This window comes from Trachemys scripta, chromosome 12 (genome assembly GCF_013100865.1).
Source record: "Trachemys scripta elegans isolate TJP31775 chromosome 12, CAS_Tse_1.0, whole genome shotgun sequence".
In the NCBI taxonomy this organism is placed as follows: Eukaryota; Metazoa; Chordata; order Testudines; family Emydidae; genus Trachemys; species Trachemys scripta.
In genome coordinates, this window is record NC_048309.1 from 33750970 (window position 1) to 33814751 (window position 63782).

Sequence of the window (63782 nt, forward strand, 5' to 3'; positions counted from 1 at the left end):
TAGCGATGGGAAAACGCTCAAATCACCCCCTGCCAAGACAGATATGGAATTATATAATGAAATTAATAAAATAATCCTAGACAAGATGTTACAGTTATAGTGATTGGCTATAGGTGGGAACACTACTGTACAAATACATACAGAGAAAAGAACAGAGCGGGAACAGTTTCCTGCATGCACTCACTCATACTTAAGAAAACCATACAGTTAACTAATTTTGTATCTATCTTTATGGCTGAGCTAATAGGAATTACACTATCACTAAATCGTGTTTAGATGTGTAGCCAGCTGCTGTGGCCCGCCTGTCTGACTCCTTATCAGGGCTTCAGGCAACTTACAGTAGTGAGTCTGACAGCAGAAATTATTTTCTAAATGAAATATTACTGCTAACAACAACCAGACTGGAACTGGATATAACCATTGTAATAGCCTGGATCCTGGTGCAGGCAGGCAAAAAATGCTATTAATCATGAATGAGTTGACCTAGGGATCCCTTTAAGCAAACTGGAATTTAAACACCTAATCAAAAGGTGAGCAAAGGAAAGAATGGTAAGAACTGTGGGTAAATGCAATGAAAGGGAAAAATGCCAAGAAGTGAGTCCAACAGTTGAAAAGCTTGATATAATCCAAGGCCCTGAGAGGAAGAGCGAAGTGGCTCTAAGCGGGGCATTGTGGATTATATAGTCATTTATTTCTAATTAACAAGCATAAAGATGGCTTATGCGTAACATGCCAAGCCCGGGAAATGATAGAGCCAATCCTTCGGGAGTGTAAAGACTATACCAATGAAATGAGGTTTTCTATAGTAACTCAGTGGCCTTAAAGTAACATTTTTTTCTTTGCAACATCTATCAAGAATACAAGGGAAATGGGGCCCAATAAAATCAGCTCTTTTGCAATTCTTTAAGAATACCAGGAAGGGTAGGAGATTAAGTCACGAGCAAGATACAAAGTACAGTGCGTGGCAGTCACAGACTTAGAGTCTGCTACGTCGCAAAACCCAAGCGTCCATGCAACAATGCGGATCCCTAGCTAGCTGCCACACCTGCCGTGCTTCTCTGTTCCTGAGCTCCCAGTACTTGGAATCCCAGCCACAACCCTGATACCAGGTTGATCCTTGGCCTGATTCCTGATTCTGTCTCCGGCTCTGACCCTTGGCTTGACTCTTGACCCTGATACTGACTCTGACCCGGGATTTCAATCTTCTGCCTCTAGTCCTGCCTACCTTCCAATGGAAATGCAGAGACTGAACCTACCATGACAGAAGCCCAGTGGCTCTCCAGGCTGAGATTCTCAGAGGGCATTTATGGGAGTTCAGTGCCCTACTCCCATTCCTAAGGGATTTGGGTACCTAACTACCATTAGGTCCCTTGGAAAATCTTTCCTGAAGTGCTGAAGCCTTCCCATTCTCACCGGTACCCAGCTCCCCTCCTCCTGGAGCTGATGTGCTCCCAGTCACTGAGCCAGCACTGCCATGTCTGGCATCACAGGGTTCTGCCTGTTGGTAGGTGGTAGCCACTTCCTCTGGCCATAAGTCGCCTCTCTCTGAGGAGAGAGCCCTGCATGGAGCAGAGCTGTCTAAGGCACCTGGGGCAGACAAGACACTGTTCCCTGAAAACGACCCCCTCAGGACATGCCCTTGTCGTAGTCAGTTTTGGGGATGCTCATTGTAACAGGTTCCCTCTCTTTAAACGGCTCTGTGCCGTTGGCAGCAGTAGAGCAGCTGGTGCCCTGCAGGACCACAGGCTGGGTCTTTCATCGACCACTGTTTGACAGACCCGACCCCAGGAACAGACTCAGTTCTGTGTGTCCTGGCAAACTCCCAGCTGGGTCTGGACAGTCCTAGTGCCCCTGGCTTGTGAATCCACCTATTCGTTTGCCCAACCTTCCCGCCTCCCTCAGCTCGGTGAGCCTGGGGCTGCTGCTTTGCTGGAGTTGGTCCCAGCCAGGCATAGCCCAGATAAGAGCTGTGAAGATGTTCCTGGGGAAGTGTCCAGAGGTCACCACTGGGGCCTGGCCATTTGTGCCCAGCCTGTGTGCGAGCAAAGAAGGTGGTTGGTTTGCAGAGGGCTATGATGGCAATAAGCACAATTTCCGGGGTGGCAGATTTCCCAGGTTTACGTCCCCATCTATGCTGCACCAAGAGTTAGTATTTTTATTGTCCAAAGATTTATTTTGGTCAATATGGCTTTTTAAATATAAAAATAATATATTATATTTAACCAATTATATAAAAAATTGGTTAAAATTGTATCTCCACTCCACCTGATGCCCAGTTAAAAACTCCATGATGGGAACATGGTTACGGCCTCCTACTCCCAGGTCTTTCCACTTAAATGGACAGCACCAAGTGAGATTTTTCAATGGAGGTTTTCAACTTAGTTTTATTGGAGGCTGATTGTTTAAATCACCCAGGCAGCTTGGAAAACCTCAGGCTAAGTTATTATCTAGGAGTAAATAACATATTTACTGACTGCTTTGCTCAAGGCTTCCTTGACCTCTCTGTTTCTCAGGCTGTAGATGAGGGGATTTACCAGGGGAGTCAGGACTGTGTAACAAAGAGAGAACACTTTGTTCAGGTCTCTCAGTGTATCGTGTTTCAGTAGCATGTACACAATGATTATGGTTCCATAGAAAATGGTCACCACAGTGAGGTGGGAAGAGCAGGTGGAAAAGGCCTTCTGCCTCCCTGTGGTGGAAGGGATTCTCAGGATGGTGGCGATAATGCAGATGTAGGACATCAGGGTTAGTAGGAATGGAGGCAGGGTGAATACACAGGCTAGTATGAAATCCAGCAATATGATCAAGTATGTGTCTCCGCAGGAGAGTTTTATCAATGGGGTGGATTCACAATAAAAATGGTCAATTTTATTTGGGCCACAGAATATTAACTGTGATATAAATAAGACAAAGATGGTAATAGCCAAAAAACCATTGAACCATGAACCAGCAACCAATTGGAGGCAAACCCTAGTATTCATCAGAGCTGAATAGTGCAGGGGTTTACATATCGCTAAATACCGATCATAAGACATCGCCGCTAGGAGATAACATTCCGTACATGCCAGAGAACCAGAGAAATACAGTTGTGTAAGGCAGCCACTGACTGAGATGGTTCTGTCTCCAGTCAGGAAACTGGCTAGCACCCTGGGCAGGATGGTGGAGGTGTAGCAGGTCTCCAAGCAGGAGAAGCTCCCCAGGAAGATGTACATGGGGATGTGAAGGTGCTGATCAGCCACAACAAGCACCACAATGAGGATGTTTCCAGCCATGGTCGCAATGTAGATTACTAGGAAGAGCAGGAAGAGAAGAATGTGCAGGTCAGGGAGATCCCCAAATCCCAGGAGGGTGAATTCCATGATGACTGTTTGATTTCTCCAGTCTGTGTCAGCCATTGATTGAGTCTCTGGGAAGAACTAAAAAAAACTGCCATTGAATTGGAAGAACACAGAGTTAAGTTAACCATGTCTCGTGAATTAATTTCATAAATATTCAGAAAATCCCCTTCTGCTGGTTAGAGGCTGAAATGTTAAGGCTAAATGTAGACTTCAGAGCAAAGTGCCAGGAGTCTCAGTCTGAGAACAGAACACTGGTATCCATGCCAGAGTTTATGCTAGAGTTAGAGATGGGGGATTAGCGATGACAAAATGTAGTGTACAAATCCCAATATGTTAATTCAAAAGTGGAGGTGGCATAATGTATCAAGGGATGAATGGTTAGTTATTCTTGATATATGCCAGAGAGAATCTGGTGAATAAGATTTTAGTGTACAGTGCTGCTACACCTAATCCCAAATCATAGATGGATGAAACATTTACTAGGTGGAGGAATTTGAAGTGTCAGGGGGCGGGTGTTTAGTTATTTTAAGAATATTAGTCATTCATTTTTAAAGCACCCTTCTTTGGCCAAGTCGTCCTTTATCACAACACTGCAGATGAGTGACTCTACACCCCACCGGGAGACATTCACTAAAGGAAGAGTGAAGGTTAATGCATTGTGTGAATGGTGCGGTAAGGTTAGGGAAACAGTCCCAAATATATTTGGTCAATGCTTTAAGACTACAGAGGACCATATTGGAAGACACAATAGAATATTGAAAGCTTTGATTGACAAAGCCAGTAAATTAGGATGGAGGCATTAGTAGAGAGACACCCTTGAAATAAAGAAAAAATGTACAGAAGCCAGATGTAATTGCTGTAGAAGACCAGTATAGTTGCTGTAGTGGATGCCACAGTCCATCGGGAAGACAAGGCTGGTACTTTGGAGGTAGCCCACAGGGATAAGTTGGAATACTACTCTGAGCTGGAAGAGGAAATTAAGAAGATCTCTGGAGGCATAATTGGGTCATGTGGTAAACAAAGCGAGGGTAATGATGGGTTACCGAAGCCTGTGGGAATGGGAAAAAGCAAGCATTTTAAGGAAAATCATTGTAGGCTTGCATTGTATGCCACCGCTGATATGCCGGCCCTATTTAGTGATAAGTAGTGATCCCAGAAACCCATTCTGTGCATCCTACTATTCCTCATTATGTCTCTTTAGTTTCTCCATATCTTAAATTTTATGAGACGTTAGTTATTTGTGCTATTGTTTCTAATGGCTACTATTTTACCTGTCCTTTGAAATATATAGATTGGTTTTAACATTTTAATAAATACATATTACCTAGGTTTAATAATCCATAAGCGCTGACTCCGTGGGTGTTCCAGGGCTGGAGCACTCACGGGGAAAAATTGGTGGGTGCTGAGAACCACATCTATATCCACACGGGGCTCTGGATCAATAAAAGATTGATTTTTTTTCAGAAATCATAGGCACCCATTTATAGTCCATTCTGTCGCATCATTGGTTCTTTGCCTTTGTTTACTAGGCACACAATTTCAAAGCGACAATCCTGGGTGTGCTGCCATGATCCAAGGCGTGCCATTTCCTCCAATTCTTATAAAAATTTATATCAGTTCAGCTGGTGTTATTTCCTTTTCTGATGATTTTCTGTATTTTTCTTGGAGCATAAGATTGTGTGTTTTTTGTTTTTGTTTTTGTTTTTGTTTTTTTTTTGTTTTTTTTTTTTGCACATAGAGTTCTAATAGTCCTTGATCTTAAGTCCTTGCTTTGGTTGCTAACTTGCAACACACACATTCATGTCAGGCACGCATCTATCATACCAGGCCTCGATGACCTATAATATATTAAATGGATATATGAATCATAATTGTGTGTGTGTGTGTGTATGTATATTGTGTATGTGTGTATATCCCAACACCTGCACAAATGTAGCCAAATGCCTCATTATCTAATTAGTGATGCGCATGAATGGGTGAATGAGATTCCCACTGTTCCACGTACAATCTAGTGAAACCACAGCCAAGGGAATGGGCTTGGCAGAATCAGCAGGGAAAGTGCCTCACCAGGTAAGTGAAAAAACTTATAACGGTAGTGGTATTTTATCGGCAGCCTGGCTGCCTCCCACTTATTCTATATCTATCATGTCTCTTCAGTGTCACACTAGAATCAAGCTCAACAGGGTCTTCTTTCCCCACTGATTCTGCCAAGCCCACCGCATTGAATCAAATGCGTTTGCCAAATCAATGGGCACAACAGCAATTTCATCTCCATTCTGCTTAACTCCCTTAATCAAGTTGTCCAGAATGGATACGTTCTCTTCACATCCAGGACCGGAGAGAAAACCTTTGTCTATGACACATTTTAACTGCACTAGTGAATCATTTAGCTAAAATAGTATTATCTAATCCATACAAATCCTATAGTTAAAGATCTCCAAGAAGAGAGTTTAGCTAACTTTTCAGGATCCTGAACCTTTGGAATTAAAATAGTCCTGTTTTCCTTTAAAAATATCCTGGGATTTGCATATTTGAAAACCAAAGGTTTTTTTTTTGTTTTTTGGGGTTTTTTTTGTAATATGAGAATCCAAATGTAAAAGGCCCCATAAATCATTAACCATAATCCTATCAGTAGCCGAGGCACTAATTTTACAAATGGTTGCAAAGCCTCTCTAGCTTCAACAGTAAAGATCGGACTTATCAATAAATTATTGTCCCGTTTCTCTGCTGGACTGTCGGTGACTCTGTCAAGACTGCTTAAGTGCCTAACACGTTTACACTCTGGGCAGTGGCTTGGTGCAATCTAAGCTGAGAACTCACAACCAATAAGAGGTTGTGCCCTGGGTTTTAATTGTCTGTCCTGAGGTTGGCAACCCCATTCCTGCACCAAGACTGGAAGCATCATATTCATTGCTCAGGGAAGTCATTGAGATGAAGGGCTTAACTAGATTCCAGAATAGATTAGATATTCCTGCTGGCCATATAAATACCCAGAGTTACCATGATTAATGGCAACAATAGTTTTGGAATGGATATTAAACCTCGTGTTCTGGGGGTTCAGCCAATGTCTAACTATTATAGACCAACATGACGTGTGTGTGTGGGGGGGAGATTACCCCACAACTGCTGCTGCAGTGTACTTAAATTTGCCTGTAAAACATCTAGTGCTGACAACTCTTGGAGAAAGACACTGGACAGTATTGCCCTTGGGTCTGATCTAGTCTGGCAATTACTGCATTACCATGTTCTCTCAAGTGATAGAGAAACCGAACATTCCAATTTGTTCCAGAACCGACTATTTTGGTACTTCAGCCTCTGTCAGGCTGTTACCTGGAAAACGTTGACCTGGCTTAGGTGACTTTGTAACACTTTTTGGTGCAGATCAATACAAAGAAATCATTTAGGTTGTCAAATTATCTATGGGACCTAAACATTAATACTCTCCTGAATAGGAAAACAGGACACCCAGTTGCTAGGTGGCTTTGAAAATCTCAATCTTCACCCCTCTGCAATATCTATAACTTGCTACAATGAGGCTGCATGAAATATTCACAAAGCACCTTCATGCCTCAGTTTGGAAGGTGGTATAGAAATGCAGTCAGGAAGAGGGGGTTCACCTGTAACCAGAGGATGGCTGAAGCTTCAAGCAATGAACTCTTCTTTCTCAGCGTTTGGCAGCCTGGTGTCTGTTTCCACCACGGAAGTTCTTGGATGTCATCATTCGATAGAAACTGGATCTTCTCAGCAAAGACATGTGCATCTACCTGAAGGGACAAACAGCTGCTGTCATCTATGTTAGAACATGCTCTTCCCCCTCTGTTTAAACAGTCCAGAGGTCACCTCATATTTGTATCCTTCTCCACGGCAGGCTGCATTTCCCCTGATTCCACCTCCAAAGGGTCTGAGCCTGGGGAGTTAATGCTGAGTTTTCTGTGCAGACAATACAAACAACTGTCCTGATGCAACCAGCCTCCCATGCCCAGAAGAATCATCTGTCTGCTCCCTGCTGTCTGAGGTCATTGCTGTGCATGGCTGAACTGTAATGCCGCACCCATGGAGTGCATGGCCCTACAGAGAGTGACTCTGCTCAGTAATCTTGGCTCATGTCAGGTGTCCAACTGCTGTCGTTGGAACCACTCCCAGGGTAACAATGGCTAAGCTGAGTCAGGTCTGCTGCATTGGGCGTTGAAGCCGAGCAGTTTCACAAATGCACTGGAAACTGAATGTAAAGTAAATTTCATCCATAGTTTGCAAACAAGAGATTTGGCTGGAAGGAAATCTCACACTCACACTCACCCACCCACCCCCAATGGAAATATTTCTCCCAAGGAAATTTGTTGTTAATTACAAATATATCTTTAGCAATACTCTGACTCTTCCACTGAGCAGGGGCAGAACTCAACGTTGTGTAGGTTGGTTTCTCACTGGAGGAGAATCCAGTGATGGGGAGTTTGGGTAATTTCCTAGTGAAGTTGTTTATTTTTACACTATATACATCAGTTCTGGAACAGACGTGGCCACAAACAGGCTGGGAATCCTCCTCTCAGGGATCTCAGCCCATATGGCAGGAGCAGGACTAGGGTGCAAGGACCTTTCCCCACACAATACTTTCAGTCCAGGACACTAAGGATAAAAGCTGGGTCATCACCAGCTGGTGGGAGCTGGGCAAGGCAGGGTACTTCTGTGTGACCTCTCTGACGCATGTCGCTGTGCTTCTCTCTCACGCTTTTGCATCATGAATTAACTGTTCATGTATTTTTGATGCAACAGCCCTCTGGGCTGTATCCTGATAGCTACTGAAATAGCTTCTCTATGGTTCCAGTGTTGTTCCTGGGACGTGCCCTGTGACTTGCCTGACCATTCTGTGTATTGGATTCTCATTTCTGAGAGATTCCTGCCTCTCCTGAAGGAGCAGAAAATAAATCATTTGAAACGGGAAAGGAAATGCCCCAGGACTGAGAATGCTGGACTACTAGGGTTATGCACAGGGCTGAATTTTTGGTGAAACCCTATTTTAAAGTAAACTTCTTAGGTGTTATGATCTTTGCTGTGGCCAATGTTCATCCCAAGCTTCATGAGGAGTTCTAAAATCTAACTGTAATAGTGCCAGAGAGATTGTAGGGATGGTAGTTGGAAAGGGTTTTTTATCAATGGGTCCTTTTATATTCAGCTCTTCTGAGCCCCTCCCTGGTTACAAAATGGAACCTGGACATCTGTAGGCCACCTGACTAATCTCCCCTATCCCTGGTCTTACTGACTCTCGATATAGCACAGGACGAAGTATTCAAACTGGCGTCCTAAGTGGAAATATTGGAGGTGGTGAAAAGCAGCTGTAAGTCACTGCTGCGGGTTTGTTCCAAGGTAACTAACCAGTGGGCACATCATGGTCATTACTACGCTGCAAGGCATCACAAGTTGGAATGTCACAGGTTGGATATTTACATGAATATCAGTCACGTCCAGAGTTCTCGTAATGAATGGCAACCAGAATTCCGGAGGGGATGTTAAACCTCCTGCTTCAGGGTTTAAGCTAATCTCCAAGTGTTAGAGCTCAAGGTGAGAGCTATATGGGGGGCAGGGCAGGTTATCCCACATCCACCTCCTGTGGGGTTCTTCCACCTTCCTCTTACACATCTGGGTCTGGCCACTGTCTGACAGGATATTGACCTAGATGAACCTAGTGTCTGATTTAGTCTGGCAATTCCTATGTTCCTATGGAAACCGAATAGGTAAATCTGGGGTCATTCTGCTCAAAGCATAGACCAGTATCTGGTCTATGCTTTGTCTGAGTATCTGAGTTCTGAAATACTTGAATTAGGGTATGTCTACACTACGAAATTAGTTCGAATTTATAGAAGCCGGTTTTATAGAAATCGGTTGTATACAGCCAATTGTGTGTGTCCCCACATAAAATGCTCTAAGTGCTCTAGTCGGCGGACCGCGTCCACAGTACCGAGGCTAGCGTCGACTTCCGGAGCATTGCACTATGGGTAGCTATCCCACAGCTATCCCACAGTTCCCGCAGTCTCCGCCGCCCATTGGAATTCTGGGTTGAGATCCCAATGCCCGGATGATGCAAAACAGTGTCGCGGGAGGTTCTGGGTACATGTCATCAGGCCCCTCCCCCTCCATCAGAGCAACGGCAGACAATAGATTCGCGCCTTTTTACCTGGGTTACCTGTGCAGACAACATACCACGGCAAGCATGGAGCCCGCTCAGCTCACCGTCACCATATGTCATCTGGGTGCCGGCAGACGTGGGACTGCATTGCTACACAGCAGCAGCAGCTAACTGCCTTTTGGCGGTAGACGGTGCAGTAGACTGGTAGCCTTCATCGGCGATCTGGGTGCTGCCAGCCGTGGGGCTGGCAGCCGTGGGGCTGCATTGCACCAGCCCCTTGCCTTTTGGCAGTAGATGGTGTATTACGACTGGTAACCGTCCTATTACAAGTTGGATCATCGCACATTAGCAGAGTCTTCCCTGAGCAGCAGATCGTGCAATAGGCCTGAAGGCCATCGTAATACACTAACTGCCAAGCGCCCGTATTTGCTGCCAAGCACCCAGAAAGATGCCGAGGGCTATCAGTCACGCTGCACCGTCGTCTTAAGATGTAAAAAATAGACTTGCTCTGTTATCATTTGCTTCCCCTCCCTCCGTCAAATCAACGGCCTGCTAAGCCCAGGGTTTTCAGTTTAATCTTTGGGGGGACCATTGTGTGTGACAGTTCTTTGTGTTTCTCCCTGATGCACAGCCACCTTTCTTGATTTTAATTCCCTGTACCTCTACGCCATGTCGTCACTCGGCCAGCCCTCCCTCCTTCCCCTAGTCTGTCAGATACTAGTTTCGCGCCTTTTTTCAGACCAGGCACCATAGCTAGCACTGGGATCATGGACCTAGCGTCGACTTCCGAAGCATTGCACACAGTTCCCGCAGTCTCCGCCCCCCATTGGAATTCTGGGTTGAGATCCCAATGCCCGGATGATGCAAAACAGTGTCGCGGGAGGTTCTGGGTACATGTCGTCAGGCCCCTCCCCCTCCATCACAGCAACGGCAGACAATAGATTCGTGCCTTTTTACCTGGGTCACCTGTGCAGACAACATACCACGGCAAGCATGGAGCCCGCTCAGCTCAGCTGAGCTCACCATCACCATATGTCCTCTGGGTGCCGGCAGACGTGGGACTGCATTGCTACACAGCAGCAGCTGCTAACTGCCTTTTGGCGGTAGACGGTGTAGCATGACTAATAGCCGTGGGGCTGGCAGCCGTAGGGCTGCATTGCACCAGCCCCTTGCCCTTTGGTAGAAGATGGTATATTACGACTGGTATCCGTCGTCGTCATACTGCAGTGGCTGTCAATCATGGACACCTGGGCAGACATGCTACTGTCTCGATGATGATGGCTATCAGTCGTAGTATACTATTTTCTGCCAATTGCCCAGTATTGTCTGCTGAGCACCCAGAAGAGGCCGAGGGTGATCTGGGTGCTGGCAGACGTGGGACTGGCAGACGTGGGGCTGCATTGCTACACAGCAGCAGCCCCTTGCCTTTTGGTAGAAGATGGTGTATTACGATTGGTATCCGTCGTCATCATACTGCAGAGGCTATCAGTCATGCTGCACTGTCGGCTGCCAGCTTAAGATGTAAAAAATAGATTTGTTCTGTATTCATTTGCTTCCCCTTCCTCCATGAAATCAACGGCCTGCTAAGCCCAGGGTTTTAAGTTTAATCTTTGGGGGGACCATTCTGTGTGACAGTTGTTTGTGTTTCTCCCTGACGCACAGCCACCTTTCTTGATTTTAATTCCCTTTACCTGTACCTGTTCGCCATGTCGTTACTTGGCCCTCCCGCCCTCCCTCCTTCTCCTGGTCCATCAGATACTAGTTTCACGCCTTTTTTCTGACCAGGCGCCATAGCTAGCACTGGGATCATGGAGCCTGCTCAGATCACTGCGGCAATTATGAGCACTATGAACACCACGCGCATTGTCCTGGAGTATATGCAGAGCAAAGACATGCCAAGGCGAAACCCGGACCAGCCGAGGAGGTGATTGCAGCGTGGCGAAGAGAGTGATGAGGAAATTGACATGGACATAGACCTCTCACAAGGCACAGGCCCCAGCAATGTGGAAATCATGGTGTCACTGGGGCAGGTTCATGCCGTGGAACGCCGATTCTGGGCCCGGGAAACAAGCACAGACTGGTGGGACCGCATCGTGCTGCAGGTGTGGGACGATTCCCAGTGGCTGCGAAACTTTCGCATGCGTAAGGCCACTTTCATGGAACTTTGTGACTTGCTTTCCCCTGCCCTGAAACACCAGGATACCAAGATGAGAGCAGCCTTCACAGTTGAGAAGCGAGTGGCGATAGCCCTGTGGAAGCTTGCAACGCCAGACAGCTACCGGTCAGTCGGGAATCAATTTGGAGTGGGCAAATCTACGGTGGGGGCTGCTGTGATCCAATTTGCCAGGGCAATGAAAGACCTGGTGATATCAAGGGTAGTGACTCTGGGCAACGTGCAGGCAATAGTGGATGGTTTTGCTGAAATGGGATTCCCAAACTGTGGTGGGGCCATAGACGGAACCCATATCCCTATCTTGGCACCGGAGCACCAAGCCACCGACTACGTAAACCGCAAGGGGTACTTTTCAAAGCTGCTGCAAGCCCTGGTGGATCACAAGGGACGTTTCACCAACATCAACGTGGGATGGCCGGGAAAGGTACATGATGCTCGCGTCTTCAGGAACTCTGGTCTGTTTCGAAAGCTGGAGGAAGGGACTTTCTTCCCGGACCAGAAAGTAACCGTTGGGGATGTTGAAATGCCTATCGTGATCCTTGGGGACCCAGCCTACCCCTTAATGCCATGGCTCATGAAGCCGTACACAGGCAGCCTGGACAGTAGTCAGGACCTGTTCAACTACAGGCTGAGCAAGTGCCGAATGGTGGTGGAATGTGCATTTGGATGTTTAAAAGCGCGCTGGCGCAGCTTACTGACTCGCTCAGACCTCAGCGAAAAGAATATCCCCATTGTTATTGCTGCTTGCTGTGCGCTCCACAATATCTGTGAGAGTAAGGGGGAGACATTTATGGCGGGGTGGGAGGTTGAGGCAACTCGCCTGGCTGCTGATTATGTGCAGCCAGACACCAGGGCGGTTAGAGGAGCACAGCAGGGCGCATCAGAGAAGCTTTGAAAACGAGTTTTGTGACTGGCCAGGCTACGGTGTGAAACTTCTGTTTGTTTCTCCTTGATGAACCCTCCAACCCCCCCCCCTGACCCGGTTCACTCTACTTCCCTGTAAACCAACCACCCCACCCCACCCTCCCCTCCCCAATTCGAGCACCGCTTGCAGAGGCAATAAAGTCATTGTTATTTCACATTAATGCATTCTTTATTAGTTCCTCACAGAAGTAGGGGGATAATTGCCAAGGTAGCCTGGGATGGGTGGGGGAGGAGGGATGGAAAAGGACACACTGCATTTTAAAACTTTAACTCTTATTGAAGGCCAACCTTCTGATGCTTGGGCGATCATCTGGGGTGGAGTGACTGGGTGGCTGGAGGCCCCCCCACCGTGTTCTTGGGCGTCTGGGTGAGGAGGCTATGGAACTTGGGGAGGAGGGCTGTTGGTTAAACAGGGGCTGTAGCGGCGGTCTCTGCTCCTGCTGCCTTTCCTGCAGCTCAACCATACGCTCGAGCATATCAGTTTGATGCTCCAGCAGACGGAGCATTGACTCTTGCCTTCTGTCTGCAAGCTGACGCCACCTATCCTCTTCAGCCCGCCACTTGCTCTTTTCATCCCGCCATTCAGCCCACCACCTCTCCTCTCGTTCATATTGTGCTTTTCTCATGTCCGACATTGACTGCCTCCACGCATTCTGCTGTGCTCTATCAGCGTGGGAGGACATCTGCAGCTCCGTGACCATATCGTCCCGCGTCCTACGTTTTCTCTTTCTAATGTTCACTAGCTTCTGCGAAGGAGAAACATTTGCAGCTGGTGGAGGAGAAGGGAGAGGTGGTTAAAAAAGACACATTTTAGAGAACAATGGGTACACTCTTTCATTACAAGGTCGCATTTTTCCTCTGCCTGCCGGTTTGGTATGAGAGATCACTCACGCAGTGCCCCAGGCAACATATTTTGGCTTGCAGGCAGCCATGGTAGGCCACAGTGTTTTGGCTTTTTTAACCTTCTTAACATGCGGGAAAGTTTTCAAACAGCAGCGCATTTCCCATATCAAGGATGAATTGGGTTGGCCATTTAAAATGGGTTTTCAATGTAAAAGGAGGGGCTGCGGTTTCCCGGTTAACACGCGGCACAAACCCAAGTAAACCCCCCCCCCACACACACACCCGATTCTCTGGGATGATCACTTCACCCCTCCCCCCACCACGTGGTTAACAGCGGGGAACATTTCTGTTCAGAAGAGCAGGAACGGGCACCTCTGAATGTCCCCTTAATAAAATCACCCCATTTCAACCAGGTGACCGTGAATGATATCACTCTCCTGAGGATAACAAAGAGAGATAAGGAATGGATATTGTCTGCATGCCAGCAAACACCGGGACCATACGCTGCCATGCTTTGTTATGCAATGATTCCAGACTACGTGCTACTGGCCTGGAGTACATGAAGGAGAGCTTTCTGGAGATGTCCCTGGAGGATTTCCGCTCCATCCCCATACACGTTAACAGACTTTTCCAGTAGATGTACTGGCCGCGATTGCCAGGGCAAATTAATCATTAAACACGCTTGCTTTTAAACCATGTGTAATGTTTACAAATATTTACAAAGGTACACTCACCAGAGGTCTCCTGTGTGCCCTGAGGGTCTTGGGTGAGTTCGGGGGTTACTGGTTCCAGGTCCAGGGTCACAAACATATCCTGGCTGTTGGGGAAACCGGTTTCTCCGCTTCCTTGCTGCTGTGAGCTACCTACAGTACCTCCATCCTCATGTTCCTCGTTCCCCGAACCGTCTTCCCTGTGTGTTTCTCCATTGACGGAGTCATAGCACACGGTTGGGGTAGTGGTGGCTGCACCCCCTAGAATGGCATGCAGCTCCGCGTAGAAGCGGCAAGTTTGCGGCTCTGCCCCGGACCTTCCGTTTGCTTCTCTGGCTTTGTGGTAAGCTTGCCATAGCTTCTTAATTTTCACGCGGCACTGCTGTGTGTCCCTGTTATGGCCTCGGTCCTTCATGGCCTTGGAGACCTTTTCTAATACTTTGCCATTTCTTTTACTGCTACAGAGTTCAGCTAGCACTGATTCATCTCCCCGTATGGTGAGCAGATTCCGTACCTCCCGTTCGGTCCATGCTGGAGCTCTTTTGCGATCCTGGGACTCCATCACGGTTACCTGTGCTGATGAGCTCTGCGTGGTCACCTGTGCTCTCCACGCTGAGCAAACAGGAAATGAAATTCAAACGTTCGCGGGTCTTTTCCTGTCTACCTGGTCAGTGCATCTGAGTTGAGAGTGCTGTCCAGAGCGGTCACAATGAAGCACTGTGGGATAGCTCCCGGAGGCCAATAACGTCGAATTCCGTCCACACTACTCCAATTCCGACCCGCAAAGGCCGATTTTATCGCTAATCCCCTCGTCGGAGGTGGTGTAAAGAAACCGGTTTAAAGGACCCTTTAGGTCGAAAGAAAGGGCTTCGTCGTGTGGACGTGTCCAGGCTTAATTCGATTTAACGCTGCTAAAGTCGACCTAAACCCGTAGTGTAGACCAGGCCTTAGATAGTAGCAGAACAGGTCTAGCTCCATTCACTAGAGGGCAGTCCACTCCCACAGTTCCTTAAATTATTTTGATATTGTCTATAGATCCATTCTGTTTCTGCATTACACAATTCTCTATACACCTGCTTTCCAGAGGTTGGTATACATGTATCAAGTTCTTATTTCTTTTACCAAAGTTCTCATATGAACCCAAATAAAATTATTGTTTCAGCCTTTGGGTAACAAACCACTTTATTTTTATTTATTCATTTATTTATAGTTTGATTGCAAAATAGATTGGGAAAATTCCTAACACATTTTAGGGTTTGTTTTCATTTGTTTGTTTTTATGGTGATGTTGTTTGAACATTTTCATAAGGTTCCGACTTCAGTCTATCTCACAGCTGACTAACTTTGTGTCTCCAAAGCTTTTTTGTCCACATTGCACAATGTGACTTATTGGTTCCTTATAACACGAAGAAAAAATCCCACAGGGGAGTATACTTCACATAGCAAAACATTAGTTTAAATTTTTCAGAGATACCTGTCCAAGGTGATGGTCTGTTATAAGGTACTGGCCTATGACGGGGTACCCGTCCAGTGTGAGATGAGTTCACCCCATCCTTCAAGCTGTCCTTTACCTCAAGGCAGGTTACCCTGATTCTCAGGGCAAGGAGGCCTAGTGGCTGGAGACAATAGGGTTACCCTAGTTTGCAGGGCAATGAGGCCTAGTGGCAGGAGTCAATAAGGCTACCCTGGTTCGCAGGGCAATAGGTCACAACCTGGGAGGTGGGTGGTGGCCAGAGTAGGGGGAGCTGGGCCCTGGCAGCAGCGAGTGAGTTCGTCACTGAGTCAGCGTGGATTCAGCTGCAACACGCTGACTACACTTGGGATTATGGCTACTCCCTCCCGTGGGCTGCTTCCTACCGTGACTTCTATGTCTGTGGTATAGGCGGCTTCGGGGTTACGGGGTTCCTCTGCTTGGGCTGTTCCCGGTGGCTCTGAAGTCCCGGGGGTGTCCACAGATATCAGGGCATCTGCCAGGGTCTCAGTGCCTCTAGCTTCTGTAGTCAGGGGCTGCCACTGCTCTGAATCTGGAGCCTGTAACAGACGTCCTTTCTCTCCGGTGGTCAGCCCAGACTGAGCTGAGCTGCTCACTCTTATACTGGTACTACACTTGGGGCATGCCCAGTAAGGATGTGGGGGCAGGGCTTCCTTAGCCCACAAGGAGGAGTTAACCTTTTCCTGTCCAGGGCAGGGTGAGTTCACCCCGTCACATGCCCCTATAATAAATAATAAAAACTCTATATCTGCTGCCATCTAGTGGGCATTTCAGAAAATAGTTGCCCATTTCTCCTGCTTAGAATATGCTGCCCTCTATTGGACATCTTGCCGCATCACTGACCTCTCCACATTACTTTGTCCTGTTCTGAAATCTATTGGTCAATATTCCTGACCCTTCCTCATTTCTTCCAGTCTTCTGCCTCCTAGTGTTGATTACACAGCCTGACAGTCTACTGCCTTGTTTCTATCCTCTGCTCTCTTCTAGAGGTTATCTGTAGTGGATGCTTTAGCTGCCTCTTTCCAATCCTTGATGCTCTTGTGTCCCCGTTGGTCATTATTCCGTATAAAGGCCCATTTCTTATAGTGTGGTAGCCTAGGACTAACTAGACTGGCTGCCTCTGGTTTCCTTATTAATGCTACAACAGAATTCCTCAATATCTTCATTTAGAAATTGCTCGATCACATTCCTCACTTTGTGGAGCAATGGAAAAAGCTTTAGAAACAAAAGTTCTTTCGTCACCATTTACTCTGATGCCATCCAGTCTGTAGTGTTACCTCTTCCCACTTTCCTCTGATGGTCGTTTGGCAAGCAACCTGCACTGCAGAAGTTGCTATGTGCTGTATACACTGCATGTTGTTAAAACCATCTTGTATGCCTGCTCTCAGGTGTGATACCATTGTGATCACTAAGGATGTACTACAGATTTATTTTGACAGTGGAAATAATGGTGATGGGCTGTCTACTATTGGTGTGTAAATTAAAGAGAAACTGTAAAAGGAGTTTTGGGTAAAGAAGGAATTTTGGGTTTTTTATCATTTGAAGTGTGGGAATGTTGCTAATAAAAGAACTAAATTGTTGCTTTCAAGGTTTGTTTGTTTTTTCCCTAGGGAGTATCTCACTCCCCCTCCCCCCCCGACTCCTCTAGCAGAGAAGAAATGACCCAGAAAGCTGATGTTACCAGCTGTGCTTAAATCTATGCCATTTCCAACCCAGTAGATTCCTTTGTGTTAACCAGACATTTGACACTTTGACTGTAGGATTAGATTTAATTTCTTCTACTACCAGGACATCCTGTCCAAATAAACCCAACCCCCTCACTACCTCTATCCCTTCCCCAGCCCCCATGGATCCACAACCCTGCTGCACCAGCTCCCTGACCCCTTCTTTTCCTTCACCACTCTGCCCCCAGCCCTCCTGGTTCCCCTACACCCCACAGGGCCAGCTCACTGAACTACAATGGTGACCTCAGGTCCTCTTGTATCAACAAATCAGCACACCAGTCACGTGCTCCATGCAATTTGAAGTCGTGCTTCCTTAATGTGGCTGAGGTCACCATGGGAGTGTTGTGATGGAGTGCACGTGTGACAAAGCTGGGGTGTATATTGAACTTTAGTGTCAGTTGGAGATTGCCTGCAATGCTGGGGGTAAAACACATCACCCTACTGCGAGGCTTTTGCTGCTATGTGAATGTAGCTAGTGATGTCAGGGTGTGTGTGTGTGGGGGTGCTTTTTCCCTTACTTTCTGATTTCCATGCTTTCAAGATATGGGATGGCAGGAGCATGTCCTGATGCAACCTGTACACAATTTTTTTGTTTTATTCCATTCTATTCTTCCACCTATACCACACCCATCACCATGGTATATGACTAGGCTGGGCAGAATTACATTTTGATTTTTTAAAATAATTTCAATGGATAATATCAATGTTTGTATTTAAGCATTATATTTTTTATTTGTATTGATTTAAATTTTCACTCTTCCCCAAAATTATGGGGTTTGTGTGTGTGTGAGAAAGACTAGGGGTGTCAAACGATTACTTAATGACAGACACTGAGATTCATGAAATTAAAGCTTTATAATCATTAAAACACAAATTGTCACCATCATATGTCAAAATACACAAAGTCAATATTCTTAAATCACATTCTAATATGTTCTCAAACAGCATTTTTCTTACTTTGTCAGTCTGTAAACTTTGTTGATGGAAATGTGTTTTTTTTTGTTTTTGTTTTGTTTTTTTTTTTGCCGGCTCATGTGTACAGTGAAATCGATGATCACCGAAGCTTACTGAAAAAATCTAATCCTTCCGAGCTTTCATATGAGCAGCTTCTAGCAATACATGGGGCAATGTGACTAGTAAGTATGTGGTTCTTTGATTTTCTCTCCATCTCCTCAGGGAAAACATTTTTGTGCAGATAATATTTTTACTTATTTGTGTGTCTAGTTCATTTTAACCTAACCCTCCCTCCCCTAGTTAGGTAGAATTTTTTGAACTCAGGAAATTATTATATTTCCCAAGAGCTGTCCTCAGGGCCTCCTTCACTTCTTTGTTTCTCAGGCTGTATATGAAAGGATTGGCCAGGGGAGTCAGGACAGTGTAGAAGACAGAGAACACTTTGCTTAGGTCTTTCAGCCTATTGGTTGTTGGAAACAGATAGACAACAATTATGGTCCCGTAGAAAAGTGTCCCCATGATGAGGTGAGAGGAACAGGTGGAAAAGGCTTTTTTCCTTCCTGTGGTGGACGGGATGCTCAGAATGGTGGAGATGATATAAATGTAGGATGTCACAGTTAAGAGAAATGGGATCAGAGAGAAAATCACAGACAGCATAAAAGACAAAACTTTCATCAGTTGAATGTCACTGCACGTGAGCTTCATCATTGGGACAAAATCACAAAAGTAATGGTCAATTTCATTGGGGGCTGCAGAAAATTAACTGACACATTGATTACGTTGATACGATACCAGAGAGGAATCCGCTTATCCAAGACCCTGCTGCTAGCCAGAGACAGGATCTGCCATTCATAAGGGCTGAATAGTGCAGGGGTTTACATATCGCTAAACACCGATCGTAAAACATTGCTGCTAGGAGATAGCATTCTGAGCATGCCAGAAAAACAAAAAAGTAATATTGTGTGAGGCAGCCCCTGAATGAGATGATTCTGTCCCCAGTCAGGAGACTAGCCAGCAGCCTGGGCAGGATGGTGGAGGTGTAGCAGGTCTCCAAGCAGGACAAGTTCCCCAGAAAGAAGTACATAGGGGTGTGCAGGTGCTGATCAGTCACAACTAGCGCAACCATGAGGATGTTCCCAGTCATTGTCACAATGTAGATCACTAAAAACAGCAGGAAGAGAAGGAGCTGCAGTTTGGGGAGATCCCCAAACCCCAGGAGGATGAATTCTGTAACAAATGTTTGGTTTTCCCGTTCTGTGTTTGCCATTGAGTGTAGCTGCTGCAACAGAAAGAAACCCAAAATATAATTAGTGTTGTACTTTAATGAAGCATCATAAATTTAATTCCAAAATGGTTCAAACTCATGCTTTCCCCACTGGTCATTAACCCAACTGTGTCTAGAAGCTGAAAAGGAGGAGTTGGTTTTCATGCCATGAAGGCTAGTGACTCAAATGCAAAATTGATACATATACATGGAGCTCAGATGTAGCTTATACCAAGTGGAAAGATAAAAATTTATTGGATTCCAAACAGGTCTTTGGCTAGATTGAAAATTTAAATGGGTAAGTGGTAACCTAAGTTCATTTCAACTAGGGCTCTCAAGCGATTAAAAAAATTAATTGTGATTAATAGTGCGATTAAGCACACTGTTAAACAATAATAGAATACCATTTATTTAAATATTTGGGATGTTTTCCATATTTTCAAATATATTGATTTCAATGATAACACAGAATACAAAGTGTACAGTGCTTACTTTATATTTATTTTTTAGAAATATTTGCACTGTAAAAAAACAAGAAATAGTATTTTTCAATTCACCTAACACAAGTACTGTAGTGCAATCTCTTTATCATGAAAGTTGAACTTAGAAATATAGAATTATGTACAAATATAACTGCATTCAAAAATAAAACAATGTAAAACTACAGAGCCTACAAGTCCACTCAGTCCTATTTCCTGTTCAGCCAATCGCTCAGACAAACAAGTTTGTTTCCATTTGCAGGAGATAATGCTGCCCACTTCTTATTCACAATGTCACCTGAAACTGAGAACAAGTGTTCACATGGCACTGTTGTAGCTGGTGTCACAAGATATTTACATGCCACATGCACTAAGGATTCATATGTCCTTTCATGTTTCAACCACCATTCCAGAGGACATGTGTTCATGCTGATGACTGGTTCTGCTCTATAAAAATCCATAGCAATGCAGACTGATGCTGGTTCATTTTCATCATCTGAGTCAAATGCCACCAACAGAAGGTTGATTTTCTTTTTTGGTGGTTTGGGTTCTGTAGTTTCTGCATCGGAGTGTTTCTCTTTTAGGACTTCTGAAAGCATGCTCCACACCTCATCCCTCTTAGATTTTAGAAGGTGCTTCAGATTCTTAAGCCTTGGCTTGAGTGCTGTAGCTATCTTTAGAAATTTCACATTAGTACCTTTGCATTTTGTCAAATCTGCAGTGAAAGTGTTCTTAAAATGAACAACATGTTTTGGGTCATCATCTGAGACTACTATAAAATGAAATATATGGCAGAATATGGGTAAAACAAAGCCGGAGACATATAATTCTCCCCTAAGGAGTTCAGTCACAAATTTAATTAAAACATTCCTGTTTTAATGAGCATCATCAGCATGGAAGCATGTCCTTATGTTGGCTGAAGCATGAAGGGGCTATGAATGTTGAGCATATCTGGCATGTACCTTGCAATGCCAGCTCCAAAAGTCCCATGCGAATGCCCGTTCTCACTTTCTGGCATACATTGTAAATAAGAAGTGGGCAGCATTATCTCCCATAAATGTAAATAAACTTGTTTTTCTTAACGATTGGCTGAATGAGAAGTAGGACTGAGTGGACTTGTAGGTTCTTCAGTTTTGCATTGTTTTGTTTTTGAGTGCAGTTATGTAACAAATCTACATTTGTAAGTTGCACTTTCACAATGGAGATTGCACTACAGTACTTATATGAGGTGAATTGAAAAATACTGTTTCTTTTATCATTTTTACAGTGCAAATATTTGTAATAAAAATAATATAATATTAAGTGAACAGTGTACACTTTACACTTCTGTGTTATAATTGAAATCAATATATTTGAAAATGCAGAAAAACATTTAAAAATATTTAATACATTTCAATTGGTATTGTTTAACAATGCAATTAAAACTGCAATTAATTGCGATTAATTCTTTACATTTAATCTCGTGGGTTAACTGTGATTAATCCACAGCCCTAATTTCAACCAATAAACAAAGAAAATCTGCTTTAGTGAAAGACTTGAGAATCTCAGTGAATTAGCATATGAAAGAAAGTACCTGTAATGGGAGATGATTTCTGATGGCTGAAGGCTCTTTAATCTAGCAGAGAAAGGCAGGGCAAGATACAGTGGTTGGAATCTAAAACTAAATTAATCAGGCTAGAAACAGGGTGTCTATGTAGCTGGGAGGCTCATTCGGTATTGGAAATCCAGAAACCCGGGAAGTGACATATGACTCAATAGGCTTCTCAAGTCTGTTCATTTCTACTGAGATGGGAGTTTTTGTTTTTTAATTATATTTACTTCATATAGGGAATAAAATCTCTGGACAGAAAAGACATTTTACATACCACCTAGGATGGGATTGTTTCCTGTTGCAAATATATTAGTGGTCTGTCCAGGTTAGCTTTAAATATGACAAGCAAGTAGCTTCCACCTCTTCCCTTGGAGATTATTTCTCAGGCCAGTATTGTAGATCTGTTAGGTTTTTTCTGCCCTTTATTCCTAAAATTATGCTTTTTAGTCTGCTGGTTAATTCATCTTTGCATCCTGCCCAGGGCTGTCCCTTACTCTGTGTTTGTAGTTTGCCCAACACAATGGTGCGGCTTTCTTGGTTGGCTTCTAGGCACTAATGTAATAGGAATAATAAGAAATGTGCATACTGCTATCAGGTCTCTTCTTGTCAAGATTTGTTGAGAACCTGGGCTAGCTGAATCATGCAGATATGGAAAGAGAGGTGATTTTGTTAGAAAATTCCATACAATAAAATCAATGTAAAAGACAACCTTCAAATCACCACAAAGCTGCCACTAGTGTTGGTCATAGTTTATTCACCTCAAAAGTTGTTTCATGTTGTCATAGGTTTCCTTCATATGGACTGCATGACCAACTGGAATTGATGGCAAAACATTGCCATTATGCAGTAAAACAGCTTTAAGACTCGTCTTCGATGAATCAATGAACAGTCTCCACTCATCTGGATCGTGAACGATGTTGAGGGCTGCCATCACACCATCGATGTTGTTGCAGGCTACAAGATCATCTTCCATGAAGAAGAATGGGACAAGATCCTTTTGACGGTCACGGAACATGGAAACCCTAACATCACCTGCCAGGAGATTCCACTGCTGTAGTCTGGAGCCCAACAGCTCTGCCTTACTCTTGGGTAGTTCCAAATCCCTGACAAGGTCATTCAGTTCACCTTGTGTTCTGAGGTGTGGTTCAGAGGAGAAGGATGGGAGAAAATGTGGGTCCTGTGACATTGATGGTTCAGGACCAGAAGTTTCATCCTCTTCCTCTTCCTCGTCTGACTCAAGTGAGAATGATTCTGGTGCATCAGGAACCAGCAGTCCTTCTCCGTGGGGTACTGGGAGTATAGCTGATGGAATGTTTGGATAATGCACAGTCCACTTTTTCTTCTTTGACACACCTTTCCCAACTGGAGGCACCATGCAGAAGGAACAATTGCTGGTATGATCTGTTGGCTCTCTCCAAATCATTGGCACTGCAAAAGGCATAGATTTCCTTTTCCTGTTCAACCACTGGCGAAGATTTGTTGCACAAGTGTTGCAGCATATGTGTGGGGCCCACCTCTTGTCCTGATCTCCAATTTTGAAGTCAAAATAAAGGTGATAGGCTTTCTTAACCATAGTGGTTATATTGCGCTTTTGTGATGCAAAAGTCGCTTCACCACAAACATAGCAGAAGTTGTCTGCACTGTTCACACAAGTACGAGGCATCTCTGCTCACTTTGGTCAAACAGAAATGTGTCCCTTTGCAAAATCAAACACTGACAAATAAGAGAGCACAACACTGTATGATTTCTAGAGCTGATATAGGGCAATTTGTTCAGCAGAGTGATGTAAGCTTTGTTATGATTGCATCATCCATGACTTCTAGGAATAACATGATGCAATTCATATCATGTATGACGCAATACCAGCTTCAGATTGCATCATTCATTGTTTTGCCTAAAAAGCAAGTACTGTCCAAACCCAGTCATAGATTTATTCGTAGATCCAGTCAAAGATGTATTTTAGTCATTTCTGGTTTAAATTGAGATCCCTTCCCTTTATAACTCACTTATCCTCTGCCATTCCCAAGTCAAGGGTCGTATATACTGACCCAATAGCATATCTTGAAAACTAGAGCCAATCAACAATTTTAAGCATCATTTTTGTTCTCAGTGACCCAGAATTAGTAAAGTTTTACTACATTTATTTCAGAAGTATATTTGGCTGTTATCAGCCCATTACTCTGCTGGAGGCCATCCTGCTGTACTACCATAGCTGATTTTATCTAATATCTCCACATAATCCTGTTCAATCTCATTAAAGGGGGATACAAGATTTAGTTTTGTCTGGTTCGCCCATAATAATCTGTGCTAATCTCTTCCTACCCTTGTCAAATACCCTGTGATCAAATTTATATCTAGCTTTTAGTGGCATATCTCCTAACTAAAACTGTTGATTCTTCCTATCCATTCTATTTCTTGTACCTCTTGCCTCATTCTCAATATCTATATCCTGCTTCTCTACTTGTTCAATTTCACAGGCATCCATCAATGATTTACACATTTCTTCTCTCATACCCCATCCAACTGATGCAATTTGTGATGTTCTCAACTGTTGTTCTATCTCATCTAAACTATTTAAGATTTGTGCAGCATTTCTTCCCTGCCTACACAATTTGGACACCCTGTAACCATTGGATGTTCTTTTAAAAGATTGTATCTTCTTCTCCCAAGGGCCTGGAACGTCTAACCAGCTCCCTCGCCACCTAGGAGAACAGTTGCTATATCTTCCCTAACCTTCTTTTGGGCTAAATCTCTTCTCTTATCTGAAATTAGTTTATTAGTTTTGGTCTTCAATTCATTTTCAATACACTTATTAATATTCCTTATCCCAGCATTTTTAACCTCTAGCCGAAGTAAGAGTTCAATTTCCAGATCTGTCCACACATGTGAACGAATAGCATTTCCCTCTATCTAACTTCTTTCCTTTGCTCATTCCTTGCTGCTGACTACCTATGCCGAGTATGTTGACTTAAACCAGATCTGGAAAGCAGACTCACAGAACAAACGGGTGAAACCCCTTTCCAAACTGGCTGCCTGTTTAGGTACACACTTGGGGTAGTGGCATGTGATGTTATGAAAATGGGAATGCTTGCCATATTTCTGACACATGACTCTAACAGCCATGTGTTTGTGAACAACGTTCACGTTCTTAGCCCATCTAACGAAGGTTGCTAACACCTTAGGACATATTGGGCAAATATAGCACTCTACGGGATATTCTCAATAAAATATCCCATCCTTTTGCACACTGCTACTCTCTCTCTAATCCAGAATATTGAAATCAGTATGTAAAATAGTATCAAAACATCCAGCCTCAATAAAATATGGATCTTCAAATGAATCCAAATACTTATAAAAACAAGGCTTAAAGTGATTCTCTTCTAAATTGCTAAAAAGGCTATTAGTAAAAAAATGTAAAAATATTAAATCAACATCCCTCATCTATCCAGCCTTATTCCTCCAATACAGCATCATCTCCCCAGAGGAGATCCCATACATCCTCTTCACGAGTCACTCACACACGTAATAATTCCTCACGAATAAGGACCACAACCTGAATTAGTCCCCTCACACATTTAACACTGCTAACTGGGGCATCAAAGCAAGCAGTGGGGGCATTCTTAACCCACTCCAGCTCCACTCCACTATGAATCTCAATATTCAGATTCTCCATAATTAAGAGAGAACCCTTCCCAGTTCCATTCCCAGAGACCATTCCCAGTGGGAATCTATCCCTTAGCAGGGGTAGGCTACCCTTACTGGGGAGGGGGGCCAATTTTTGCCCCCCAACCCTTCCATAATGTGCAAAAGATGCCCCTCATGGCTTGGTTTGCGCCATTCTCTTCCTCACCAATTACCCAGTCAACCTCCTCCCTTGGGTACCTAAAGGGAGGGGACACAATCTCTTCAGAGTGTCCAGACTCAACAACTGAACAGGGTCCAGAGATGCAAAAATGGCCTTAAGAGAGTCTTAGAGGTGAGGGTTGTTACCTTAGAGAGGAGAGGGAGAAGAGGGGACATGATAAAAGTCTGTACAATGATGATTTGCAGAAGGTAGAATGAGCAACTTCTATTTTCCCTGCCCCTCACTGCAAGAGCCAGGGGGGCATACGGTGAAATTAAAAGGTGGGGAACTTGAAACCTAAAACTTAAATTTTCACATAGGTCACTGTAGGATTGGCTATGAGCAGCGTCTTTGGTGTGAGACCTAAAGCGCGATGGACCTGGGCTAAGTCAGGAGTGACCTGATTATTGCTCCGATTCTTGTCATAACGGCCCATCAATCAGAGACACGCTCACCTGGGTGGCACGACAGAGCGGCACAGCCAAGGGGACAGTCGGTGACTCTGTCAAGGCTGTTAAAGTGCCTGAGGTGTTTGTACTCAGGGCAGTTGGTTGGTGCAATCCAAGTTTAGAATTTGCAGCCAATGAGGTGCCCTTGTTTTTAACTGTCTGCTTTGAGGTTTGCACTTACACTCTTATCCCAAGATTGGGAGCATCACTCTCATTGCCACGAGAAGTCATTGACATGAAGGGCTGAACTAGATTCTAGAAGTGACTTGATATTTCTGACAGTCATATAAATATCCAGCATTACCATTTTTAATGCCAACCAGCGTTTTGGAATGGATGTTAAACCTCAAGTTTGGGAGGTTCAGCCAATCTCTCTTACAGACCAACATAACACATGTGGGGCTGGGAGATTATCTCACAACTGCTACTGCAGTGTACTTACATTTGCCTCTGAAGCATTTAGTGCTTATGACTCTTGGAGCAAAACACTGGACTAGATGGCCCTTGGGTCTGATCTAATCTGGCAATTCCTATATTGCTACATTTTCCTGAAGTGATACAGAAAAACCCACCATTCCAATGGATTCCAAAACTGATTCTTTAGATATTTCAACCTCTGACAGGCTGTTACCTGGAAAACATTGACCTGGCTTAGGTGACTTTGTAACACTTTAGGTGAAGGTCGATACAAATACATCATTTGGGTGGAGGTTGTCAAAATATCTATGGGATCTGGACATTAATTCTAATAGGAGATTAGGGCACCCAGTTCCTAAATGGCTTTGCAAATCTCAATCTTAGCCCCTCTGCAATGATTATAGCTTCTTTATTCCCTGATGGTTCAGTGGACCCATGGATTCTCTTGCAACCTTCCTGACTCAGAGTGAAACAGTTTTTGTTATTTACTTTTAACTGAGACAATTTGTTCTTCAAATTCCCGCTCATCCTCCTAATTTGGTTCTTACACTTTACTCATCTTTCATGCCATTTTAACATTCCTTTCTATCAGCTTCACTTGTTCATTTCCATTATTCTATTCCAGGCATCACCCTATTTATCCTGAGCCAGCTCCCCAGCTGGTGTAAATTGGTCGTAGCTCCACTGGAGTGAATGAGCCAAATCTCCAGCTGAGGACCTTTCAAAAGACATGTATCTCAATTTCCCCCTTGTTAAATGGTGCTATTAACACTGATTGGAATTGCTGTGGGAAGGTGAGGCTAAGATGGCTAATATTCACAAATATAACATTTGAACCAACAGAATTTGGTTCAAAAACAGATATTACCTTGTGTCTCTAACATCCTGGGACCAACACAGCTACAATAACGCTGCATGCAATATTCACAAAGCACCTTCATGCCCCTGTTTGGAAGGTGGGATAGAGAAACAGTCAGGAAGAGGGTGCTCACCTGTAACCACAGGAGAGCTGAAGCTTCAGTTGATGAGCTCTTCTTTCTCAGGGTCTGGGGGCCAGGTTTCAGTTTCCACCACTGAAATTGTTGGATGTCATCATTTGGTAGAAACTGGATCTTCTCAGTAAAGACCCGTGCATTCACCTGAATGGATGAGCAGTTGCTGTGCACTGTGTTAGAACATGCTCTTTCCCCTCTATTGACACTGTCCAGTGGACTCCTCATACTTGTATCCTTCTCTGTGGCAGGTTGCATCTCCCTTGATTCCATCTCTGAAGGGGCTGAGCCTGGAGAGTTAGTGCTGTGTTTTCTGTGCAGACAGTACAAATAAATATCCTGATGCAACCAACCTCCCATGCCCAGAGGAATCGCCTGTCTGCTCCCCACTGTATGAGGTCATTGCTGTGCACGGCTGAACTGTAACGCCGCACCCATGGAGTGCATGGCCCTACAGAGAGTGACTCTGCTCAGTAATCTTGGCTCATGTCAGGTGTCCCGCTGCTGTCAATGGAACAACTACCAGGGTAACAATGGCTAAGCTGAGTCAGGTCTGCTGCATTGGGTGTTGAAGCCGAGCAGTTTAACAAACACACTGGAAACTGAATGTAAAGTAAATTTCATCCATAGTTTGCAAACAAGAGATTTTACTGGAAGGCAATCTCTCTCACACTCCCAAGGAATTTTGTTGTTGTTATCTACAAATGTTTCTTTAACAATACCTTCTGTTGAGTGGAGGCAGAACTCAGCATCTTACAGGTTAGTTTCCCATTAGAGCAGAACCAGTGATGAGCAGTCTGGGTAATTTCCTAGCGTAACTTGTTTGTTTACACTATATACATCAGTCCTGGAACAGAAGTGGCCACAAACAACAAGCTGGGAATCCTCCTTTTAGGGATCTCGGCCAATATGCCAGGATCAGGAATAAGGTGCAAGGACCTTCCCCCACACAACACTTTCAGCCCAGGATGATAAGGCTGAAACTGAGTCCTCACGAGCGACTGGGAGCTGGGCAAGGCAGGGTACTTCTCTGTAAAACCCGCAAGTTCCAACACCCGATTGCCACTGCAAAACATTTTTACCAGTGGTGTGAAATATCAAAAGAAGTGGTCAATTTCATATGGGCCACAGAAATTTAACTGAGCCATTATGGACACAATTATGTCAGTAGCAACAAAGTCACTTATCCAAGATCCAGCTGCTAGCTGGAGACACAATTTGCCCTTCATAAGTGATGCATAGTGCAGCGGTTTACACACCACTATGTACCGATCGTACGACATCACAGATAGGAGATAACATTCTGCGGATGCTAGGGAAGAAACAAAATAATATTGCATGATGCAGCCTCTGGCAGAAATGGTTCTGTCCCCAGTCAGGAGACTTGCCAGCATCCTGGGCAGGAAGGTGGAGTGTAGCAGGGCTCCAAGCAGGACGAGTTCCCAAGGAAGAAATACATGGTGGTGTGAAGGTGCTGATCAGCCACAACTAGCGCAATGATGAGGATGTTCCCGGTCATGGTCGTGATGTAGATCACCAGAAACAGCAGGAAGAGGAGGGTCTGCAGCTCTAGGAGATCCCCAAATCCCAGGAGGAGGAACGTCGTGATGGATGTTTGATTTCTCCATTCTGCATTTGCCATCCAGTGTATCTAGGGGAACTGAAGCCAATTCTTCAATATAAAAATAATACTGAAGTGAAATTCGAGGGACATGGTAATCAATATAACTTGACAATATTTTAGAGCCAAGGTCCCATGAGCCTCCCAGACTAGGGAGATTTTTTGTCGGGGCAGTTCTCTGGCTGTGCTATTCCGCAGATCAGACTAGATGGTCACAATGGCCCCTTCTGGCCTTGGAATCTGTATCTGTGAATCTTAATGCCTGAAATAGAATATTGATAATCTATGACCCCACCACAATTTGGAGAAGATAAATTTCAAATTTACTATATGCTCGTCAATTAAATCCCACAACCTAATTATATTTACCTAATGGCCCTGTAACTAGATCTTTGAGTTTTCAATAGCACTGAAGTAACTAAAACCCTTAGGAGCCTTTCAGATCTCAGCCTGATAATTTCATTATCTCATCATTCAAAGAAAATATCCATTGATGCAGAAACCTGCCACCTGTTTAAAAAAAAGCTGCTCATTGTTTTGTCTATTGAGGTATCCCACCTCTTAGGGCAGATGCACAATACACCTACCCTGGGTTCTACAGTGAGTGTTGGGTATCAAAGGGGGAGAGGATGATTGATATTTACAGAACACTTTTCACATTCAAAACGCTTCACTGAAGACACTGGATCTGATCAAAAATGCCTATTACTGTCCTGGAACAGTTTGAAAGGAAACAAAATTAAATTTGCCATGGTTTTTTTTTTTTCAGACTTTTTGCAAAAAGATGGAAAAAAGGCTTTCCAAAACTAATTTCTGTTAACTGAAAAAAAAAAAAATCCATTTCTGCTTGAAAATATCACAGGATGTTCAACCCCCCCATTTTTATTTTGTTTTGGTGAAAAATTGAAATGAGACAACCTACTTACCTACCTAAGAACACAACTTGCTCCCAAGCCATTATTTTACTTCATATTAACCCCCGCAATACTTTTTGAAATGAAACACTGAAATGAAAACCAGCTGCCACACAACCAAACAAAATATAATTATCAAATCAAATTGTAAAAAAAAAAAAAAAAAAATATGCCGGCCAACTTCTCAATAATGTCATGATGGAAATTCAGCCTTGCAGTAGAAAAATCTTGAGTTGGGCTGGAGAAATGGAGAAGATAATCTCCTCATGGATTGAAACTAGGAGAGGAGTGATGGTGAAATGATTTTATTCTATGACAGTTGAGACCACAGAAATAGATAATGATTCAAATTTCAACCTGAAGGAAGGAGAAAGGTTTGTTTACCTGATGTAAAACGAAGTTGAGTCTCTGATGTGATCTTTGGACTCAGGAATTTGGAGATGAGGCTATGGGATTCTTAGGCCTCGTCTACACTACGATTTTACGTCGAATTTAGCAGCGTTACCTCGATTTTTAAGCCTGGACCCAGCCACATGATGAAGCCCTTTTTTTTTCTGCTTAAAGTGCTCTTTAAATCGATTTCTTTACTCCACCTCTGACGAGGGGATTAGCGCTGAAATCGGCCTTGCCGGGTCGAATTTGGGGTAGTGTGGACGCAATTCGACGGTATTGGCCTCCGGGAGCTATCCCAGAGTGCTCCATTGTGACTGCTCTGGACAGTGCTCTCAACTCAGATGCACTGGCCAGGTAGACAGGAAAAGGCCAGCAAACTTTTGAATCTCATTTCGTGTTTGGCCAGTGTGGCAAGGTGCAGGTGAGTGCAGATCTCATCAGCAGAGGTGACCATGATGGAGTCCCAGGATCGCAAAAGAGCTCCAGCATGGACCGAATGGGAGGTATGGGATCTGCTCGCCATATGGGGAGATGAATCCATGCTAGCTGAACTCCGTTCCAGTAAACAAAATGCCAAAACATTAGAAAAAGTCTCAAAGGGCATGAAGGACAGAGGCCATAACAGGGACACAAAGCAGTGCCACATGACAATTAAGGAGCTAAGGCAAGTCTACAAAAAAACCAGAGAGGCAAACGACCGCTCCGGATCAAAGCCCCGAACATGCTGCTTCTGTGATGAGTTGCATTCCATGCAGCCACCACTACCCCAACCCTGTGCTTTGACTCCGTCAATGGAGAATCACGCAACACGGAAGCGGGTTTTGGGGACAAGGAAGATACCTCACCGCAAGGAAGCAGAGAAACCAGTTTCCCCAACAGCCAAGATATGTTTTTCACCCTGGACCTGGAGCCAATAACCCCTGGACCCACCCAAGGTGTGCTCCCAGACCCTGAAGGTGGAGAAAGGACCTCTGGTGAGTGTATCTTTGTAAATATTACACATGGTTTAAAAGCAAGCATGTTTAGTGATTAATTTGCCCTGGCATTCGCGGCCAGTACAGCTACTGGAAAAGTCTGTTAACATGTATGGGGATGGAGCAGAAATCCTCCAGGGACATCTCCATAAAGCTCTCCTGGATGTACTCCCAAAGCCTTTGCAAAAGGTTTCTGGGGAGGACGGCCTTATTCCGTCTGGCATGGTAGGACATTTTACCATGCCAGGCCAGTAGCACGTAGTCTGGAATTGATGCATAACAAAGCATGGCAGCATATGGTCCTTGTGTTTGCTGGCATTCAAACAACGTCCGTTCTTTATCTCGCTGTGTTATCCTCAGGAGAGTGATATCATTCATGGTCACCTGGTTAAAATAGGGTGCTTTTATTAAGGGGACATTCAGAGGTTCTTATTCCTGCTCGGCTGTTTGGCTGTGGCTGAACAGAAATGTTCCCCGCTGTCACCCATGTGGTGGGGGGAGGGGTGAAGTGTGAGTGATCTCTCACACTAAACCGGCAGGCCCTCAATACAAGAGGCAAAATGCAACCTTGTAACGGAAGCACATGTGCTGTGTAATGTGAACAGCAAGGTTTAACGTGCAAGAGTGTACCCATTGTTCTCTAAAATGTGTCTTTTTAACTACCATTCTCCCTTTTCCTCCACCAGGTGCAGATGTTTCTCCTTCGAGGAGACTAGCAAAAATTAGAAGGTGAAAAAAACACACTCAGGATGAAATGTTCTCTGAGCTCCTGCTGTCCTCCCACACTGACAAAGCACAGTAGAATGCATGGAGGCAGACAATGTCAGAGTGCAGGAAAGCACACTATGAACGTGAGGAGAGTTGGCAGGCTGAAGAGAGTAAGTGGCGGGCTGAAGATGATAGGTGGCGTCAGCTTGCTGACAGAAGGCAAGAGTTGATGCTCAGGCTCCTGGAAGATCAAACTCATATGCTCCAGCATACGGTTGAGCTGCAGAAAAGGCAGCAGGAGCACAGACCGCCGCTACAGCCCCTATGTAACCAACCAGCCCTCCTCCCCAAGTTCCATTGCCTCCTCACCCAGACACCCAAGAACGCGGTGGGGGGGGGGGGCCTCCGGCCACCCAGCCACTCCACCCCAGAGGATTGCCCAAGCAACAGAAGGCTGGCCTTCAATAAGTTTTGAAATGCAGTGTGGCCTTGTCCTTCCCTCCTCCCCCACCCCACCCAGTGCTTCCTGCCTCCCCTACCCCTCCCGGGCTACCTTGGCAATTATCTCCCTATTTGTGTGATTAATTAATAAAGAATGCATGAATGTGAAGCAACAATGACTTTATTGCCTCTGCTAGCGGTGATCAAAGGGGGGAGGGGAGTGTGGCTAGCTTACAGGGAAGTAGAGTGCACCGGGCGGGCGGGGGGTCATCAAAGAGAAACAAACAGAACTTTCACACCGTAGCCTAGCCAGTCATGAAACTGGTTTTCAAAGCTTCTCTGATGCGCACCGCACCCTCCTATACTCTTCTAACCGCCCTGGTGTCTCGCTGCGCGTAATCAGCGGCCAGGCAATTTGCCTTAACCTCCCACCCTGCCATAAATGTCTCCCCCTTACTCTCACAGATATTGTGGAGCGCACAGCAAGCAGTAATAACAATGGGAATATTGGTTTCACTGAGGTCTATCCAAGTCAGTAAACTGCACCAGCGCGCTTTTAAACGTCCAAATGCACATTCTACCTATAGCCGAACAGCTCCTGACTGCTGTCCAGGCTGCCTGTGTATGGATTCATGAACCATGGCATTAAGGGGTAGGCTGGGTCTCCAAGGATAACTATAGGCATTTCAAAATCCCCAACAGTTATTTTCTGGTCTGGGAAGAAAGTCCCTTCCTGCAGCTTTTGAAACAGACCAGAGTTCCTGAAGACACGAGCGTCATGTACCTTTCCCGGCCATCCCACGTTATTGTTGCTGAAACGTCCCTTGTGATCCACCAATGCTTGAAGCAGCATTGAAAAGTACTCCTTTCGGTTTATGTACTCACTGGCTTGGTGCTCCAGTGCCAAGATAGGGATATGGGTTCCGTCTATCGCCCCACTACAGTTAGGGAATCCCATTTCAGCAAAGCCATCCACTATCACCTGCACATTTCCCAGAGTCACTACCCTTGATATTAGCAGTTCTTTGATTGCATTGGCTACTTGGATCACAGCAGCTCCCACAGTAGATTTGCCCACTCCATATTGATGCCCGACTGACCGGTAGCTGTCTGGCGTTGCAAGCTTCCATGGGGCTATCGCCACTTGCTTCTCAACTGTGAGGGCTGCTCTCATCTTGGTATTCTGGCATTTCAGGGCAAGGGAAAGCAAGTCACAAAGTTCCATGAAAGTGCCCTTACGCATGCAAAAGTTTCGCAGCCACTGGGAATCATCCCAGACCTGCAACACTATGCAGTCCCACCAGTCTGTGCTTGTTTCCCAGGCCCAAAATCAGCATTCCACAGCATGAACCTGCCCTATTAACACCATGATGTGCACAATACAGGGGCCCGTACTTTGTGAGAAGTCTATGTCCATGTCTATGTCCTCATCACTCTCGTCACCGCGCTGCCGTCGCCTCCTCGCCTGGTTTTGCTTTGGCAGGTTCTGGTTCTGCATATACTCCAGGATAATGCACGTGATGTTTACAGTGCTCATAATTGTCGCGGTGATCTGAGCGGGCTCCATGATCCCAGTGCTATGGCATCTGGGCTGAAAAAAAGCACGAAATGATTGTCTTCTCTGATGGAGGGAGGGGCGACTGGCGATATGGCTTACAGGGAATTAAAATCCAAAAAGGGTGTGGCTTTGCATCAAGGAGAAACACAAACGACTGTCACACGGAATGGCCCCCTCAAGGATTGAACTCAAAACCCTGGGTTTAGCAGGCTGTTGATTTCACAGAGGGAGGGAGGAAGCAAATGAATACAAAAAAAAATTGGGTCTATTTCTTGTTTTGATCCACTCCATCTGTCTTTTACATCTTGGAAACCAGAGGCATGAGAGCTGAGAGAGGCCCCTGGCTGCAGTTAGCTGGATCACATCACTCACCATGGTGGTGGAGAAGCAGCACTTGGTTCAGGGGATAGACTGGGAACAAAATTATGTGTTTGACACTAGTGACCAGCATGGGATGAAATGTGTGTCTAGTTAAGAAATGTAGCAGTGATTGAGATGAAGAGACATGCTATGGGGTTCTAACAAACACCCTGCCCTGGGCCCCATTGCTCAGCTCCCATGTGCTGGTGATGACCCAGGCCAGAGATAATTTGTGGTGGCAATTCCTTGCTTCTTAGCTCTGTCATTGTCCTCACTAAATCACTGGTGGCACACAGCTCAAACCATTCATCCTCACTGCGTGCCATACCTCCCCTACCTACATTTTGCAGGTGTTACTGTCTAAGCTGCTAGTTTACAAAGGGATCCAGGCCTCCTGTCTAGGGCTGGCTTGGGTTACACTTTGGGCTCAGCTCCCCACCATCTGCGTTCACTTTTCTGACAGGTCAAGGTCCTTGCCTTGCTCTAAGACCATGGACACCATTCTCTTGGTTTGGTTCTTGTAATCTGCCTCACTGCCTGCAACCTGCCCTATTGGGCCTATTTATGCAAAATTCCTCTTGTACTTTAAGGTTCTGTCCTCTCTTCACCTTCTGCCCTTGGCACGTTTGAGCCAGAAGGATCCTTTCCTTTTCTGCCTTGGCCCATCTCCATCCTAGCCTAGCTGCCCACTTCCCAGTTTTCAACATACCAAGGAAAGCAAGAGAGACACATAATTTTGCCTGTAAAACCAGGCAGAAGAGGACAGTGATTTGTGCAGAGGTACAATATACATGCATGCATAGATCTGTGTGCACACATATCAATGAATGTAAATATTCTGTTATAGTCTATGTAACACTGCGTTTGTGCCTCACCATATATTGTCCATATCTGATTCCCAGAAGTTGGCATTTCTATCAGTAAGTTTTCTTTCAGATGACAACTGTCCTATTTTGACCTGAATTAAACTATTTTTTTTTGAGGTAACAATAACACCATCCACTTATTTCTGATTACAAACCCATGTGAAAATAACGAGGAGTCCTTGTGGCACCGTAGAGACTAACACATTTATTTGGGCATAAGCTTTTGTGGGTTAGAACCCACTTCATCAGATGCATGGAGTGAAAATACAGGAGCAGGTATAAATACATGTGGGAGATGGTTGTTCTTTATCCAATTCCAAATTTTTGAATCAGGACAATTTGGTTCCAAAACTTGTTAATAAGATCTCACTTCAACCCATCACCATTATGGATACTTTTGTGTCTCCAAAGCTTTGTTCTTAACAACGCCCTGTGTGAATTGACTTGTTTTTACCCAAATGTAACTGCATTTAGAGAAACTGCCCAATGAGTCTCTGGGGGCCGGAGGAGGGGGGGAATGTTTCAGATCATGATGAAGCATTAGTTAACTTTCTGAGTGATGACTGTCCTGTATGATCCATTACAATCCGCTGCCTTTTGCCAATATTCATCTTCTGCTGCCTTTGAATGGTTATTTCATGGAATAGCTGCCCATTACTCATTCCTGACCATACTGCCATCTAACAGACATCTCAAAGAATAAATCTCTTTTCCAGTAGGAATCCTGGACCGACATCCAGTGGCCAATATAGGCTGAAGCTGACCGTTATTCATTCACTGCCACAGTTTTACACCTTGTGGTCATTCTGAAGTGTAACATGCCTTTCCTTGTGCTCACCAATGAAACATTATAGGCCATAGTCAACTCCGGTGTAAACTGCCATAGCTCTGATGGAGTCAGTGGGTCAGATTCCCTGCTGGTGTACAACAGTGTTGCCCCCATTGAAATAAACAGGACTATTCAAGTTTGCTAGAGTGGAGAATCTTTCTCTATAGCTGACCCTTTCTTATACTGCATTTTCTGCAGCTGTCTAGAGAGGTCTTTCTGTAATATGTCTGCTGCTCTCCCAGCCCAGAGATTGTGCTGATATCCAGTCTCCATTATTCATATCACACATCCAGTACAGTGCACATGTTAAGTTCTCATCAGAATTCCTATGCAGCAGCAGCTAGACAGTACAGCTGCCCCCTTGCATCTAGGCTGTGGGCACATTTGCTTCCTAGGTCTGCCACTTATTTAGTGTGTGGCCTGTGGGTCAGGCTCAGGGACCATTTAAATGCCATGTAGACATTTTGTGTTCGGGTTGAGCCTGGGCTCTGGGATCTTGCCATTAAACAGCCCCTTAGCCTGAGCCCAAGTCAGCTGACACAGGTTTAATTGCATTATAGACAAACCCCAAGAAAGCTGAATGCAGGAGACCAAGTACAAGAAGGCCTAAGACAGCACGAATGAAGTGCCCATCAAAATTCAGCATATTCTATCATCCGCTGAGTCCTCAAATCTTAAACTCTGCAGGCATGACACCATATAAGCAGCCGACATTCATAATGGAACCTCTAATGAAATCCAGTAGCCCCTCTACAGTATAGCCGCCCCTTTCTCTTCCTTTATTCTCTGCGGCCATTCTGTTATCACCATGTCTTACATTTGAGAATCTTCCAAATCATAGCAGAGATTGTTTGAAAATATTGATATACATGTATTTTCATAATAGGAAAACACCAGTGAGACAAATAGCGGATATAGCATTTAGTGTACATCAGAAGAATAGGAAAGGGTTAAGTAAATAGTAGGTCAGCTCAGAATATCCTGAGAAAGTAATAGACATTCACCATAATTATTTCTCCATTCTTATATTCTAGAGTTATTTTAAAATGCCATCAAAGAGGATTTTGATCTGTCAGGGAGGATTATCTGAAATACTGATTCTTACATTTTTAGCCATGTGGTGAGTCTAGATGTTATGGTGATAGGCACACTAATAAATAATAGTGAAATGTCACTTGAGCACCTCACTACCTGTGCTCTCATGTAAATCCCAATCTCCACTCCCATTAATTTCTAATGTGAAATTGGGGTTTCAAGTCCCTCAAGCAACTGAGAATATCAAACCATCCCCCATAGATTTACAGGGACAGGACAAAGTGAAAATTAGTAAGAAAGAAAGAGAAAATGGAATCAAGCATGAGTTTAAAGGAGTCAACTCGTTTTAATGCTTGTTTTGTCTTTTACATTGATATTATTGTATGGAATTTTCTAACAAAATCACCTCTCCTTCCATATCTGCACATGCAGCAAGTGAACTTTTATATATTTGAATGATGAAGGGGAAGGTCCTTCCCCTTGGAAGTGCTCTTTACCTTTCTACCTTGTGTCAGACTTACCTGCTCTGGCTCAGGTGTTAGAGCTCTCCTTTCCCAAAGACTAGGTAAATGGCTGGAGCTAGAGACCACCCTGATCCTATCTAGGTACTTGTGACTAGAGCTAGCCAAAAAATTCCTTTGGAAAATTTCCTAGCTTAAAAAAATTATTTTTTTTTCTAAAAAACCCCCCCCAACATTATCCCAGGGAAAATGCCAGTTCCAATAAAAACTTTTGCTGCTATTCCTGTTTTGGAATGACATTTTAATTTTAGACCAGCATTTTGAAATCATTTGGTAAATTTCATTTTGTGTCAAGTTAAGATGTCATTTCATTTCTGATTTTGAAACACAAAAACGGAAATGAAATTGCATGTTCAAAAATTTCATTTTGAATCAAAACTTGCTGTGAGAAAACAGAAGTTTTCCTCCTGCAAAATTTGGAACAAAGATTTTTTTTTTTTTGTTATGAAAAAAATTGTTTTTTTGACCAGCTCCACCTACTAATGTAGTATTTGAGCAAATCAGATATTAACGTATTTATCCACAAAACATGCTTATGAGGTAGCAAAGTCCATTTTACAAATGGGAACCTAAGGCACAGAGAGACTAAATGACTTGTCAAGACTGGAAAGTAAGGCTTAGCCAATATGGTCCGGTATGCAGCCCCATGCTCAGGGTGTCACTACACCTCTGACTGCCAGAAGTTGGGACTGGAGGACGGGGAATGGATCACTCGATAACTGCCTTGTTCTGTTGATTCCCTCTGAAGCATCTGACACTGGCCATTGTCAGAGAGAGGATACTGGGCTAGAAGGACCATTGGTCCGACCCAGTGTGGCCATTCTTAGGTTCTTAAAAAGCAAGGGAATTAACCTGGGTAATTTTGAATCTGTCCTGTCCACTTCCACTGTACAGCAGACCTTGTTTCTAATAAGTGACAAAGAAAAGGTGATCCAATGACAAAGTGCAAAAATTTGAGATGTGTAAATAGGCTATAGACTCCTTCACCGATCGATGGAGACATTTCTCGCCTCTCCCTGCCTCAGTTTCTCCTTCTTCTGTGGCCGCAATGAAATTGATAACTTTTTCTGTGAATCTACGCAAATAATAAATCTCTATTGCAATGACACCTACCAGCTGGAGTGTGTCATTACCATCCTGGTGGCTTTATTCATTATCCCCACATTTGCATTAACCCTGGCATCCTATGTTTGTATCATCGTCACCATCCTGCTTTGGGGATCCAAGCCCTCCTCGCCCTGCCCCCGGCAGGTGAGATCCTGGCACCTGTATTGTCCAGGGAGCCACAAATGGGGTGACCCAGGTCTGGGGTCCCCTAGGCCGGGGTGGGTCCCTGGGGGCTGGCCGGCAGGTCAGAGAGTTACCAGGGGATGGGGATAAATCCCAGGGGGTGGGTCTGAGGATCGCTACAGTTTATGGGCCAGATTTCCGAAGGGGATGAGGGGCCTAAAGGATCGGAGAGGCACTTCTGTAAACCCCACCCAAGGTCTAGGTGAGTTGGGCACCTGCCTGCTATGGAAAGCCCTATGTCCCATTTGTTTTTTAAAACTGTAACTAGTATAAACACAAATCTTCCCATGAACCATCAAGAGATGTCTGAAACTCATAGGTCTGGCGGCTTTCAAAAATAGTTAATAATAACTTGTGGAACTCACTTCCACATGATATTTTTTTTTGTGTTTAAAATAAAATTTGTTTGCTTTATTGTATTTAAATGTTCAGACTCTCCATTTCATCAAACAACCCCTTGAGATCGGAATCAGATGCCTTGTATCTTGACTGACACTGCAGAAAGAAGGGTCAAAACCTCTCTGTTACACAAGTCAAGTCAAAGGAGTAAATGTAGATTTACTCTACATTTGTAGATTGTAATGCCAGAAGGAACATAACATAAGAACGACCATACTGGGTCAGACCAGAGGTCCATCTAGCCCAGTATCCTGTCTTCTGACAGTGAACAATGCCAGGTGCCCCAGAGGGAATGAACTCAACAGGTAATCATCAAGTGATCCATTCCCTGTCACCCACTCCCAGCTTCTGAAAAACAGAGGCTAGGGACACCATCCCTGCCCATCCTGGCTACTAGCCATTGATGGACTTATCCTCCATGAATTTATCTAGCTCCTTTTTGAATCCTGTCATAGTCTTAGCCTTAATAACATCCTTTGGCAAAGAGTCCCACAGATTGACTGTGCGTTCTGTGAAGAAATACTTCCTTTTGTTTGTTTTAAAGCTGCTGCCTATTAATTTCATTTGGTGACCCCTAGTTCTTGTGTTATGAGAAGGAGTAAATAACACTTCCCTATTTACTTTCTCCACACCAGTCATGATTTTATAGACCTCAATCATATCCCCCCTTAGTCATTGCTTTTCTATGCTGAACAGTCCCAGTCTTACTAATCTCTCCTCATACGGAAGCTGTTCCATACCCCAATCATTTGTGTTGTCCTTTTCTGAATCTTTTTCAATACCAATATATCTTTTTTAAGATTGGGCGACCACATCTGCACGCAGTATTCAAGATGTGGGTGTACCATGGATTTATATAGAAGGGACCATTGTGATCATGTAGTCTGACCTCCTGCATAAACACAGGCCAGAAACCAGCCCCAAAATAATTCCTAGAGCAGATCATTTAGAAGTACACCCAATCTTGATTTAAGAATTTTCAGTGATGGGGAATCCACCATGAGCCTTGGTAATTGATTCCAATGGTTAATAAACTCACCATTGAAAAATTATACTTTATTTCCAGTCTGTTTTTGTGTAGGTTGATGGAAGAATTCTTTCACCTACTTAGCTACTGCCTCTCACCAATAGACCCTTATTTGATCTATAACCCACTATTCTAAATGTATGTGACCCTGAGTGTCATCTTGGCTGGAGAAGCCCTGTCTGTGCTCTCTAAGCTAAAGCAGTTTGTGAGACTGAGCAGAGGAAAACCTCTTTAGTAAACAGAACGAGTCTCTCTCACCTCCCACTTCACTCCACTGAACACAGTAGATGTGGCTTTCACATGATCCAAAGTCCACTATTGATTGTTGCTTATAATTGTGAGAGCGTGAAAAGAGTTTTGTTTAAAATAACAGAGCATATGAAAACTGTTCATTTGTATGTGTGTTGTCTGAAGATCATTCTTTTGGTTTTCTTTTTTCCTTTAAATTAATGATTACATATATGACTTGAGCGATAGAGCATCTGGCTCAAAATGGATGAAAAAAAATGTATTTCAGTCTGCCAGGGTAATTATTCTATACAGGAGGAATAAAAAGAATTCTTTCCAGTGGGTTTTAGAAGCTGACTGCTTCAGCCATTGTTGTTTGTTCTGTCCATGAAAACTGTGACTCCCCAGACTCAGTAATTAAAAATGCCATTAAGGAGTGGGATCAGGGGAGACCTAGCTTTCTCCTGTAACAGCTACAATTATGAGCAGGTATCTGCAGTTCATAAATAGAGGGGAAAGAGTAAAGAAACCTGCATCTTCCTGATGGGACATAAAGATATCACATACTCAGTTGGAACATGCTAAGAGAATCCAGCACCTTGAAGAAAAATGAGAAGGAAAAACTTGAATGTAGCTACCAAATCCTGAAGAAATGAGAGATCCTTGTTTATGGTCTGAAACTTCCTGCAGTTCCAGGTAAGCATCATCCTGTTCCTCCTCCGCCCCTCCCGCTCCTGTTCTGGATTGAGATAGCTCTCATCTTTGTTGTTTGTAGTGTAGTTGTAGCCATGTTGGTCCCAGGTTATTAAAGACAAAAAGGTGGGTGAGGTAATATCTTTTATTGGACCCACTTCTGTTGGTGAAAGAGATGAGCTTGTGAACTGACCTGAAGAAGAGCTCTGTGTAAGCTCAAAAGCTTGTCTCTTTCACCAACAGAAGTGGGTCCAGTAACAGATATTGCCTCACCCACCTTGTCTCTCTGTAGTTTCTAATGCACATTCAAATGCAGAATATTAATGGCAACTCAAGCAATGTTAAGGCAGTTTCATTTTGCAAATCAATGGGATGCTTATCGCTCAGATGTGTTGATACACTAGGTCACCACTGAGAGACTGGGAGTTTGATGAAGCTGGGGCACATATTGTTTTTCAAAATCTGTTGGAGATAAGAGCGAAGGCCAAAGGGAGTTGTGGAGTGAGCTATCCACAGCGCTGTATGCCATATGATATTCTACAGAGTCCCGTTCCATGCAGCTTCTTATAACACCCTCATTCCTGTCGAATCCGAGCACCTTCCAGTTGTGCATGAAGTGATAACTGAGTGTGCTGTGCAGTGATTTGTTTGTCAGGGTTTTGCTTTGGGAGATTTGTTTTCGGCTCTTTTTTGTGTTGGAGAAGGCAGGCCAAGCAGCGCGCCCTGCTCTTGGAGTGGAAGATGGTGAGGTTTGTGATGGGCTTGAGTCTGAGCCCACTGAGTAAATTCACCCAGGAACTGACTCCTGAGTACCTTTGTCTCTTGCACAGGTGAGTTTTACCCTGGCAATGGAGACTTCCACTGGGCCAGGGGAGCAGTGCTGTCAACCCCGGTCCTCATGCCAAAGCATTAGGTGATCTGTAATATTCACTTATGGAAATCCAAATAAAACTCCAGTACCACAGAGGGGACTAAAACTTCATATTAATTAGATGCAACAACATAAGATTAAAACAAGACAAAAACATAGCACTCAGTGAAAGATACTGATTGCTGGAGGTGCTGTCCACACTAATCAGTACAGAACTTTCAGATGCTCCAGGCCTAGGCCACTGAGCACATTAAACAAAAGGACTGAGACTTTGAACTTGACTCAGTATTCTGTGGAAAGCTGCGTAGAGAGCGAAGAACAGGTTTGAAAGGGTTAAGATAGTGGTGGGGATGCAGGAGACTTTTCCATTCACTTCTCATCTTCCATGCTGTTAAGGTTTTGGGTGGGTTGGATGTGTCTCAATACAAAATTAACTACAGTAACTCCTCACTTAAAGTCATCCCGGTTAATGTTGTTTCATTGTTACGTTGCTGATCAATTAGAGAACATGCTCATTCAAAGTTGCACAATGTTCCCTTATAACGTCATTTGGCAGCCGCCTGCTTTGTCCACTGCTTGCAGGAAGAGCAGCCCGTTGGAGCTAGTGGTGGGGGCTTGGAACCAGGGTGCACCGGCAGCCCCCCATCCACTCCCCTAAGTTCCCTGTGTGGCAGCCGCCCAGCAGGCTAGCAATTGCTGGCAGTTCAGCTGTCCCTTCCCACACTGCTGTGTGCTGCTCCTGCCTTCTGCCTTGGAGCTGCTCCCTGGAGCCTCCTGCTGGCTGTGGGGGGGGGGTGAAGGGTAAAAGGGGGCTAATGTCAGGGTGTCCCCGTCCCCCCTGCTCCTGCACCCCGCTTACCATCTCCATAGAGCGGGGGGAGAGGGGGCACAAGAGGGCTCAGGACAAAGGGAGCTTGCTGGCCGCAGCTGCTATCTCAACTTCCTGATCTACTTTAAAAAGCAATGTACTTAGAGTGGGGTCATCGTACTTAAAGGGGCAATGCACATCTCTCTCTCTCTCATATACAGGGCATGTGTCTCTGTCTCTGTCTGCCATGGTGTCTCCCCTCCCTCCATTCATGCTACTTTGTAGAGATTGTTGTTAATGTAGCCTCACAGTGTTAACCCTTGAGGGCTCAGCCCATTTAGCAGTAAGGCATTCTCTGGGAAATATCCCACCCTCTAATTTCACCATCTCAACCAAACTACACAATCAACATTGCTGTGTACAGTATTAAATTGTTTGTTTAAAACTTATACTGTGTGTATATAATATAGTTTTTTGTCTGGTGGAAAAAAAATTCCCTGGAACCTAACTTCCCCTATTTACATTAACTTTTATGGGGAAATTGGATTCACTTAACATCGTTTTGCTTAAAGACGCATTTTTCAGGAACATAACTACAAGATTAAGCGAAGAGTTACTGTACCGCTAAACAAAGTTTTCCTTTGTGTTAATATTTTTTTTATTTTTCCCAGGTAAAAACCCCACGACGAACCCAAAATGGGAAACCAAACAGCCATCACAGAATTCATCCTCCTGGGGTTCGGGGATCTCCCTGAGCTGCAGACCCTTCTCTTCTTGCTGTTTCTAGTGATCTATGTTTTGACCATGGCTGGGAACATCCTCATTGTTGTGCTAGTTGTGGCTGATCAGCACCTTCATATCCCCATGTATTTCTTCCTGGGGAACTTGTCCTGCTTGGAGACCTGCTACACTTCCAACATCCTGCCCAGGATTTTGGCCAGTTTCCTGACAGGGGACAGAACCATTTCATTTAATGGGTGTCTCACTCAATATTATTTCTTTGGATGCTTAGCAGCTGCAGAATGTTATCTCCTAGCAGCAATGTCTTATGATCGATACCTAGCGATATGCAAACCACTGCATTATGGAGCCCTCATGAATGGCAGGCTCTGCCTCCAGCTAGCTACAGTATCTTGGGTAAGTGGCTTTCTGGCTAATACTATATTAACATTTTTTATCTCCAACTTAATCTTCTGTGGTCCCAATGAAATTGACCATTTCTTCTGTGATTCCTTCCCAATGATGAAACTCTCCTGCAGTGACACTCATCTGACTGGACTTTTAACGTCCACTGTGGCTTGCATATGCTCACTGCCTCCGTTTCTATTAACCGTGACATCCTATATTTATATCATTACCTCCATCCTGCGAATCCCTTCCAGCACTGGGAGGAAGAAGACATTTTCCACCTGCTCCTCCCACCTTATTGTGGTTACAATTTTCTTTGGGTCGATACTGATTGTGTATGTGCTTCCACATAGCAACAGACTGAAGGACTTTAACAAATTCTTCTCTGTCTTTTACACCGTCCTGACTCCCATGGTCAATCCACTCATCTACAGCCTGAGAAACAAAGAAGTAAAGGAGGCCCTGAGGAAAGCTTTCAATAAATGTATGGATTTTAAGACACTGCAGAAAATTCAGATTGCTTCAAGTTAGTGAAACACTATTCATAATTTTGATTTTCTTTTGAGTCAGTGAGATGCAGCCAGGCATTTCCTAGTTTTAGCCATTGAGAATGTGCAGCTGTAACATCTGAAAATATGCAGAAAAAGCAACAACAAAAGAAGGTGGAAAGTGCAGGATCTATTGATCCTGTTGTATAAACAGTTTATGTATGTAGAAGATATGTTGGATGGTATCATAAAAGAAAGAAAGAAAGATCATATAAAAGAAGTGACATATAGTAAGATAAATGTACTTATTTTACTTAATTGAATTTGCTACCAAGATGCTAGGTACATACTTAGCCAGCTTGCCCCTCCTGCGACAAGAGCCAGTGGGGCTACATTTCTATTTTTAGCACACTAGCTCAGTCAGAGATAGTGTGGATATGTCTCCTTGAGCTGGAAACTACACCATTCATCTCCAGTTTATACATACCCTTTGTGTCTATAGAGTGGTATTAAACCCTCGTAATGGAGGGGAGAATCTGAAATGCGAACAAATGTTGAAATATTGGAATTGCTCACCAGAAAAAATTAAATTTGCTGACCAGCTGTTCTATCCATGGAACTATCAAACCTTTTCTGTTTCTAACTTTATCATTAATACATTTTCTCTCACTCTTGGTATCTCCAGCGCTTCGTCTTCTCCCTTCATCTCTCTCCATCTCATCTTTATGGCCTAAGGGTAGAGTTCTAGGACCAGGATTCTGCAGAATTCTCCTGATCCCTCTCCCTTGGTAGTTTCCACTTGGCTGCTCTCTCAGATCACAGAAAACCAGACATGCTGTGCAGGGCCGGCTCTAGGATTTTTGCCGCCCAAAGCAAAAACAATTTTGGCTGCCCCCCCAGTTCTTTAATTACCCCGCCTCAACTCCACCCCTTCCCCAAATCCCCAGCCCTGCCTCCTCCCCCCAGGCTCTCAAGCCTAGGAGGGAGGGGGAGAAGCGGCACCTGCGCCGCGGCCACTCGGAGTCTCCCCCTCCTTCCCTGAGAGCCTGGGAGGGAGGGGGAGACTCTGAGCCTGGGACGGAGGGGGAGCAGCGGCGCGCGAAACGGCCGCTCAGGATCTCCCCCTCCCTCCCAGGTTTGAGAGCCTGGGAGGGAGGGGGAGACCCCGAGCCGCCCCGGCGTGCGAAACAGCTGATTCGCGCGCCGTGGCAGCAGCAGCGGAGGTGAGCTAGGGCGGCCGGGGCACATTTTTAGTGGCGGCATTCTGGCGCTGGCTATGCCGCCCCTAAAAATGTGCCACCCCAAGCACCAGCTTGTTTTGCTGGTGCCTAGAGCCGGATATTTAGCACAACGTGCAGTCACGTCTGCAGTCCTGTTTGGATGGGCACTCGTCTCCCAACCAGTGAGAGATCTAAAAGGGACCAGTCTGGCTGCACAGTCTCTCCTAGAAGATGTGTAATTTGGTAATTAATTATTTGATCCATTAAAGTGCAATGAGGGCTATCTGACAGGCTGCAAACTGTGAATACTGTGCCACCGCAAAACAAAACAACAGAACTTGTTTCTTTTACTCAGAAAAATAGTTGAAAAACGTTTATTTATTTCCTGGAAATAAACCTTCCATGAGCAGCCAAAACCCCACTTTTTCAATGATAAAAATTTGAATGGAAATTTTTGCCCAGCTCTAATTATGACTCCTTGGAACAGCTGAGCCCTGGATTGTGCTATACTCTTTCTATTTGATATTCGTTAAACATTCAAAAAAAAGAAGAACAGGAGTACTTGTGGCACCTTAGAGACTAACAAATTTATTAGAGCATAAGCTTTCGTGGACTACAGCCCACTTCTTCGGATGCATATAGAATGGAACATATATTGAGGAGATATATATACACACATACAAAGAGCATAAACAGGTGGGAGTTGTCTTACCAACTCTGAGAGGCCAATTAATTAAGAGAAAAAAAACTTTTGAAGTGATAATCAAGCTAGCCGAGTACAGACAGTTTGATAAGAAGTGTGAGAATACTTACAAGGGGAGATAGATTCAATGTTTGTAATGGCTCAGCCATTCCCAGTCCTTATTCAAACCGGAGTTGATTGTGTCTAGTTTGCATATCAATTCTAGCTCAGCAGTCTCTCCTTGGAGTCTGTTTTTGAAGTTTTTCTGTTGTAATATAGCCACCCGCAGGTCTGTCACTGAATGACCAGACAGGTTAAAGTGTTCTCCCACTGTCTGGTCATTCAGTGACAGACCTGAGAGTGCAGTCCATGCCATCCTCCAGATCATTAATGAAGATATTGAACAAAATCAGCCCCAGGCCTGATGAGGTTCAACAAGGAGAAGTGCAGAGTCCTGCACTTAGGACGGAAGAACCCCGTGCACTGTTACAGACTAGGGACCGAATGGCTAGGAAGCAGTTCTGCAGAAAAGGACCTAGGGGTTACAGTGGATGAGAAGCTGGATATGAGTCAACAGTGTGCCCTTGTTGCCAAGAAGGCTAACGACATTTTGGGCTGTATAAGTAGGGGCATTACCAGCAGATCGAGGGACGTGATCATTCCCCTCTATTCGACATTGGTGAGGCCTCATCTGGAGTACTGTGTCCAGTTTTGGGCCCCACACTACAAGAAGGATGTGGAAAAATTGGAAACAGTCCAGCAGAGGGCAACAAAAATGATTAGGGGGCTGGCGCACATGACTTATGAAGTGAGGCTGAGGGATCTGGGATTGTTTAGTCTGCAGAAGAGAAGAATGAGGGGAGATTTGATAGCTGCTTTCAACTACCTGAAAGGGGATTCCAAAGAGGATGGATCTAGACTGTTCTCAGTGGTAGCAGATAACAGAACAAGGAGTAACGGTCTCAAGTTGCAGTGGGGGAGGTTTAGGTTGGATATTAGGAAAAACTTTTTCACTAGGAGGGTGGTGAAGCACTGGAATGGGTTACCTAGGCAGGTGGTGGAATCTCCTTCCTTAGAGGTTTTTAAGGTCAGGCTTGACAAAGCCCTAGCTGGGATTATTTAGTTGGAAATTGGTCCTGCTTTGAGCAGGGGGTTGGACTAGATGACCTCCTGAAGTCCCTTCCAACCGTGGTATTCTATGATTCTAGGTCCCCAGGAGACTTAATCACTTAGGGGTCATTTCATTCAACGGATGCTGCACACTTTTTCCAAAAGCATTATATAGAGAAAACACACAGAGCCCAAAAACCAAAAGAAAGACACTCACAGTAATGTCAGCAGCAATGAGAGATACGCCTCTCCAAATATTGACTGCCGTGTAGATGCTAACTCACCCACAGAGGTCAGAATTTGTGGCTGGTCCAGTAAGTGTTCCATCCAAACCAGCATACCTTTCAAAATCTGGCCCTAAAAATCTAAAAACCAGATTTTAAAGGTATTTAGGTACCTAAAGATCCAGATAGGCACCTAATGGAATTTTCAAAAGCACTGGGGCAATTAACTGTTACTGAAACCAATGGAGTTAGATGTCTCAGTGCTTTTGAAAATTGGCATCTTTGGGCACTTAAATATCTTTCAAAATCCTGCATCTAGTGGCCAGATAGTTCCTCGCACACTTTTGAAAATGAGATATAGGCTCCTATGTCATTTAGGCATTGCTGAAATTTTTACACTTAGTGTCAATATTGTCTAGTCACATGGAGTTCCACCACTAATTTTACTCCGTGTGTGGGGGAAGTGTTTCCTTTTATCAATTCTAAATTTCTTCGACTGCTCCTTGTGATGAAGGAGCTCTGATTTTTCTACTGTGATCTCTCATTATTCTGCAGCTCTGTATCATGTCTCCTTTTACTAGTCTCTCTAGAGGATATTATACAGTATAAAACCTGTCTCCCTGCCCTGTTTTCTTCTTGAGAGAAAACTGAAAAGTAACCTTGCCTCTTGTTTAAAAATCAAAAGGATCTTTCTAACCGAATGCTACCAGAAGGTGGCAGTGGTGTGCTATAGATCCTTTTGATTAATGATCTATTTTTATCTTATTTGGTTCTCCCATATCAAATTATTTGAAAATGTCCAGGGTGCATGTTTTCTGTAAAAACATGGATACATGGATACTATACTTGCATATGTTGCTGGGAGAAACTGAATGTTTAACAGGTTTCAGAGTAGCAGCTGTGTTAGTCTGTATCCGCAAAAAGAAGAACAGGAGTACTTGTGGCACCTTAGAGACTAACAAATTTATTAGAGCATAAGCTTTAGTGGACTACAGCCCACTTCTTCGGATGCATATAGAATGGAACATATATTGAGGAGATATATATAAACACATACAGAGAGCATAAACAGGTGGGAGTTGCCCCCCTGGGGCACTCCGCTTGAAACCGGCTGCCAACTAGACGTGGAGCCGTTGATCACTACCCGTTGAACCCGACGATCTAGCCAGCTTTCTATCCACCTTATAGTCCTTATAGTCACCTGTCTGTGACAAGCTAAAGTTGGATCGTAATCTCACATGTAATTAGTTCTTCCAGTTGAAGGGGAAGATGATGGCTCACAGAGGTAACCTAAGATACTACACTGATGTGTACAACTCTAGCTAGATACATAGACAGATAGAAGATAATTTTCAGAACTGTAACAAAGAACCAGATGGGCACTTTGAAAGTCAATCTGGAGTCCTCTTTGTTTCTTTCTTTAGGATATCATTGTTCAAAGTCAGAATTCAATGACGTTCATTTAGAATTAAACATTCTATGGAAGCAAATTCAGACTCAATGTAAAGAGGTGCAGATCCTTTGCACTTATAATAACCATCTGAGCCCATCATAGTCCAGTGCAAAAATCCCCATTGACCTCAATGTGCCCTCAAGGTTCTTTTTCTAACAATATTTTTTGTTCAGCCGACAAATTCTGCTCTAGTTTACACCCAGAATCTGTCTGATGACTCCACTTAAGTAATGAGAGCAGCTTTGGGTTCAGATGTGTCTGATTGTGACATAATTTTTGTCTGGGTTTATAAATGGGATCAGAATCATGTTCAGCGGAGTTACACACGGTTGTAAATTAGCTCAGAAGCTGGACTCATTGGAGTTACACAGTAGTATAAGCCCCACGCAGGAGAAAGAAGGGATTCATATTCAGTGAATATGCATAGATCAGGAACAAATGTATTCTTAACTTGAAGTATTGAGCTCTCTCAGAGGTAAAACACATTACTTTTGGATATCATTAGACTCTAGCAAGACGAGAAAGGGGAAAGGGGAAGAGATTCCATCTTTCTTCCCTTTTCTTTTATTACTCTCTTTTTTCCAAGACACCCTCCACTTCAATGTCCAGGTTCCATTAGTACAATGAGACCACCTGGCACACTCATCTTTCTGGATGAGATTTTCAAAGGCTTCGAAGGGACTTATATTCCACAATTCAATGAGGGCCTAAATAACATAGGCTCCATTGAAAATCCCAGCCTCTTTGCTCAGGAAGTCTTATCTATCTCTCCCATCATTCATTTGATTATTATTTTTTTGTTTGAATTGCTGTTTTACTAATTTGGTTCTTTCAACACCACTTGTAAAAGAAATGGACATGGGAAATCAGAGTACAGAGACTGAATTCATTCTCCTGGGGTTCCTCATCACTCACAACCTGCTGATTCTTCTCTTCTTGGTACTTTTGCTCATCTACCTGGTGACGCTGATGGGGAACTTGGTAATAATCCTTGTGGTGTGGATGGATTATTTTTTCACACCCCTATGTACTTCTTTCTCTTAAACTTGTCTCTCCTGGAGACCTGCTTCATATCTTCCATCGTCCCAGTGATCCTGAGGAACCTGCTGTCCCAGAGTAAAGCTATTTCCTTCTCTGGTTGCATCATCCAGTGTTTCTTCTATTTCTTCCTAGGTATAACAGCATTCACCCTCTTATTTGTCGTGTCCTTTGATGGCTATTTAGCCATCTACAACACACTGTGCTACCCCACTCTAATGAACAGCAGAGTGCTTGCTTCTTGGTTAGAAAGCGTCCTTCTTTTAATCAGCCCAGCCATCATTTTATGTAAGCGGCCATACTGTCACTCTAATGCCATTGACCATTTCTTCTGTGATGCTGCGCCTCTCTCAAGACCCTCTTGCGCCGATACCAGAATCATGGAGGTAGCAAACTTTCTGATGGCAGTGGCTATGTTACTGGGCTCATTAAGGCAGATGACACTGTCCTACGTTTACATCATGGCCACTGTAGTGAGGATCCCATCTGCCTCGGGGAGATGCAAGGCCTTCACATCACGGTGGCCTCCATCTTCATGTACGTCAGACCGTCACAGGCACGTTCCTTTGATATCAAGAAAGCTGCGAATGTGCTGACCACCGTTGTAAGATGGATTCAGTTTGCCATCTTAGTTTTCCTTTAGTTGTCCTTTACCCTCCATGTTATGTCCCCTTCTTGTTGCCCCTGTTCTGTAATCTGCCCAGTAACAGCTAAGTGGTGGGAAATGTTGGTGCCTTTTTGGAAATTTGAGTGGCAAATGATCAGGTGACCTGAAAAGGCTCTCCCTGGTAACAAAAGCTTATAAAAGCACACAGTGCCCTGTGACGGGTTCTGTCCATCCTAGAGGCAGCCCAGTGCTGACATCTAGTCACTGCTGAAACAACGTGGCAAGTCAGAAGATAGAAGATAGAAGATTGCTTACATTTTCCCTGTCCTGGTATTCTGAGGTGTCGTGGTGTTCATCATTCCTGCCCTGACATTGGTGTCTTCTGGTGGTGTCCTTGGATTTTATGTATCCCATGTCCTGTACAATAAGAAGAATGATGATGGTGACTTTTAACTTTGTCTTACCAATTGTTATTATATGATTTTGGGGCCTTGGCTTAAAGCCTGTTTGTATTGTTAACACCTGAGTGCTTTTCCTGTTGTTTATTGGGTATAGTTATTTGGGGGTCTTTTAATAACTGTTCGGGGTTCTTTTTGCACCTAATCCTGCCTCCTTGGTTTTGGGGAATAAATCATTAGCCGATGATAGATGCGGGAGGGGGACGAGCTTGCAGTGTGGGGGTTTGGGCTTGATTAGGGTTCCCAGCTCCCTTAGCAATTTACACTATGATAACCCTTTTGCTGAACCCATTCATATATACCCTGATTAATGAGAAGGTCAAAGAGGCATTGAGAGAGGCCTTCTCACACAACATATTTCTTCCAGGCTCTCTAAGAATCCAAAAGGTGACCCTCACAGTCAAAGACCCAAAGAGATAAGCTCAGAGATGGGCAGGAGTGTTGTTAACTGAATATTTCTATCTGCATCCCAAAACATGATTTATGTGCTTGTCTTCACCCTCACAAACAACTATCCGGCCACTGATTACAACCCTTCCACACTGAATGGGCCTAGCTGCCCAAACAATGGACAGCTACCATCTTGGGTGTTTTCTCCTGGATAGACCATGATGGAGGCACCTACTGGGTGGACAAAGAAAACCATTCTAATTGTGTGGGTCAAAGAGACCCTGAGACTCTCACAGACAAGTGGGGGAAGAAGAAAAACCACAGGGCATGGTGTAAATTATAGCAACCAGGGTGGGTCCAGGAGGATTTTGGCTGGCCAGGAGAATGTATTCTGATTATGTTCCATCCCTGGAAATGAAGAGGAAGCCTGTCTAACCTGGCTTGTGATGAAGTGTAAGATGTGATGAGACTAAATATTTTTGCAGGCCGTTTGGTGGTTTCAGTTCCTCCCATCTCACCCCACTTTGTTCTAACTGCTAAATAAAAGTACTTTATTTTAAGGCACTCATTGGTCTCTATCATTGGTCACAGATCCCTGAAAGGAGGAAATGCAGGTATTTGAAAGCAGGTTGGACCTGCAGGGGGATAAGTGGTTGGTAGCATATCCAGATTCTGGTCTAAGTGTGGAAAAATGGCAAGATCCCACCCTGTGATCGGTCTGGGCAAGAGGCAAAATACTGGAGAGACCAGGAAGTAGACAGCCCAGTAACCATGGTTTCATCTCATATAAACAAGTGTACCCCCCCTCAAGATGCAAACACTCATACATTTTGGGGTGTTCAGAAGATGGCTCTGTTTCTGAATGTTGCAGGTTTGTCTCATCTTAGGCCTGGTCTACACTAGAAAATTAGGTTGGTTTCACTACATTGGTCAGGGATTGAAAAATCCACACCCCGGAGTGGTGTTATTAAACCATCCTAAGTCCCCGTGTAGATAGCACTAGGTCAACGAACTAATTCTTCAGTTGCTGTAGCTGCTGCCTCTTGGGGAGGTGGATTACCTATGCCAACCGGAGAATACCTCCGGGTGGTGTAGTGTCTACGCTGAAGCGGTACGGCTACAACGGTGCAGTTCTGCCACTGTTGTTTTTTAAGTGTAGACAAGCCCATAAACTACATTCAGAGTTGGTTACAAAATGTCAATTAAATTTCAAAATTAAGGGGGAAAAAATATTTTTGTTGTATTTTATTCATTTTTTTAAGTCTTAACATTTTCAACCAACCCTTTCCTGCTGCTTTTCTTTCAGCCGTTAGTACCATCACTGAAAAGAGTGGCTAAACTGCTGGTGAAATTCACCTGTATCCAGAGAAACCTCACAAGGCCTAAGCACCATTTATGTCTCTGTTTGATGGTTAAATCCAATGTAAGGCCTATTTGGAGGACCTAATGCTGAGTTAAGTGTTGCAGTGTCCTGGAGTTGGCCTGCTGCACAAAGGCAAATGTCATCCTTTTAATTCACTAGGAACGAGGCACTGTACAGATGGCAACTACATATTAAATGGGTTTTGTCACATAGGAGAATCCTAAATTAACTGGGTAAAGTTGTCAAAAGTACCTAAGAGCCAGGTCACCAAACACAAACAAATGAGAGGCTCTGCTTCCACCCTGGCCTGGTTGGTTTTCCTCAGGAGCAGGAACAGCTTCTACTTTCAGCTTTGTATGGTGACAGGCCTGCTTTCTTCCTTGATGTGCTTCCAGCAGCAATTGCATGAATTGCATGTGGAACAAACACAGACAGCTCCCCTCTGCAGCCTCTCCCAGGACCCAGAGCTGTGCAGGGGAGACCTCACCCCTAGGAAGGTTCTATTCTGTGGCCTTGGGAGACCACTGCAGAGAGAAGCCAGCCAGACTATGTCTACACTGCGTAGTTAAACTGAGGCACAGATCTGGACCCAATTCTGCCTCTTCCTACTGTCCACATAGAAATCTGTCTGACTCAGGACCTAAGACCCTCCTGGGACAGGGGCAGGGTCTGACCCCAAATCCCATTGAGGCTTGGGTTCAATCATTGTCATTTTGTGGTGTGCACATAGCTCAAGCTGCAGACCTAAGTCAGAAGGTCTGCGCAGTGCAGTATGGGCAACTTAGCATGGCTGTGAGACCCGATTCCAGCAACCCGGGTTTACAGTGCAGTGAGGGCACTCCTATCTATCTATCTATCTATCTATCTATCTATCTATCTATCTATCTATCTATCTATCTATCTATCTATCTATCTCCCCATGGATACCCCTCTATCAATCTATCTAATTTCAATTAAAGCAGGAAACTTTCCTAGGGAAATTAAAAATAACTTGTAGCTCAGAATCCCTGAGTAAGAGCAGAACAAGTGATTAGATCCCAGTGGTCATGCAGGAGACATAAATATATGTGGTTGTACACATTTACTCTTTGCTGCCAGAGATGAGGCTGCCCCTTCTGCCCAAGGTAGGCCTGAGAGATTGCCATTAAATAAGATCAATTAATAAATTCATTGATGTTAAGGCCAGAAGGGACCATTATGATCATCTAATAGGAATTTGCACCTAACACAGACAAGAGACTCTCAGCCACCGTGTCCTGCCTTGGACCCATTCACTTGTTGGTGAACACAATCATTTAAACCAAATGCAAGGAAATGATCTGAATTGAATTAAGCTGGGATTTTTCAAAGGTGCCAAAGGGAGTTAGGTGCCTAACACCCTTTGAATTTCTATGAGATTTGGGGGATTAATTGCTGCTCAAACTGTCTAAAATGGGTGAAAGTGGGGACAAGAGAGAGGATGATACCAAGATCTTCTTGTTTCCTTTACACTACATGTGGAAAGTTTATGTTTGAACCGATTGGTAAGGTACAAGAGCAGAGATTGCTAGCTAGCTGGATCCCCAACTGGAGGTGGGCAGGAAATGGTATGCCCATCCTGTGACAATTTTGAGTTTAAAAACATTTCTTGTTCCAGATCAGGACCAAGCTGAAATCTTTCAAAGATTTATGACCAACCCCCCATCTCCCGGGCTATAGAGTAAGCTTCTATTTCATCCTCTCTGGGCCAGTGTATATTTATTTATTTATACAAAGTGGAACAGTTCCAACAGGAGAAACTGAGACACCGTCCCCCCACCACACACACACAGGTGGTATGTGAGCTTCCCTGGTCTGAATCAGGCATTACACAGACTTGAACCTGGTTCACTCATCATCAAGCTACTGATATTCAGGAGCAGGTTGGTCGGTCTCTCTCTCTCTCTCTCTCCCCCCTCCACCCCCGCCCCCGGTTTTAACCAGAAATTCTTTCCTGGACACAAGGAACCTTTTTCCATTAAAATTTTGGCAAAATTGGTATGTTCCCTTGAGAAATTTCGGTTACAATTCATTCACATTTTTCTGTTTTGTTGAAGGTTTCCTGACCTGTTTTATTCCCAATGTGTGGCTACATTGATATTTCATTTACTCCAGGGTTGATATGATATAGATTCATTTACAGCAGCGAATACATCCATGTATATACTTGTGCTGCGGAGAGTAGAACTGGGGGCCTCTTGGCTTACACCATGCATTGTAAACCTGGAATCTGGTGCAACAGCTGACAAGGTGAGTTCTCACACTAAGAACTGCCTATCTCTAATTTCTCAGCTATCAATAATGACCTTATTAAATTCTTCTTCAAATAGCATGTACATAGATGAGTTGGTACAATCTCTCTAACACTCCGTAGCTGTAAACACCTGTGAATTAAAGAGGAAAGAACATAGAAGGGAAAATCAACTCATGTGATATTTATTTTTTTGCATTATGCCTGGGATTTTTAAAGGGTCCTAAGGGAATAAGACGCAATCAATGGGCAACTTTTTTAAAAGTGCCTAAGTGACTTGGGAACCTAAGTCCCATTTTAAAAAGTGACTTGGGAATTTAACCCCAAATTTTCAAAGGTGTTTAGGTGCCTAAGACTCAGTTAGGCACATAGTGGGATTTTCAGACATTTCTAAGCCGGTTAAGTACCTAACTTTCTCTTGATGTTCAATGGGAGTGGTCAGATTTCTGTTCAAGGTACCTTTGAAAGTACCAACCCAAAGGATGTAGCAATCAACCAGGTTTAATTCCAGGAAATGGGCAAAATAATCTCATCTCCTTTTTTGTGCTGGGAAAAGAAAATCAAGTGAATTTTAAATCGTGGTGTTGTCAGAGGAGCCAAAAGGATTTAGGCATGGAACTCCCATTCCTTAACCTCTTTTGAAAACCCCATTTGAAATTACACTGGTCTACAATTTTTGAGAAGTCGTCTGCTTCAGAGATAAAATGTCCTATTTATTATGTATTTTGATGTGCTGAATTCAAATATGACAATTAAAACAAATATCTTAGAAACAGTAGCCAATCAGTTAAGTTTTTACATTTTATGTCTATGTATATTGTGTAGATAGTAGAGTTTTAATCATAAATTGTAAACCTAGGTCTTTTCGTGTGTTTATGGTTGCTTTACATGATAATATTTCACCTGTCCTGTATAACCAAAGGGTTATATAAATAAAATGTATTATGAAACAAAAGGCAAAACACAATTATGTACATAGTTTAGTCCTATTCAGTGTCTACTCAGCGCTTTTGGCTTGTCTCTTGCATTCATTAAATGGAGCATCTCTTGTCACTGTCCAGCAATAGTCTGCAAGCATTGATGGGCTGCATTTGCCCTGATAGCGTTTCTCCATTGTTGCAATGTCCTGGTGAAATCGGTTGCCGTGCTCGTCGCTCACTGCTCCGCAGTTCGGTGGAAAAAAATCCAGATGAGTGGAAAAATGTATCTTTAGTGACATGTTGCAACCAAGGCTTTTGTATACCTTGAGGAGGTTTTCCACCAACAACCTGTAGTTGTCTGCCTTGTTGTTTCCGAGAAAATGTATTGCCACTAACTGGAAGGCTTTCCATGCCATCTTTTCCTTGCCACGCAGTGCATGGTCAAATGCATCATCTCGAAGAAGTTCACGAATCTGAGGACCAACAAAGACCCCTTCCTTTATCTTAGCTTCACTTAACCTTGGAAATTTTCCATGGAGGTACTTGAAAGCTGCTTGTGTTTTGTCAATGGCCTTGACAAAGTTCTTCATCAGACCCAGCTTGATGTGGAAAGGTGGTAACAAAATCTTCCTTGATTCAACAAGTGGTGGATGCTGAACACTTTTCCTCCCAGACTCCAATGACTGTCGGAGTGGCCAATCTTTCTTGATGTAGTGGGAATCTCTTGCACGACTATTCCATTCGCAGAGAAAACAGCAGTACTTTGTGTATCCAGTCTGCAGACCAAGCAAGAGAGCAACAACCTTCAAATCGCCACAAAGCTGCCACTGATGTTGGTCATAGTTTATGCACCTCAAAAGTTGTTTCATGTTGTCATAGGTTTCCTTCATATGGACTGCATGACCAACTGGAATTGATGTCAAAACATTGCCATTATGCAGTAAAACAGCTTTAAGACTCGTCTTCGATGAATCAATGAACAGTCTCCACTCATCTGGATCGTGAACGATGTTGAGGGCTGCCATCACACCATCGATGTTGTTGCAGGCTACAAGCTCACCTTCCATGAAGAAGAATGGGACAAGATCCTTTTGACGTTCACGGAACATGGAAACCCTAACATCACCTGCCAGGAGATTCCACTGCTGTAGTCTGGAGCCCAACAGTTCTGCCTTACTCTTGCGTAGTTCCAAATCCCTGACAAGGTCATTTAGTTCACCTTGTGTTCTGAGGTGTGGTTCAGAGGAGAAGGATGGGAGAAAATGTGGGTCCTGTGACATTGATGGTTCAGGACCAGAAGATTCATCCTCTTCCTCTTCCTCATCTGACTCAAGTGAGAATGATTCTGGTGCATCAGGAACCGGCAGTCCTTCTCCGTGGGGTGTGGGGATGTATCATCCCTACACCAACCTAATGGAAAGTTCCATGAGGAGGTAAGGGTCACGATGGGACACTTGCCAGGCAACGGCTCATGGCCTTATGTAAGGCCCCCGGTGGTCTAGGGATTATAGAAGATGAGGTAAACAAGGTGATAAATCATGGCCTTATGTAAGGAACGGTTGAACCAATCGGTGTGGGGCTATACATGTGATAAACACATGATTCTCCTTCTTGTCCAATCCGTAGATGTGTGATTATAGCCTAATTGTGTTATGTAATGTTAAGAAAAACTATAAAAGAAAGCTTGTAATAAACAGGATTGGATTCAGCTTGCAACCACATTGGTCGTGTGCTTTATCCGCTCCGCATGGAACCCCACAGTGGGGTACTGGACGTATAGCTGATGGAATGTTTGGATAATGCACAGTCCACTTTTTCTTCTTTGACACACCTTTCCCAACTGGAGGCACCATGCAGAAGGAACAATTGCTGGTATGATCTGTTTGCTCTCTCCAAATCATTGGCACTGCAAAAGGCATAGATTTCCTTTTCCTGTTCAACCACTGGCGAAGATTTGTTGCACAAGTGTTGCAGCATATGTGCGGGTCCCACCTCTTGTTCTGATCTCCAATTTTGCAGCCAAAATAAAGGTGATAGGCTTTCTTAACCATAGTGGTTATACTGCGCTTTTGTGATGCAAAAGTCACTTCACCACAAACATAGCAGAAGTTATCTGCACTGTTCACACAAGTACGAGGCATCTCTGCTCACTTTGGCTAAACAGAAATGTGTCCCTTTGCAAAATCAAACACTGACAAATAAGAGAGCACGACACTGTATGATTTCTAGAGCTGATATAGGGCAATTTGTTCAGCAGAGTGATGTAATCTTCGTTATGATTACATCATCCATGACTTCTAGGAATAACACGATGCAATTCATATCATGTATGACGCAATACCAGCTTCAGATTGCATCATTCATTGTTTTGCCTAAAAAGCAAGTGCTGTCCAAACCCAGTCATAGATTTATTCATAGATCCAGTCAAAGATGTATTTTAGTCATTTCTGGTTTAAATTGAGGTCCCTTCCCTTTATAATTCACTTATCCTTTGCCATTCCCAAGTCAAGGGTCGTATATACTGACCAAATAGCATATCTTGAAAACTAGAGCCAATCAACAATTTTAAGCATCATTTTTGTTCTCAGTGACCAGAATTAGTAAAGTTTGACTACATTTATTTCAGAAGCATTTTGGCTGTAGAGCAGTGTTTATTTGCATGATTTCTGCATGTTCCCTACTTCATGGCATCTTCTGTGGCTGATCAGAAGTCCATCGGAGTAGGACATGAGCAAGGACTGCAGCATCAGGATTCTTTTATAAAGTAAGTAGTTCATGGGAAATTTTGACATTTGCAAATTAGTTTCTTTTCTGAATCTGAAGGGAAAGCTGAACTATCAAATTCATTGGCACCAATGTTCTGAATGGGAAACGTCAAAATGCAAAAAGAAAGATTGAATTGGAATGATTTGACAAATTGAGATGCTGGGGTTTCTTTTATTTGAATTAAGAGGAGTACTTGTGGCACCTTAGAGACTAACGCATTTATTTGAGCATAAGCTTTCATGGCTACAGCCCACTTCATCAGATTAATGAATCCGATGAAGTGGGCTGTAGCCCACAAAAGCTTATGTTCAAATAAATGTGTTAGTCTCTAAGGTGCCACAAGTACTCCTGTTCTTTTTGAGGATACAGACTAACACGGCTGCTACTCTGAAACCTATATTAGAACTGACATTACAGTGTTTCATTTTGAAATGTCAACTTTTCTCCTGATCAGAAAAATCAAACAAGGTGTGGAAATCAACATCGCCCCATGGAAAGTGTCCCTGTTGACTAAGCTACATTTCATGGTAGGAATTATTTTTATTCAAAAAATATCAATCCCTGTGACATTTTCTCGTGAGGCACCTCACAACCACCCATGCTTAGAGTGAATAATCTTATCTGTGCCTGCCAGGGGTCAGTTCCCCAACACCACCTGCCTCTGGAAACACAATCACTAGCGTTCAGGCCTCCACAGGACCTGCTGTCTCTTAATCAGAGCACTCCAACGTCTGTGTCCTCTGAGCGTTTCCCTGCAATGTCCACCCCCAGATCCACTGGACACTCTCAGAATTCCCTGATTCTCTGCTCTCAAAGGAACACTCCAGCTTACCAGTATACCAAAGAATACAGTTCCACTCAGCACATCAGCTCCTGGGTTTGTTTATAGAGAAATCAAGTCTAAGTTTGCTTAACAAAAGAACAGAGATTCAAATGACAGCCAGCAGAGAGTGTTAACCAAAGGGTTACATAGCAAACAAAATAATAACACTCAAACGAGAGCCTAAATTGAACTACCCCGTGTCATAACTATAAAGGCAAGGGTAACAGCCCTCCTGTGTACAATACTATAAACCCTCCTGGCCAGAGACACCAAAATCCTTTTACCTGTAAAGGGTTAAGAAGCTCAGGTAACCTGGCTGACACCTGACCCAAAGGACCAATAAGGAGACAAGATACGTTCAAATCTTGGTGTGGGGGGAGGCTTTTGTTTGTGCTCTTTGTTTTGGGGGTTGTTCGCTCTTGGGACAAAGAGGGACCAGACATCAATCCATGCTCTCCAAATCTTTCTGAACAAGTCTCTCATATTTCAAACTTGTAAGTAAACAGCCAGGCAAGGTGTGTTAGTTTTATCTTTGTTTTCTCAACTTGTAAATGTTCCTTTTGCTGAGAGGATTTTACTTCTGTTTGCTGTAACTTTGAACTTAAGGCTAGAGGGGGTTCCTCTGGACTCTTTAAATTGGATTACCCTGTAAAGTTATTTTCCATCCTGATTTTACAGAGATGATTTTTACCTTTCTTTCTTTAATTAAAAGCCTTCTTTTTAAGAACCTGATTGATTTTTCCTTGTTCTAAGATCCAAGGGGATTGATCTGGACTCACCAGGAATTGGTGGCGGGAAAGGGAAGGAGGGGGGGAATGATTCATTCCTCCTTGTTTTAATATCCAAGGGGTTTTGGATCAGTGTTCACCAGGGAATTGGTGGAGGAGTCTCAAGGCTACCCAGGGAAGGGAGATAGCACATTGGGAGTGGTGGCAGCAAAAGCAGATCTAATCTGGTAGAGAAGCTTAGAGGTTTTCATGCAGGTCCCTACATCTGTACCCTAAAGTTCAGAGTGGGGAAGGAACCTTGACACCTCACTATTGCCGTGTCATATAGAGCTAAAGCTCACCCCAAATCCTTGCAGCTTGGCGCTGGTCTTCCATTTATGAGACACACGACTCTGTCCTTTTGCTGACCTGGAAAGATGCACAGTTTGTCTCTGTCCCTACAGTTACAGTCCAAAAATCCGTTGTCTGCACTTGCAAACAGGGTACTTGTGTTTGCCTGGCTAGAATCACCACTGGAGGCTTTGCAATCAGTTGATTAGCATTTGGCTCAGACTGTAAATAGGTGACCTTTGTGCACCATGCAATACCCAGTTTATGTGCAGACAGACAGATAAATTAACATCCCTTACCGGGAAGAAACCTTTTGGAGATCGGTCCCAAGTGTCAGACCTTAAGAGGGTAATTGTCAGTATATATCCAGAACGCCTCACATTTTCCATACATATATTTCACAGTGATTATGATGAGCAATGTGTCACAGACTTTCAATACATTCCTTATATGGTGCCTTTGGTGAACTAGTATGTAGACACCAGACCAGGGGATCTCTGTAACCAGACCCCTGTGTCCTTTGCCAGTTGGCACCAACCGGACCTTTACTCTTAGGTCTGTGCATCCCATCCACCCAGTTCAGGGCTGAGCAAAGTCTTCCTCGTTGTTTGGCCAGTGCTAGTTTCGTTTCCGCTAAATGGAAATCTTAGACATGGTTCCAACCAACACCGCAAGTTCAAAACCCTCTGGAACTGAGAAAAGAAGTTTTGCAGATAGGTCTGCCATTGATAGTGGGCGAATCCAAAATCTGTGAACTTTATATTTCAATTATTTACAAAATTTTCTCTCTTTCCTTCAGAGATGGAAGATGCTGAAGAACTGATATGGGAAAATTACACTGTGGTGACTGAATTTATACTCCAGGGATTTTCAGATCTCCAGGAGCTACCTGCCATCCTGCTGTTTGTTGTAGTGTTAGTTATGTACATAGTAACTATGATGGGAAACAGCCTCATCATTATGCTCATATTGGCTTACCCTCCTCTTTACACCCCCATGTATTTTTTCCTCAGGAACCTGTCCTTCCTGGAGATCTGCTACACCTCAGTCACCATCCCCAAGATGCTGGTGAATTTGCTGGTGGAGCTGAGAACCATCTCCTACTTGGGATGCATTGCACAGATGTGCTTCTTTTCCCTTCTGGGAACCGCTGAGTGCTTGCTCCTGGCCGCCATGGCGTATGACCGGTTCGTGGCCATATGCCACCCCTTGTGTTATGTGCTCGCGATGAACAGGAGGGTGTGTGGGTGGCTGGTGGCTGGCTCGTGGCTGGGTGGGGTCGCTGTGGCACTGATACAGACTGCTCTGATAGCCAAGGTGCCATTCTGTGGGTCTAATGCCATCGATCACTTCTTCTGCGACATCATGCCCCTGATACAGTTGGCTTGTGGTGATACCTCTGTGAATTGGATCGAGGTCCTCGCGGAGACCACCTTCGTGGTGATGATACCCTTTGGGATGATCCTAGTCTCCTACGTCTGCATCATCTCCACCATCCTGAGGATGCCCTCGGCTGAGGGTGGGGCAAAGCCTTCTCCACCTGCTCCTCACACCTCATGGGGGTTTCCTTGTTCTATCGGACATGCTGCATGATGTATTTAAGCCCCACCTCCAGCAACTCACTTGGAACTGACAAACTGCTCTCCCTGCTGTATACAATGGTTACACCAATGCTAAATCCCATTATTTACAGCCTGAGAAACAAAGAAGTGAAAGGGGCCCTGAGGAACTTCCTGGGCAGAAAAAAATTTGCACCTCAACTATGAAAAAAAATCCATGTTTGTTTCTGGTAATGAGGGAACATTGTTGTTGCTTATTGTGGACTCATGCTCATAACCTGCAGTGCCTAAATTAAACAACTTATTACAATAACCCTGTGCCCATTTTCTCTTTGCATTCACACACAAATGAGATAGGTGCTCTTGACATGAGAGAGAAAGGAGTATATGGGGCACCTGGCATTGTCCACTGTCAGAGGACAGGATACTGGGCTAGATGGACCTTTGGTCTGACCCAGTATGGTCATTCTTATATTCTTTTGATAGCTAGATAAGATGGATGGTATTGTCGAGCAACCTTAACTCTGTGTTAACAAAGTTTTTGGATGGTAAATTTCCCTAGTTTTTTGAGGATCTAGTGGCAGTGAGGGGTCGGGGGGAAATAATTGGAGGCTGAACAAAGAGGTTTCTTGGAAAAAAATTCACAGTCAGCTACCAACTCTGCCCCTCTTACTGTCCCTCCTAACCCATAGCGGGTTAGGAGGGTCCATCGGGATGGGAGGAAAGAAGATGGTAAGCTATGGGCTGTGAGGAGCACATCTGCCACCTGGAGTTAACAAGGGGGAAGGGAGGGGAAACCCCAGACCCCATACTCCACTTCAGGGTCTCATGTGGATGGGAAGGGCTCTCCCCACCCCTCTTCAGCATGGGAGGATCTCAGAGGTGTGAAGTGGCCCATTTGTCTCAATGGGATATTCTCAGCTGATTCAGAGCACACAGTGGCTCTGGGAGATGTGAAGTGACTTATTCATCTCAACAGGTGGTCTCCATTTCAAAGTCTGCCACAGCCCATGTGATGGAATACCAGTTTTCAAGACCACTGTGCTGTTAAAATGTGTGTCTGGTTTAGAACAACATGAGTATTAAGATCAGCTCACTGGATGGGGGAGGTTGTATCTGATGAACCCCTTGACCAAATGACTCAAAATTTGTATCAGAATGTATACCCCTACCCCTGTTGTGGCATAGCACTCTCCCAGATAATCTCACTATGCCTGCGGATTTTAGAGCTGTTGGAACATTAAAAAGATGCTTATATTGTAGATGGCTGCATATTGGGAACCTCTGGATCAAATGACTCCAAATTTTCTACCACAAACTCTACCCCAGCACCAGTTCCAGCCTACCAACTTTGAAGAAAAAATTCCTCATGCATA

General features: G+C 44.1%; 2 protein-coding genes and 2 pseudogenes across 2 annotated transcripts; 2 read left to right on the forward strand and 2 right to left on the reverse strand.

Annotated features, from left to right (window-relative positions):
- Window positions 1-2447: 2447 nt before the first annotated feature.
- Window positions 2448-3395, reverse strand: LOC117886060 (olfactory receptor 6N1-like). Its single transcript, XM_034787694.1, has one exon. The coding sequence runs from the start codon at window positions 3393-3395 to the stop codon at window positions 2448-2450; it is 948 nt and encodes a 315-aa protein (XP_034643585.1).
- A 15183-nt stretch (window positions 3396-18578) lies between these two features.
- LOC117886061 lies at window positions 18579-19545 on the reverse strand (annotated as a pseudogene).
- A 23998-nt stretch (window positions 19546-43543) lies between these two features.
- Window positions 43544-44509, forward strand: LOC117886063 (olfactory receptor 1020-like). Its single transcript, XM_034787697.1, has one exon. The coding sequence runs from the start codon at window positions 43547-43549 to the stop codon at window positions 44507-44509; it is 963 nt and encodes a 320-aa protein (XP_034643588.1). The 5' UTR covers window positions 43544-43546.
- Window positions 44510-61696: 17187 nt separating this feature from the next.
- Window positions 61697-62613, forward strand: LOC117886064 (annotated as a pseudogene).
- The last annotated feature ends 1169 nt before the right edge of the window (window positions 62614-63782 follow it).

Excerpts from the sequence above, each read along its gene's own strand:
- LOC117886060 (XM_034787694.1), bottom strand. The coding sequence starts at position 3,395 with ATGGCTGACACAGACTGGAGAAATCAAACAGTCATCATGGAATTCACC.
- LOC117886063 (XM_034787697.1), top strand. The coding sequence starts at position 43,547 with ATGGGAAACCAAACAGCCATCACAGAATTCATCCTCCTGGGGTTCGGG.